The sequence below is a fragment of the Triticum aestivum genome, chromosome 7A (genome assembly GCF_018294505.1).
Source record: "Triticum aestivum cultivar Chinese Spring chromosome 7A, IWGSC CS RefSeq v2.1, whole genome shotgun sequence".
NCBI classification, from domain to species: domain Eukaryota; kingdom Viridiplantae; phylum Streptophyta; class Magnoliopsida; order Poales; family Poaceae; genus Triticum; species Triticum aestivum.
Genome location: NC_057812.1, coordinates 18,591,926 through 18,664,014, shown reverse-complemented (window position 1 = coordinate 18,664,014; position 72,089 = coordinate 18,591,926). Strand labels below are relative to the sequence as shown.

Sequence of the window (72,089 nt, the reverse complement as noted above, 5' to 3'; positions counted from 1 at the left end):
GTTCGCAACATCCACAGACAACGTTCGAGGTTTAGCACACTGAGCGGTGCATTAAGGACATAAGCCTTCTATGAAGCAATGAGGACAATCCTCGGTTTACGGACCTAGTCCGCATAATTGCTACTATCAACTTTCAACTAAATTTTCCCTAGGAACGTATCTAAACAGTAGAACTAAAGCGCGAGCTACGATATAATTTGCGAAGACCTTTTGACTATGTTCAGGATAATTAAGTTCATCTTATGAACTCCCACTCAGATAGACATCCCTCTAGTCATCTAAGTGATTACATGATCCGAGTCAACTAAGCCGTGTCCGATCATCACGTGAGACGGACTAGTCATCGTCGGTGAACATCTTCATGTTGATCGTATCTACCATACGACTCATGCTCGACCTTTCGGTGTCTTGTGTTCCGAGGCCATGTCTGTACATGCTAGGCTCGTCAAGTCAACCTAAGTGTTTCGCGTGTGTAAATCTGGCTTACACCCGTTGTATGTGAATGTAAGAATCTATCACACCCGATCATCAGGTGGTGCTTCGAAACGACGAACTTTCGCAACGGTGCACAGTTAGGGCGAACACTTTCTTGAAATTTTAATGAGGGATCATCTTATTTAAGCTACCGTCGTTCTAAGCAAATAAGATGTAATAACATGATAAACATCACATGCAATCAAATAGTGACATGATATGGCCGTCATCACTTTGCTCCTTTCAATCTCCATCTTCGGGGCTCCATGATCATCATCGTCACCGGCATGACACCATGATCTCCATCATCGTGTCTTAATGAAGTTGTCTCGCCAACTATTACTTCTACTACTACAGCTAACGGTTAGCAATAAAGTAAAGTAATTACATGACGTTTATGTTGACACGCAGGTCATAAATAAATTAAGACACCTCCTATGGCTCCTGCCGGTTGTCATACTCATCGACATGCAAGTCGTGATTCCTATTACAAGAACATGATCATCTCATACATCACATATATCATTCATCACATCCTTTGGCCATATCACATCACATAGCATACCCTGCAAAAACAAGTTAGACGTCCTCTAATTGTTGTTTGCATGTTTTACGTGGCTGCTATGGGTTTCTAGCAAGAACGTTTCTTACCTACGCAAAACCACAACGTGATATGCCAATTGCTATTTACCCTTCAAGGACCCTTTTCGTCGAATCCGATCCGACTAAAGTGGGAGAGACAGACACCCACCAGCCACCTTATGCAACTAGTGCATGTCAGTCGGTGGAACCGGTCTCACGTAAGCGTACATGTAAGGTTGGTCCGGGCCGCTTCATCCCACAATGCCGCCGAATCAAGATTGGACTAGTAACGGTAAGCATATTGAACAAAATCAATGCCCGCAACTACTTTGTGTTTTACTCGTGCATAGAATCTACGCAATAGACCTAGCTCATGATGCCACTGTTGGGGAACGTAGCAGAAATTCAAAATTTTCCTACGTGTCACCAAGATCAATCTATGGGGTCATCTAGCAATGAGGGAGGAGTGGATCTACATACCCTTGTAGATCGCGCGCGGAAGCGTTCAAGAGAACGGGGTTGATGGAGTCGTACTCGTCGTGATCCAAATCACCGATGATCCTAGCGCCGAACGGACGGAACCTCCGCGTTCAACACACATACAGAGCAGCGACGTCTTCCCCTTCTTGATCCGGCAAGGGGGGAGGAGAGGTTGATGGAGATCCAGCAGCACGACGGCGTGGTGGTGAAAGTAGCGGGATTCCAACAGGGCTCCGCCAAGCGCTGCGGGAGGAGGGAGATGTGTCACGGGAAGGGAGAGGGAGGCGCCAAGGCTTAGGTGCGGCTGCCCTCCCTTCCCCCCACTATATATAGGGCCAAGGGAGAGGGGGGGGGGGCACAGCCTTGGCCCTTCCTCCAAGGAAGGGTGCGGCCAGGGAGGAGTCCATCCTCCCCAAGGCACCTAGGAGGTGCCTTCCCCTTTTAGGACTCTTCCTTTCCCTTATCTCTTGGCGCATGGGCCTCTTGGTGCTGGTGCCCTTGGCCCATATAGGCCAAGGCGCACACACCTACAGCCCATGTGCCCCCCCGGGGCAGATGGACCCCCTTGGTGGACCCCCGGACCCCTTTCGGCACTCCCGGTATAATACCGATAATGCGCGAAACTTTTCCGGCGACCAAAACAAGACTTCCCATATATAAATCTTTACCTCCGAACCATTCCGGAACTCCTCGTGACGTCCGACATCTCATCCGGGACTCCGAAAAACTTTCGGGTTACCGCATACTAATATCTCTATAACCCTAGCGTCACCGAACCTTAAGTGTGTAGACCCTACGGGTTCGGGAGACATGTAGACATGACCGAGACGACTCTCCGGCCAATAACCAACAGCGGGATCTGGATACCCATGTTGGCTCCCACATGCTCCTCGATGATCTCATCGTATGAACCACGATGTCAAGGACTTAATCAATCCCGTATGCAATTCCCTTTGTCCATCGGTACGATACTTGCCCGAGATTCGATCGTCGGTATCCCAATACCTTGTTCAATCTCGTTACCGGCAAGTCTCTTTTACTCGTTCCGTAACACATCATCCCGTGATCAACTCCTTGATCACATTGTGCACATTATGATGATGTCCTACCGAGTGGGCCCAGAGATACCTCTCCGTTTACACGGAGTGAGAAATCCCAGTCTCGATTTGTGCCAACCCAACAAACACTTTCAGAGATACCTTTAGTGTACCTTTATAGCCACCCAGTTACGTTGTGACGTTTGGCACACCCAAAGCACTCCTACGGTATCCGGGAGTTGCACAATCTCATGGTCTAAGGAAATGATACTTGACATTAGAAAAGCTTTAGCATACGAACTACATGATCTTGTGCTAGGCTTAGGATTGGGTCTTGTCCATCACATCATTCTCCTAATGATGTGATCCCGTTATCAACGACATCCAATGTCCATGGTCAGGAAACCGTAACCATCTATTCATCAACGAGCTAGTCAACTAGAGGCTTACTAGGGACATGGTGTTGTCTATGTATCCACACATGTATCTGAGTTTCCTATCAATACAATTCTAGCATGGATAATAAATGATTATCATGAACAAGGAAATATAATAATAACCAATTTATTATTGCCTCTAGGGCATATTTCCAACAGGTACCCCGTCCCGTCTAACCCTGACACAGACGACCGCCGGGTCTATCCCTTTGATTTTCGCTGGACGTAGTTTGACCGGTGGACCTTTTCACCTTGTTGTCATAGCCCAGCCATAGCTACACCCCCAACACAGTCCCGGCACAACCCACCCCAAGATTCCCTCTGCGTCGGCCCGACGTGGCCGTTTCCCCCTTCCAGGGCACGGCGGCATCGACGCCCGTGAGGGGGGAGGGGGCACACCGCAGAGCCGCGTGCCTGCGCCTGCCACCACGTTTCCACAACCGTAGAAGGGCCGACTGCAACACCTGGCGGCATTGCTACCCCCCACAGGTACCCGGCCCGTCCCGTCTAACCTCTCCGTGACACGACAGAAGAAGGCCCGTGTGGGGGGCAATCGATATATGTTTTCTGTACATTTAAGTTAATGAAATTAGTATTGGAAAAAAATAAAAAATAATAAGAGAAAATACAAAAAATATAAAAATATTATTAGAAATCTATGCCTGCGGCAAAGCCGTCGGCATAGCTATGGCCACGGAACGGTAGAGCCCTGGATCGATGACGTGGCGTAGGGCGGGGATCAATGACGTGGCAAAAACCATGGGCCAGGCCTATGCCGACGGCCTAGCCGTCGGCATAGAAATGCCACCCCACGGGACCGGCGAACGACGCGGATCGATGACGTGGCGGCGCGGCGGATCGATGATGTCGGCATAGCTGTGCCGACGGCCACCGTTAGCCCGTCGGCGTAGCCTGACGCCGTCAAACTGCCGTCGCCGCCCGGGTAGACGGGCCCACGCGATATGCCGACGGCCTGCTCTATGCCGACGGCCCCCGTCGGTATATTCGGAGAAACGCCGACGGCTTATCTATGCCGATGGCCCCCGTCGGCATAGATGGTTATACGCCGACGGCTTTAGTTGGGCCGTCAGGGTATGCCCATATATGCCGACGGGGGCCGTCAGCAAAACAAGTTTTTCTGGTAGTGAGATCGATGGCCTAGCGGGGCTCTACGGCCCAATGTGTGCATAGTTGCGGGGCTAGGTGGTGGCCACCGAGCCGGAACGGTGGTTGTGGCCAGGGGGCCATGTCCGCCGTCCACTCGAGGGTGGTGACTCCATTTCGATTGATCCTCCCAGTTTCGGCCCCTTGGTTGTCGGACGGGAGATGCAGACAAGGTTGAGGTGTGTTCGATCCATAGAACTCCATGTCGGTCGGCATTGTGCTGTGAGTGTGCTTGGTTGTGGGTTCTTCGGGACGCTGAGGCGGCGTCCTCGGTGGTGGTCCGCCATTTCGGCCTTCAGCAGGCGTCTTGGCGGCGGTGGTAGTCTCTTTTCTGGTCGTGTGGGCGGCAGAGGATACGGCTTTGGGCGGCCCTGGTGGTGCTGGTGATGTCTTGGCAGTGTCGATTCCAAGATCAAGCTCTAGAGGCTTGTTTGGTGGCGGCATGTCTCCCTTGGAGTGTCGATTCCCAGATCAAGGTCTAAAGGCTTTGTTTGCTAGTGGCATGTCTCCCTTGGACTGGTGCTCGAGAGTCCTCGTTGTGACGAGGTTGAGAGGCTCCAGGCGATAGCCCTCTGCTTTGGCACCAGCGATGGCGATGCCCGTGGGTGTCGCATCCCTCTTGGGGGTGTCGGTGAGGTACCTCTTGCTAAGACATGGCTTCAGGTGAAAACCCTTGACCGGTTTATCGGTCTTGGCGGCGGTGACACGCTATGTCGCCTCCCTCTTGAGGGTGTCGTCATGGAGCCCAGGTTCCTCTTGGGCACCATGCGGTCATCGGCGGACATTTTCAGATCCTACCTCGAAGCTTCCTCGGTGTTGGCGTGGACGAATTCACTTGTCTCCTACTCTTTAAACGGGTCCTCGTTGGTTCCTCACGTGGTCCTCGTTTTCCTCATGCAGGCTCCGGCTCCACGATCCGGAGTGGGAGGGCAGGGGGTCCTCTCCGGCGGAAACTTCGTGTGAGTGGCGAAACGAGATCCAGCGGTTTTCCTTTTTTATCGAAAAGGGGGGGCTCCCCGGCGGTCTTCCTTGGCGGCGAGTCTTCTTCCTTGTTGGTAGTCTAAGTTGCTTTGTAGTAGGGTGTGGTCTCTTTGGTGTTCATGCTTTTTTTCCTCTGCTTTGTAAGAGGTTCTCCTCACCACCATGTATCGGTTTGGCTGTGTTGCTTTATATATAAAGCGGGACGGAAGCCTTTTTCGATAAAATCTGTTCAAGCTGGTGCAGGTTTCTCCATAAATTCTTGTTTGTGTGTGTTAGAGCTGTATAATGCAATTGAGCATCGTTCTACGTTTCCTTCTGAAGCGTTGTCTGATTTGGCAGGTTTATGAAAGACGAGCTAGAGACGATGCAAGCATTCCTATTGGTTGCTGAAGAAATTAAGGAGAAAGACGTGCTACTGAAGGTGTGGGCGAAGCAAGTAAGGGATATGTCCTATAATGTTGAAGATTGTCTTAGTGAATTCATGGTTCATGTGGCAAGTCCAAGCTTGTCCCGAAAGTTGATGAAGCTCAAAGATCGCCATCGGATCGCTATGCAGATCCGTGATCTCAAATCAAGAGTCGAAGAAGTGAGTAGCAGGAACACACGCTACAACCTGATTGAGAAGAACCAATTCAGTAGAACTATCGATGAGAGGGATTCTTGCATGGAAGATATCCGTAGCCATTCATAGTAACATCAATGAAGCCGAACTTGTGGGATTTTCCAATCCGAAACAAGAGTTAATGAAGCTTATAGATGAGAATGCCAACAATGGCCTTGTGCAGGTAGTCTGCGTGGTCGGCATGGGTGGTCTGGGTAAGACTACTCTTGCTAAAAAGGTTTACGAAAGTATAAAAAACTTTTCATGTTGTGCTTGGATCACCGTCTCACAGTCATTTGTTAGGATGGAGTTTCTCAAAGTTATAATTAGAGAACTTTTTGGCGATGAAGTATTGAAGAACCAACTTGAAGGGAATGCAGTGCGAGAAGAGAACCTCGCCAACTATCTGAGGAAAGAGCTATTTGAGAAGAGGTACTTTGTTGTTCTTGATGATTTGTGGAACAAAGATGATTGGAATTGGATCAAAACTATTGCTTTTCCTATTGGAAACAACAAAGGTAGCCGGATAATGGTAACAACACGAGATGTTAGCTTAGCTGAGGAATGTATCCCTGAATCTTCTAGGCCATTTCTATACCACCATAAACCCCTAGAAACAGAAGATGCCTTAAATTTGCTACTATTGAAGAGTAGAAAAAGTAAGGAAGACATGAAAAATGACGAGGATATGAGGAAAGTAATTCCTAAGATAGTTAAAAAGTCAGGATGTTTACCCCTAGCTATACTCACTATAGGAGGCTTGCTTGCCACCAGAGCGGTTAGTGAGTGGCAAGGTATTTATAACCAAATCCCCTTAGAGCTAGAGCAAAACAGAAGCCTTGAAGCAATGAGGAGGATGGTAACTCTGGGTTACAACCACTTGCCTTCTCATCTTAAGTCATGTTTTTTGTATTTAAGCATATTTCCGGAGGATTTTGAAATCAGAAGGAGGCGTCTGGTAGAAAGATGGATAGCCGAGGGGTTTGTTATAGCCAGGGATGGGGTCAGCATCGAGAATGTTGGGAACGGTTACTTTAATGAGCTAATCAACCGAAGCATGATTATGCCATCAATACCCAACATAGAAGGAATTGTGAAGAGCTGTCGAGTTCATGATATCGTTTGCGATGTCATGATCTCAATTTCTAGAGATGAAAATTTTGCATGCTCAACTTGGGATAATGCAACGGGCATAGTAGGAGATAACTTCCGCCATGTAGCATACCTGGGCAATTGGAGCCCAAATAAAGGCTTGGACTGGAATCATGTCCGATCATTAACTGTGTTTGGTGAGAGACCTGTGAAACCGGCACCTTCACTTTGTTCGTCCGACTTTGGAATGCTTAGGGTATTGGATCTATGTGATGCACAATTCGATATCAAACAGAAAGATATCAACACCATAGGGTCGTTGCGCCATTTGAAATATGTCCATGTTGGGTCTTTATATGAAGGAACGTATATTTACAAGCTCCCAAGAACAATAGGGAAACTACAAGCCTTAGAGACTTTGGACATAAGACGAAGTTATGTGACATCACTACCCACTGAGATCACTAAACTACAAAGCCTTCGTAGCCTCCGGTGCAGCTACATGGGATCCAATCTACCTTTATACTTCCTTTACCCCACGCTCTGGTCCATCTCCACATTCTGTAGGCCTTTTCTCTTCACTCATTTATTTAGTCCGGATGAGCGTCCAGACACTATGATGCACATTAAAATGGCCTGGACTGGTCGTTTGTCCAACTCTCGAGGTGTGAGGGTGCCCAAAGGGATCAATAACCTAAAGGAGTTAGAGATACTAGAGATTGTGGATATTGAACGGACAAGTAGGAAAGCAGTTAAAGAGCTCGGGGAGCTTATAAAGCTTAGAAAATTAAGTGCCGAAGTAGGGGCAAGCAAGTAAAAGAGCAAGATACTCTGTACATCCCTTGAGAAGCTCACGTCCCTCCGCTCTCTTTGTCTTTGTGTGGATGGTACTAAAGATTGGAGAAGCGATGTATCACTCAAGTTTTTGCATTCTATTTCCTCCCCTCCCCCTCTCTTGAGGAAGCTGACTTTGGATGGAGATCTTGGGGAGATGCCTGACTGGTTTGGGGATCTGGTAAATTTGGTGAAGATTCAGTTAGAGACGAGCAATCTGAAAGATGGAGATAAAAGCATGAAACTACTAGGCGCACTGCCTAAGCTCATGCTCCTTCGTCTTGATCGGGATTCTTATGTTGGGGAGAAGCTGGTTTTCAGAGCAGAAGCATTCCTAAATCTCAGGAGAATTGATATTTCGGATCTGGAGCAACTGAGGGAGTTGGTATTCGAGGAAGGCACCTCGCCCCTGTTGCAAACGATAGAAATCAAACGCTGCAGTTTGCCATCGGGGATTACTGGTATCAAACGCCTTCCAAGACTCAAGGAGATCGATCTGCAAGGTACTAAAGTTGCCAGGCTTTGTGTGCTGGAAGGTGAAGTCAACGCACACCCCAACCATCCCGTGCTGCGACTTTCCTCTGAACGTGGCTACCATGACCTGGACGACAACAAAGGATCCAGTGCACAACTAGAAGCTACAGAGGAGTCATCCGTTCAGGGGCTTGCAGCGGGAGAGAGCTCACAAGAGGCGGCAGTGCCGATGACGAGCGACAGGTATGCTACTAATTTCTCTTTTGTTCAAGCAGTAAGTAGGAGTAGCTACCAGCTGAGATGTTTCAATTCATCTCTCCTTTTATTGTCTCTTACAGCGACGATGATCTGCGCTGATATATGCCGGCATCGAAATCCAATTATAGCACCATGCAACTTCACCCAAATCGCCTGCATATATCTATTTGCAAGGCTGCAACCTGCAGGTGACTGTTTTTTCTATGTCCATGGTCTTGTGCTTAGGTTTTCCTTTCAGCTTATATTTCCCCTGTTTTTTGTACAAAATATATGAAAATAGCACTCTCTTCTTTAAACATAAACCCAAAATTATTAGGCCATACAATCTGCACTGTAAGTTGTTGTTACCTGCCGTCTCCCAACAGAACTACTAGTTCTTTTTCATATGGTCAGTTTGGTCTCTTAGACTCTCACCATTACCAATTGGGCTACATCCTCTTGTCTTTTATAATTGAATTTGAAGCACCACTTTTGTTTACACACTTTACAGGAAGTTAGGATTTCTCAACCTGGGGCATGCTGGAGCATGGCATGATTAAGCTCATGATGCACTTAATGAAAATTATTGCGGCGCACTACATAATTTTCTGCTGAAGGTTCTATATTAGCACGGACAAAGCTGGAGGAAGGTATAACCGATGGAAGGTACCTCGTGTTCCTCCTGTATTTCCGCGCATAAATTTATACGATAGAGAGAAATTAGTGCTCACAGTGTGGTTAGCATTTCCAAATGTCAGGAATCTTGATATTGATGAGCTGGAGCAACTCTGGTAGATGAGATTTGAGCAGGGTGCGTGCCTCTGCAGCTGAAGTGAGCAAAATGTTCCAGCCATCCAGTGCTTGAGAAGGACACTGAATGTTCTCTAGTGTGAACGGCGATCACACCGTTAAGTGGTCAGTTCATCTACATCTCCTTCTCGTTGTTGTCATGTTAGATTTTCCTGGTATGAAATATACTAATTAACGCTCTGTATGTGATCTCAGCTCGGAAGAAATTGCAATGAGATGTTACACCACATGGGATGCTGCTACTAGTTAAGCTGCATATACATACTGTTATGCTGCAATTGGACATCACGTTCATATTGCCAAGTTCTCTACTGGCTGGCACCTCTGATATGGTGCAAAGGTGAAGCTGAGAGGAATCTCGACATTTCTCCACTGTGAATGGAAGAGGAACGCATTGATCTTGGGGCTTCAATGTGACGGAGGGGGTTAGCAAACTGCAATGCCATTTTCTGAAGGAGTTTACAAGTTGGAATTGTTGGCCCAGATGAAAACGGTTCTTGGGGAACACCGTGGAATGGAATGGCTGATCAACCTCATCTGAAGGCTGTTGGAACTCGCCCACAGGATTGATCACATAAATCACAAACACACGCGGCAGAAAAACTTATATCCAAGGGCTCTTGTCGTGCCCTTTGTTTCTCCTCTTTTTATTTTCTGTTTTCTCCCAATGTTACAATCACGACGCTGCCCTGGTCGCGTATATATATAGGTGCGCAGCACCACCGACCCAAGACACCATGTCCTACACGGGCAAGACTTCCTAGTACGACTCAGACACGTCTGGGACACGTAAACAACACCAGCTAAACATGACGCATTGACTGTTTCCTAAACTGGACACTTTCCAATTCCTGTACTACTTGACCTCATACGCACTAACCTAGTACTAATCCGATCGTGACTCAAGATTAACCTAACAAAGACCTTCAGTTTTGACTTCTGATTACAGACTTACTTTGCTTCTCTAGTAATATGTTTTTCTAGAGATGGTTTATTGCTCTCAAGTTGTTCCTACCAGTATGTTTGTGCTTGCTTGTAATCAAAGAATGAGGATTGCATGTGCTGTTATCCAAGTTCCGCTAATTTAAGAATCTGTTCAAATTTTCTCTACTTCGAAACAGCAGCGACTGCTCTGATTCCGTGGAGTCGGCAGTGCGGAGCGGAGCAGTCCCATAGTACAAAATCAACCTGATGAGAATACACCCTTGCTCTGTTTCTAGTACTCTGTTTTCTTGAATATGATTAATTGCTCTGTTTTCTTGTCTATGCTTGTTTGTAGGCAACGAATGATGATTGCATCTGTTGTCATCCATTTTACACAAAATATGCGTTTGTGAAATAATGCGCCTGCTGTATACTCTGAGTATATGCCATTAAAGTCGCGATTCTCATTGGTTTCGCTTCACAGACTTACTCTATTTCTAGTACTCTGTTTTCTTGAAGATGATTAATTGCTCTCAAATTCTTGTTGCTTCTATGTCTGCACTTGTTTGTAAACGAAGAATGATGATTGCATGAAAAGGCATCGGCCGAGCCCGAGAGAAGCTCGCACCTAGCCCGACTTCAAATTAAAAAAGCCATCAACCGGCCAGGAATACATGGAAGCAGCAAATACAAAGGAAGAAAGCGGAAATAAGGAATACAAGTTGCTAAGTAGAACAACTCCAAGGCAACAATCACAGCGGGCAAGAACGCACCGTGTCGTTACCAACGACCCCTGGTACACCTACACCAGCTAACCTACTAATTAAGGCCACGGGAGGAGGGAAACACCATGCGAGTATTGCGTTCGCTGACTGCGAAGGGCCACACATGGGCAACAAAGATTTGTCTCTGCCGATGCAAAGGGCCACACATGGGCAACAAAGATTTGTCTCTGCCGATGCAAAGGGCCATTACCCTTTCACCCAGGCTCGAAGGGTGATGCACCGGCGACCAGCAGACACTAATAGAAAACAGAGCTTTATTACCAGTTTGTAAGGGCCTTTAGTGTCGGTTCTGCAACCGGCACTAAAGGGTGGAGACTAAAGCCCCCCCCCCCTTTAATACCGGTTCTGCATGAACCGCCACTAAAGGCCCACAACGTGGCGTGAGCTCGCGCCGTGGTATGGGGGACCTTTAGTACCGGTTGGTAACACCAACCTGTACTAAAGGTTTTTTTTTATTTTGGAAAAAAATTGATTTTTTTCAATGATTTAGTCTCTAATCACCCCTCTTAACTGCTCAAGTGTGGATCACTGATTTCAAATCGCCTAACTTCCCAGTCGGTCACCCATCCTATTACTACCCCAGCCTGAGCATGCTTAACTTCGGAGTTCTATTTCCCCTACTTTCCAAGTCTGCACTTGTTGTTTTCCTAACAAATGTAAGTTGTCAATCCTCTTAACTCTTAGGAGTTTAGCTTGAGCATTAGGTCACACGTTTCACCGTTTGAGTTTGAAACTATTATTCTAAAAAACAGTAATTATTTAGTAACACTAATATTTCTTCAATAAGTAGTTTGACCATAGTTTGACCGCAGTTTGATCAGATTTGACCAAAATTCAAAAAACTGAACTAATTATTTAGTAACACTAATATTCTTGAATAATTATTTAGTAAAACTAATATTTCTTGAATAAGTAGTTTGACCATAGTTTGACCAAAATTCAAAAAAACATGTGAATTTTAGAATTTGAGGATTCTAAAAATTTGCAAACAGGCCTATGGCAGTAAAAATCGGATGCGAATTTTCGTGCTGAACATTTTGATATATTATACGTTTTTTTCGACATCGTATGCAAAAGATATAGTCGTTTTACTTTTTCATCACACTTTTTTGCAAAACATGTCCAAATTTAAGTTTTTAAATTTTCCTAACTTGTAGATGTAGTAACATAACTACATCTTGAAGGATTTTAATTTTTGAAGTTTTTATCATTTTCTTTTGTTTTATTAAACTGAAATGGCGATACACGCGGGCGGGGGGGGGGGGGGGGGGGTAGAGTTTGAAAATTGCCCTATTGGGCCGGTTTGTATCTCCAACCGGGACTATAGGTTAAGACTCTTTAGTGCCGGTTGGTGACACAAACCGGTACTATAGGTTAGACCTTTAGTACCGGTTTGTGTCACAAACCGGCACTAAAGGGGCTCGTGGGGCCCCGGCCTGACGCCAGCCTGCCACCACCCCTTTAGTATGGGTTCGTGGCACAAACCAGTACTAAAGGTTCAACACGAACCGGCACTAATGCATAGCCGTTCGAACCGACACTAATGGTCACATTAGTGCCGGCTCAAATACAAACCGGGACTAATGAGCTGAACATTTGACCCATTTTCTACTAGTGAGAGTGGTTCTCCAAGAACCCAAATCAAGGTGTCCAAGCTGCCCAATGAGAGGCGCAACGGAGGCCCCGCCACTCAAGCAGCATCGTCAGGAGTGACAAGGCAGAATGCCAGACGAGAGATGTCGAACGAAGGCGCCGAACCACGGAGAAGGCCGAACATGGCATCACAATACATCGGTCAAGGGTAGGAATCGCCGGAAACCACAGGCGGCGAGAGGGACACCGATCCCCTCACACCGATGGCCAGGGCCAACCGCACCAAGAGCCGAGCAAGCTGCCGAAGATGAAGTCTGGCCAACACACGCCGTCATCGAACCGCTGCCAACTCCAGCATCGCTCGAGCAGCCCCCAAACGGTGCCTTCAGGAAGGATCACACCACCATGGTGCCGTCGTCGCATGGAACAGAGGGTCTGAGGCTTTCACCTGAGCTCTTGGGAGGGGTGGGAGAAGGGGATCCTCGCCAAAGCCTCCAACAAGGGGAGCAGCGCCCAAAGGCGCCGCCTTCGGTGTGGCCGCCGCGCCGACCAAAGGATTCCCCAGATCCACCTCTAGCCACCAGATCCGTAGTACCAGCACCCGAGGGCGTCGGCCGGAGCCACCAGCGGTTGGATCTGAAGCAGATCAGGGTCGAGGACGAATTACTCCATGGCATTCCAGCAACCAGCGGGGGGCCGCCGTGGCAGCCGATGCCCACCGCCTGCACGCCGCCCACACGGCCGGGGAAGTGGCCCACCTGCACCCGCCGACGCCGCCCGCCGCTCAGGCCGCGCTGCGCGCCACCACCCATGGTCATCGTCCTGGAAGCCGAGGCACTCCACTCGCAGTGGAGCCACCCGAATCCCTGCCGCCACCTTCACCGGAGCCACCCGACCGCGCTGGTGAGCACCTCTGGCGGCGGCGGAGAGGGGAATACGAAGGCGGGACGAGGAGGAGAGGTTAGGGTTGGCCCCCGAGTTGCCTAAGAGGAGGCGGCGCGGGGGAGGCTCCTTTCCTTTCATCCGTTGTCATCCATTTTTCGTGAAATTTGAATTGATGAAATAATGCGCCTCCTATATACGCCATTAAATTTGTGATCCTCATCGGTTTGGGTTTGCCAATTATAGTTTATCAACAGAACGCCACGCGACAGCATAGGAAACTCATAGGTTTATTTTGGGAGCAGTATTTTTCAACTGTAATTTGTGACCATGTTTCTCGTTTCAACCGACGATAGTTTTCAGCCTAAAAACATGTTGATATTTTCAGGAGCCAAGCTGAATTGAGCCAATCAGCAGATCGGGTAAGAAAAAGACCAGGAGACAGACCACCGCTCGCCTCCCCAACCTCATGACCGGACGCCATGCGCGCATCGCCGGCATCCATGGTCGGCGGAGGAGGGCGCATGACTTGGTCTGTCACATGCTTCTTCGCCGAACGCAACCACCGCGCCACCATGGATGAGGTCTGCCAGACCGGGGCAATTGAATCGCCGATGTAATCGCCTCGTCGGGATCAGATAAGTCAGGGGAGAGAAGAAGGTTTTGGTCAACGGCTGCTGATTTTGTTCCTTGGGAGGCGTCTCGAGCGGAGACACCGACGGGCCTTTGGGAGCTAAACGGGCCAAATCTGACAATGGACAATGGCCTAGGTAGTCCTGGTCCAGAAAATAATGTTTTGTTTTTCGGTTTTTATCTGGTGGGCCATGTGTCTAATGGGCTTCTGTGCGCTATTTTATGTTCTGGGCTTTTTTTCATTTTATTCAGTGCCTTTTAACAAATTAGTTTATTCTATAAATATTTTTTGCATTGTATAATTTCAAAGATTCTGACATTTTTGGCATGGAAGATGCATAAGTGCGTGATGTTTGTGTCAATTTTCAGCGCGTTTGTCATCTGAGTAGCTCTCAGAAAATTAAGGGTTTGAAAAAAAATCATACTGTTCATCCACTGTTTGGAATGATTTTTTTTCTGAGAGCTGCTCAGATGTCCGAACACGTTGAAAATTGGCATAGACCTCACACACTCAAATATCTTCCATGCCAAAAAAGAACTTTTTGAAAAAAAATCTTGTATTTGCTTCTTACTGTTCACTGAGATCAGATAAGCTCGGGTGTAGAAATAGATATTTGTGTTTTCCACGCCCTCCATCTTACCACGAATGCAAACAACAAATGTTCCCCGACTAGCATAGAACAAGACTCTAGCTTCTTTGTAGGATGCGACATGCTATTATAGTTTGGAGTTCATTTGCCAAACAAGCCAAAGCTCTGTCATTCATTGTAGTAGGGAAAAGTTTCACAACCTAACAAGGATCAAAAGTGAAAAAGTCTTTGCAGTAGAAAGATACAACTACACTACTCTCTTGCAAGAATAAGGGGAGCCACCTCATTTGCAATCTTGAAGGCCGTTGCAAGGGGGCTGGAGGCAGGATTTGGATATCCAAGAATTTCACTCCTTCCTCAAAATCCAAGATGGTGTGTGTGAGGTTATAATGGGAGCATGGCTTTGTTATTTTTTATAAGATCCAAATGCACAATCTCCCACCAGATTGATATTCAGTATTGAATGTATGCCAAGGTTGGATGGGGACAATAGAGCAGAGCACACAAGTGTAGGATAACCTCGTTGGAGAAACCGAAATAAAGGTTCAGGGACGACTCGACTCCAAGATTTGGCAAAATAACTAATGTGCTCACCAACATTTCTCGGTCTAAGTATGACCAACACTTATAAATGTGGAATCACTACATCTTGTAGCCTCTACCTGTGCTCTGTTATCAGGATGCTACTAGCAGCCAAACAAACATAAATGAAGTCGTGGCCCAAGAGAGAGAGAGAGAGGGACATTGCAGTGACAATTGTGATAGTTTGTATCAATGGAATTTATTGAGAAATATGAATGGGAGGCATATGGAAACACACCTTCCCAAAAAATCATATACTCCCTCGATGGGGTTTATCGGTCTCGAAAGCCAAAACGCATGAACGCCAGCTTCACTGATTGCAGCAATTTAACTAGCTACATTCATGCTCTCAGCTGTAATAGGTTGCATGCCTCATTGGACATATTCACCGATTTTAGTGGTTTCATGCTGCCAGTCGTAATTGATGCAACACACACGCACGCACGCACGCACGCACGCACGCACGCATGCACGCACACATGAGAGAGAGAGAGAGAGAGAGAGAGAGAGAGAGATGTCGTGTCCATGTGAAGGAAGAGGTTACAAGCATCACGTGAGGCATTTTGTGCCTCTTACACACAATCACACATGTAGTCTGCTATTCTCTTTGCCCAACATATTATTGCCAGAGTGTCCACTGTTGTTCTTGCTTTATATAAAAAGGTATTTTATGAAATGAGAAAAATCAGAAAAAAATCCTGACCGGGATTTTCATAATAAGGAGAACACCGTGGAGCCAAGAACCAGCAAAGGGGAGCAGCTGGAGCCAACAAGCCCCCACTCCCCCACACCCAGGTCTAGGACACTCTACTAGGGTGTGTGGGGCCCACTGGTACCCCTGCAATGACCCTCCATCTACATACACCCAAAGCATCAGATCTATTTATTGAAGAATTTTGACACCTTCACCTCGATGGAAACGAGGCAATCCATTTTGTAGCCATTTTTTGACACTCTGCGGGAGAAGGAATGATATGTAGAGTCATCTTCATCAAACTTGTTGGGTCGCAGGCCACATTGATGGACTTCCTCTCTCTCAAAGCAAACATAAATGGCTAAAAGCAACAAACAATCGTAGTGTCGTAGGACACATTGTTTCCTGGAATCAGTAGGACATGTTAGTGCAAACGAAGATAACATGTCATTTGGAATCTTGAAGACCACCTCACTAAGGGGCGGTGGGTGGCGTTGATGTAGATTCGAGCATGTCACTTCTTCCACAAATTTAGGATGGTGTACGTTGCTATAACATTGACCATTATTCTGGTTTTTAGTGTATGCTCGTCTCCTACAAGCTTGGCAACTCGGTGTTGTGTGTAGAGGCCAAGGTGAGACGGAGAAGCGGTGGCAGAGCACACATGTGTAGCCAATCCTCTTTCGAGAAAGGGCAGTTAAGGCTCAAATATGATGCAAAATCTGAAAATGACTGAAATTAATATATAGCTAATGTACTCACCAACCTTTGCCGGCCTATAAAGACACACTACTCTTTGTGGTTTTCTGTAGCCTTCATATTATCATGATAGTACTACCAGCCAAACAAACACATACGGAGTTGAGGATCCCGATCGAGAGAGCGGTGAAACAAACAATACGTTGGATCAAAGCAATCAATGGAGAAATATGAATGGGAGGCATTTGGAAACACATCATCTTGAAAAATTATATGGGACGTATGGATAGGTGCAGTTCACGTGTTCTGGAGGAGGAAAGGCAGCGGCAACATTGAGATAATCACAGCTGCAATGGAGGTCCTGGTACATGTCAGCAGTCAGTAGGTAGAGAAACTGGAACGGGGAGAAGAGGATTTTTACTTGTGCTTGCTTGTAATCAAAGAATGAGGATTGCATACGTATTTATCCAAGTCCAGCAAATTTAAGAATATGTTTGAATTCTCTCCACTTCAGAGTGGCAGCGAATCCTCTGACTCCATCGAGTGGACAGTGCCGAGTCGAGCAGTCCCGTAGTACAAAATCAACCTGATGAGAATACAAACTTGCTCTATTTCTAGTACTCTGTTTCCTTGAAGATGATTAATTGCTCTCAAATTCTTGTCTGTGCTTGTTTGCCGATGAAGAATGATGATTGCATCTGCTGTCATCCATTTTCCGAAAAATTTGAGTTGATGAAATAATGCGCCTGCTATACTTGTGATCCTCATCGATTTCAATTTGCCAATTATGGTTTGTCAGAAAAAGGCGAAGCGACGGCATATGAAACCCATAGGTTTTATTTTGGGAGCAGTATTTTCCATCTGTGATTTGTGGCCATGTTTCTCGTTTCAACCGTTCATAGTTTCACGAACCTGTAGGCTAAATTGAGCAATCAGCAGACTGACTAAAGACAAAGACAAGGAGCCTTCTGAAGACCAGGAGACAGACCGCCGCTCGCCTCCACAACCTCATCACCGGATGCCATGCGCGTATCACACACTTCTTCGCTGAACACAGTCACCGTGCCACCATGGATGGGGTCGCCTAACCGGCGCACTTGAATTGCTGATGTACTAGCCTCTCTCATCGGGGGCAGATAACTCGGGGGGAGAGATGAAGGTTTTTTGGGCACCGGCTGCTTATTTTGTTCTTCTGGTACTGGGAGGCGTCTTGAGCCGTTTGATTGTGATCCAACAGCTGGTGCTGGACCGGAGACACAGACGGCCCGTCTGAAGCTAAACGGGCCAAATCTGATAATGGACAACGGCCTAGGTAGTCCTGGCCCAGAAAAATAATGTTTTGTTTTTCGGTTTCTATCTGGTGAGCCACATGTCCAATGGGCTTCAGAGGGCCATTTTATGTTTTGTACTGTTTTTTAATTTTATTCAGTGCCTTTTAACAAATTATGTTTATTCTATAAATGTTTTTTGCATTGCTATAAATTCAAAAAAATGTGAATTTTTTTGCATGGAAGATATTTGAGTGCGTGAAGTCAGTATCAATTTTCAGCTCGTTTGTTATCTGAGTGTTCCCACCTTCCCGAAATATATGAGTCACACTTGACTTTGCACGGTCTTTGATGCATGACTTTGATCATTAATATATACCGAAGTACATGGATTGAACATGTATCAATAGTATCATTGTATTTGTCTTGAAAAATAGTTTTTAGTCATACGGTAAGTGAAAATGATAGTCAAAGTTGTGTGACGAAGACAAAAAAGTCAACGCACGCCTTATATTTTGGGAAGGAGGGAGAAGCTCTCAAACAAAATTAGGGTCTGTAAAAAAGTTTGTTGTTCATCCACTGCTCAGAATGGTTTTTTCTTCTGCGAGCTACTCAGATGTCCGAACGCGTTTAAAATTGGCAAAGACCTCACACACTCAAATATCTTCCATGCCAAATTTCTTAAAAACAATCTAGTATTTATCTTTACTGTTCACCGAGATCAGATGAGCTCGAGTGCGGGAATGGATATTTGTGTTTTCCACACCCTCCATCTTACCACGAATGCAAACTACAAATGTTCCCCGACTAGCATAGAACAAGACTCTAGCTTCTTCGTAGGACATTGACATGCTATTTTAGCTTGGAGTTAATTGGCCAAACCAGCCGAGGCGCTGTCATCCATTGTAGTAGGGAAAAGTTCCTAACAAGGATCAATAGTGGAGAAGTCTTTGCAAGATAGCACTACAGTACCCTCTTGCAAGAATCAGGGGAGCCACCTCATTTGCAATCTTGAAGGCCGTTGCAAGGGGGCTGGAGGCGGGATCTTGGATATCCAAGAATTTCACTCCTTCCTCAGAATCCAGATGGTGTGTGAGGTTATAATGGGAGCATGGCTTTGTTATTTTGTACAAGATCCAAACGCACCATCTCCCACAAGAACTGATATTCAGTATTGAGTGTACGTGCCAAGCCTAGCTGGGGACAATGCAGCAGAACACACATGTGTAGCAAAACCTCTGTAGAGAAAGGGAAATAAAGGTTCCGGTACGACGCAGACTCCAAGATTTGGTCATAAATTTAATTGATGGATAGCTAATGTGCTCAACAATATTTCTCACTCTGAGCATGACAAACACTTACAAAACGAAGAGTCGCCACTTCTTGTAGCCTCTACCTATGTTATAAGGATTTTACTAGCAGTCAAACAAACATGAACATAGTAGTGGCGCAAGAGAGGGGACATAGTAGTGAGAATTGTGATGGCTTGGATATGTAATTTGTTGAGAAATATGTATGGGAGGCATATGAAAACACATCTTCTCCAAAAATCATATACACCCTCTATTCAGCTTAAATGATTGGAGCAATTTAATTGGTTGCATGCATGATCTTAGCTATAATAGCTTGCATGCCTGGTCGGGCGTATTGACCGCAGCGATTTTACTGGATGCATGCTCCCAATTGTAATTAACTCGGTAAACTGGAGTAGAATCGAGGGAAAATACTTTCGATGTAATTTCTGTGGCCATGTAAATTCAAACGGTTTACCGTAGCTCATGGGCCCTTTAATCCTATACGGAGGAAGTAAGATGTAAAAGGAGATTTATGTCACATATTTCTTACGAGGGCATGTAGCGATAACGCTACAGTAATGGCAGAAGACATCAATACTGTGGTACAAATCAGGGACAAACTACTACAAGGTGGCTAAATTGAAGAGGGCAGAAGAGAAATATCAATTCGCAAAAAAATGGCTCAATATTTTCCTCTCCAATTCAAAGTGCAATAATAGTTGATGGCTAAATTTGAAGTCATGTTCATATAAACACTTTGAACTGTAAGTCATTGATACATCTCAAAGGTAACAATAAATTATTTGTCATGTTCATGCCATATTTGTTGCACTTATACACACTTCTATACAACGTTTTTCACTTTTTTGGACCAACATATTATTGACAGAGTGTGAAATGTTGTTTTTTGCTTTACTGACAAAGTTATTTTACGAAGTGATAAAAATCATAAAATGTCCTTTCTGAGATTTTCATGATAGGAGAACACCGTGGAGTCAAGAACCTGCAAAGACGGGCCGTCAGAGCTAACAAGTCGCCAATGCCGCGCGCCCAGGTCTGAGGAATGCTACTAGGGCGTGTGGGGGCCTACTGGTACCCTTCGAACACATCTTTGGCCCTCCGTCTATATACCCCCCAAAACATCAAATCTTTTGTCGAACACATATGGAGGTGGCCGAGATCAATGAACGAACGTGTTATGTCCAGAGCCATGCGCGCGCTCTCAGTTACTTCTGTCTGCATATATATGGAGCCCAAGACCATCTGTCCTATCTTGTCCAGTTAATTCAGGCGTCGTAGCCGAGTTGGAAATAATTCTAGTACTCGCTGTCAAACACAGGCTGGTACAAAGCATGCATGTGCTTGGTCAGAGCATCTCTAGCAGACCCCGCAAAACGCCCCGACTCGCAAAATAATCGCCAAAATATGGGTCGGCGCGGAAAATCCCGCCCGAACAGACCCCGCAAACGCGGCCGGCCCGTAAAAAAATTTGAGTGGCGCTGCAAAATCTCGGCCCCAACCCGTTATTCGCAACCCCCCCTCGGCCCGTCGCTGCCCTGCATATAGCGGGAGCGGTTGGTGGGGAGGACATTTCAGCCCGCGCTTTTCCCCACCAACCACCTCCCTGCTTCCCTCGCCCCCGCCGCCGGGCGCCGCCCACGATTTCGGCCAAAGTAGCCGGCGAGATCACGCCGAAGGCCGCCACACGCACGAGGTTGCCCTCCGCCACCCCCTCCTACGTCGGCTGGCCGGAAAGCTGCAGATATGCGGCCCTTGGTCGCGGGGCGGCCCAGATTTGGCTTTTACGGTCGCCGGTGGCTGCGCCAAGCGATGGAATGGCCGGGGGGCACCTTGCGCAGCCCTGAGAAAGTCCCATCGCCGCATGCAGCAGCTACAGGTTCGTCATGTCGCGGCCGCCGACGATTTGCCGGCATGGATTCGGCCGGCCGTCCGCCGGGCTCGGCGCTCGCGCAGCGGCTCTGCGGCTCGCCGTTGCCGCTCATACAGTGTGACAACTGCACGCGGACAGTGCTGCAGCTACAAAAATGCTAGAGACACGGACAAAAGCAACGGGCCTTTACGGATGAGCTGACTTGTCCTTTTCTAATTAGCCTAAATAACCCTCTCCTCCTAATTAATCGGGCCCCACTGATTTTAACTGGTGGGGGTGGGTGCCAAGCCCCGTAAAGCCCCGTAATTGTCCGTCGATGTAGCAAAGCCGCTGCAGCTAACTTCGGGCATGCCAAAGCATCCCGGATGGGTGTTTTTTAAATGCGAAAACGACGGGGTACGTGTTCTTTTCTTTCGGCTTTGGCACCGCATTCTTTGGTTCAATTTCCATAGCTCATTTCGTACACCATCATTTGTGTAGGAAGATGGATACTCATTTTGGTTTTTGGAAGGCGAATACATTGATTTATTGATAGAGAAAAAATTAATAGACGTTGGTGCACTCCTTAATAGAATCGAAGGCAATGAAGCGGCTGCATGTGCAACTAGAGGGGAAGCAACGTCGACTTCTTTAGAACCAAAAAAGAAGAATGAAGAATGCAAGATCAAGAATTCGCAGATCAACAATGAGTGCATGGAGAAGATATTGCTTCAACTAGTGGAAGCAGCTATGGAAGTTGGAAATCTTTTAAAATGCATAATCGTGGTTCTTGTTTTTTTGGTCTTACTATTCTAGCAAAGATTTGGTGATATCTATGTATCCAATGTTGTTGAAAAAGCAAAAAAAAAATGCATTATCTTATGTCAAATTGAGGTGCAAATTTAGGATTTGCGGGTAGCCGGCAGCGGCGCCAGAGCAGACCCCGCAAAGCCGACCAGTTAAAAAGTATATTCCGTGAATGATTATTGAGTTATGAATGATACACCAACACCAACACACACTTAAATTTCTCTGTGCTGTGCCTGTGCTGCCCGCGACATCAATCACCGTGTCCGTGCGTGGGAGTCCAACTTACCTCTTTCCTCTGCGCACCTTCTTGTAGTTGTAGTTGTAGTCCATCCAGCCGCCTATTTTTCACACCGAAGCAGCAAGCAGGCAATAGAGGAAGGCTAGTCCTAGCGCCTCCTCTTGCTGCGAGATCCCACCTCGCCGCGCCACCCCATGGAGCTGCACTTCGTCCAGAGAAACCCAGATCTGTTTCCCTTTGCTGTTTGTGAAAGTTTGTTCGAAATTTATAAACCTGGTTTCTGAATTTTCTGGAAGTTTGAACATCTCCTGCCATTATTTGATCATTAGGACGCACGTAGGTGAGCTGAACTCATGTACATATCATGCCATTATCTAGTATTTTTTAAATTTTACTGTTCGGCAAAATTAGATGTGTTCGAGTGCAGAAATGGATATTCGTGCTTCCCATGCCCTCTATCTTACCACGAATGCAAACTACAAATGTTCCTCCACTAGCATGGATCAAGACTCTAGCTTCTTCGTAGGACATGACATGCTATTTTTTTGGAGTTAACTTACCAAACAAGCCGAAGCTCTGCCATTCATTGTAAAAGGGAGAAGTTTTACAACCTAACAAGGATCAAAAGTGGAAAAGTCTTTCCAGAAAAAAGATAGCACTACGCTACTCTCCTGCAAGAATCAGGGGAGCCACCTCAGTTGCAATCTTGAAGGCCGATGCGACGGGGCTGGAGGCAGGATCTTGGACATATCTAGGAATTTCACGCCTTCCCCAAAATGCAGATATAATGGGAGCATGGCTATGGTATTTTGCACAAGATCCAAATGCAACATCTCCCACAAGAATTGATATTTAATATTGAGTGTACATGCCAAGGTTAGATGGAGACAATGGAGCAGAACACACAAGTTTTGCGATACCTCTCTAGCGAAAGGGAAATAAAGCTTCGGGTACAACGTAGAATCCAAGATTTGGTCATAAAATTAATTGATGGATAGCTAATGTACATTTCTCGCTCTAAGCATGATCTACACTTATAAAACACGGAGCCGCTACTTCTTGTAGCCTCTACCTATGTTATAAGGATAGTACTACTAGCAGCCAAACAAACATGCACAGTCGTGGCCCTAGGGAGGGGACATAGAAGCGATAATTGTTATGGGTTGGATCAATCTAATTTGTTGAGAAATACGGAAACACATCTTGTCAAAAAATCATATACCCCCTCACCCAGCTTAATTGATTGCAGCAATTTAATTTGGTGCATGCATGCTCTTAGCTATAAGAGCATGGTTAATAGTATAGCCGGCTGCTGGCTATAAGCCAATATCATGTCATATACAGTCCATCTTATAGTCAACATGTACAATAGTAGATCAAAATAGTGTACTAAATTTTTATTATGTGCCCCACCTTTCATTCTCACAAAGTGCCTAGGAGCATGTGCTAGAGCTGGCTCTTCACGAAGAGCCCGCTTACCTTCTCTCTCCTCTTTTCTTTTCTCCAACTAAGCAGAAATATACTAGTTTATTTCTTATAGCACGCTGACTCAGCTCTATTGTACTTGCTCTAATAGCTTGCATGTCTGGTCGTGCATATTGACTGGAGTGACTTAACTGGATGCATGCTCCCAGTTGTAATTAACATGGCAAACTGGAGCAGAATCGAGGTGAAATACTTTCGATGTAATTGTTGTGGCTGTGTAAATTCAAATGGTGTGACGTGGCTCATGGGCCCTTTAATCCCAGATGGAGGAAGTAAGATGTAGAAAGAAGTTTATGCCACGTATTTCTGAGGAGGGCATGTAGCGGTAACGCTAAGGTAATGGCAGAAGACATGAATATTCTTGTACAAATCAGGGGCAAATTACTACAGGGTGGCTAAATTAAAAAGGGAAGAAGAGAAATACCACTTCACAAAAAATGGCTCAATATTTTCCTCTCCATTGAAGGTGCAATAATAATTGATGGCTATATTTTAAGTCATGTTCATAAAAACACTTTGAATTGTAAGTCATTGTTAGCTCTCAAAGGTAACTATAATTTTTTCTCATGTTCATGGCATATTTGTTGCACTTATACACACTTCTATACAACGTTTTTCACTTTCTTGGACCATCATATTATTGCCAGACCGGCAAATGTTGTTTTCTGCTTTACAGAAAAAGGTATTTTACGAGGCGATAAAAATCATAAATACCCTGACTGAGATTTTCAGAATAAGGAGAACACTGTGGAGCCAAGAACCGGCCAAGACGGGCCGTCCGGGCTAACAAGTCATCAATGCCCGACATCCAGGTCTAGGGAATGCTACTAGGGCATGTGGGGCCTACTGGTACCCTTCAAACGCATATTTGGCCCTCCGTCTATATACCCTCAAAAATATCAAATCTATTGTCGAAGAATTTTTGTGCCGCTACCTCAACTGGAATGAGGCTATCCAATCTCTAATCCTTTTCCGATACTCTGTGGAAGGGAAAAAATAAATCCAGAGCCATTTTGATCAACCATACTGTCTCATGGACAGTATGGATGTGCTTCCTCTCTCTGCCAAAGCAAACATGAATGGCTAGAAGTGTAGAGGCCAGGGTGAGACATAGAATTGGTGGCAGAGCACATGCGTAGCCAGCCCTCTTTCGAGAAAGGGCAATTAAGGCTCAAGTACGATGTAAATTCTGAAAATGAGTGAAATTAATATATATAGCTAATGTACTCATCAACCTTCACCAGTCTATAAAAGGCATACTACTCTTTGTGGTCTTTCTATAGCCTTCACGTTATCAGGATAGTACTAGCAGCCGAACAAACAAATATGGAGTCAAGGATCCCAAACGAGAGAGCAATGAAAAAAAACAATAGCTTGGATAACAGAACTCAATTGAGAAATATGAATGGGAGGCATTTGTAAACACATCATCTTGAAAAATTATGAGGGACGTATGGATAAGTGCAGTTAACCTATTTCGGAGGAGGAAAGGTAGCGGAAACATTGAGATAATCACAGCTGCATGGGAGGGGTGGGTACATGTTAGCGGACACCAGCGCTACTACAAAGTGGCTACGTAGCTAGAGAAGTTGGAAAGGGGAGAAGAGGAATTTCACATTCTAAAAACTGGATCAATTTTTGCCTCTCAGCTGACTCCTCAACCCCGAGATTGCCACCATTTTCACCTCACGGATGGGGAGTATTACCTCGTTTCAGGCCACCATATTGGCCACCGGAATCAATGTGTCAGCCACCGGGCTGAAGGGGTGAGTCAGGTTGAGAGACGAGGTCGGGTTGCTGTAGGAGCGCACCAGAGCTATCTTGCCTACAAGGTAGATACAGGCTAGCTCTCACCTTTAGCAATGCCTCAAGTGGGCTGGGCCATCGAACGGGGTCCACTCTCAGGGTTGTGGTTGTACGCAAGCTCGCCTTAGTCGCTCGTCTGTCGTAGGTTGAATTTTCTTCTTCTTGCTGTCTACTGGCCTTGATTGGTCCATTTTTTTATGTTTTCAGTTTTCTTTTATTTTATTTCTCACTTTCAGTTTTTATTTTCGTTTTTCATTTATTTTTTATTTTCGTTTTTATTTCTTCTACTGCTATTTCTGTTTTTTGTATTTTTTTCCTTTTCTGTTTTTCTCCTTTTGTTTTCTCCTTTTCTGTTCTGTTTACGTTTCTTTGTTTCTTTCCTTTACTGTTGTTTTCTACTTTAACCTTATCTATTTTGTTTTTGATTGTATCTTTCCTACTTATTTTGGCATTATTAATTTTTACCATTTTTCAAAACCCATCTTGACATTTTGTAGATATATGTTGAACATTTTTTAAACATTTGTTAAACATTTCTCATAAACACTTCCAATATTTCTCAAATACACGTTGAATATTTTTCGAACACATGTTAAATATTTTTGGTTACTCGTTGAATATTTTTTATATACACATTGAACATTTTTAAAGTACAAATTGATTATAGTTTTTAACATATCTTAAACATTTTTAAGATATACGTTGAACATGTGAAGTAAATATAATAATGGGCTAAAGCTCAATAATTCCAATAGTAATATAGGTATGTTTGTAAGGGCCTATGATACTTAATATATGGTCTTAGGCTTTTCCTCAAGAAAATCTACTATGTGATGTAAATTAAAATGGAGGGAATATTTTATATGCCCGGTGGAGATGCAGCGGGCAATCCAGATCTAGCAAGAGATTGTTTTGTCTTCATAAATATTATACGAAGACTAGAGAGAAGATTTAATTTAATCAAGTCGATACTTTTCTCGATCACAATTTGTGATCCGAGAGAGCTGACTTTCATATTTAAGATTACAATTTAAGAAGGGTATATTTTATATGCCTGCGGTGAGCAATCCCAGATCTAGTTAGAGATTGTTTTGTCTTAATAAATACTCCCTCTCTTCCTTTATGCAAGGCCTATAATTTTTTGCATAATTTAGTCAAGTCGATACTTTTCTTGATCCCGCTTTGTGTTCCGAGAGAGCTGACTTTCATAGTTAAGATTATGATTTATGAAGGGAATACTTTATAAGCCTGCGGTGAGCAATCCTAGATCTAGTTAGAGATTGTTTTGTCTTAATAAATACTCCCTCCGTTCCTGCTTGTGGTGTATGGACAACCTTATAGGTTGGTCTCCCACACCATCCACTAGCAAGGTGAGAGTAAACTTTCCACACCCTTTGTCATGCATGAATGTGTCATATGGGCCTCTATGATTTTCCCTAGGAATTATTAAATATAATGATGGGCTAAAGCTCAATAATTCCAACAGTTATATAGGCATGTTTGTAAGGACCTATGATACTTAATATATGCCCTGATGCTTTTCGTCAAGAAAATCTACTATGTGAAGTAAATGAAAATAGAGGGAATATTTTATATGCCCGATGGAGATGCAGTGAGGAATCCCAGATCTAGTTAGAGATTGTTTTGTCTTCATAAATATTATACAAAGACTTGAGAGAAGATTTAATTTAATCAAGTCGGTACTTTTTCCGATCCCAATTTGTGATCCGAGAGACCTGGATTTCATAGTTAAGATTTCAATTTATGAAGGAAATATTTTAGATGCATGTGGTGAGCAATCTCATATCTAGTTAGAGATTGTTTTTTTCTTAATAAATACTCCCTTTGTTCCTTGATGTAAGGTATATAATTTTTGGCATGGTGATCTACTCACGAAATTACCCTTGGCAAATTCATTGGTTAGTGGCAAGTAAGTCAATTAGTCCAGAAAAACAAAGAATGCACGCAATTGAGAGAGGGATACTTTTCTTCTTTTGCACATGGAGAAATACATGCAATCATGAGAGAGATACTTTCTTTTTTACTTAGAGGGCTAAAAATAGAATTAAGAGAAATTAGAAGAAATACACCTTACATTATGAAATTTTATCAAAAAACAAATACAAGTTATATAAAGAAACAAAGGTTGTATTATACAATGACTTAAGAGAAGTTTTAATTTAGTCAAGTCGATCCTTTTCTTGATCCTGATTTGTGATCCTAGAGGGCTGACTTTCATTGTTAAGATTCTGATTTATTAAGGGAATATTTTATATGCCCGGTGGAGATGCGGCGAGCAATCCCAGATCTAGTTAAGTGATTATTTTGTCTTAGTAAATATTATACAAAGACTCGAGAGAAGTTTTAATTTAGTCAAGTCGATACCTACTTTTCTTGATCCTGATTTGTGATCGAGAGAGCTGACTTCCATAGTTAAGATTATGATTTATAAAGGGAATATTTTATGTGCTGAGTGAAGATGCGGCAAGCAATTCCAGATCTAGTTAGAGATTATGTTTTCTTAATAAATATTATACAAAGACTTGATAGAAGTTTTAATTTAGTCAAGTCAATACTTTTCTTCATCCCGGTTTGTGATCCAAGAGAGCTGACTTTCATAGTTAAGATTCTGATTTATGAAGGGGAGCGGGGAGAGCAGCATGTGGATTATTGGTATGTTGATGGTTCAGAGATCTTGATGCAATTTCTATTGTATTTGAGGTGTTTTGTACTTCTGATGAACCTTTTCAATAGATTTGAATATCCTTCGCACAAAAGAAAAAAATCCAGTTAGTGATCCGGGAGATCTGACTTTCATAGTTAAGATTGTTTTTTAACACTCATAGTTAAGATTGTTGAAATCTGAAGAATTATAAATGGACTGTACCAACAACTTACATTCACCTTATCCCTATGAGCACATCCGATAGACTGAGCCGTCATATCATCTTCAGATTTACGAAATAAATTTAGGAATAATGCGAGCACTGTCCCTCTAACAACCCAACCACATGTTGGTTCGCATCATCCCATCTTGCTAGTATGTACTAGTAGTTTTCCAAGCCTTAGGTACAATTCTCACTCATTATGCAGTTAAATCAAGTTATTAGCAGTATGCACTAAGCACGCGCATATTGGAGTGCTAATGGCCAGCTTCGTCAATAAGCGCAATGATCAGAATGTCCGAGTCATGAGTCGGCGCCTCGTTTCGGCCTCCGACTCTTCCATCAAGGAACACGTCCTTTGCCATCAGTGATCCGAGAGAGGTCACTTTCATAGTTAAGATTCCGATTGCAAATAGGGTTATCCCACATATGAAAGGCATTGATGCTGCTGAACTTACTGCTATCAGGAACGGTCTTTTTCTTGCAGCCAATGTCGGTTGCAATTCAGTCAAGGTTGAACCAAATTGCTTATTTGCCGTGGGCACCTTGAACTCCATGGATTATTTGGGTCCTCGTGTGGAATAGTGTCTGATTCCAAACAACTAGCGATGGAATTCGGAATAATTTCTTTCAAGCATTGCTACAGTGAGGCAAAACAAGTGGCGAATAAGTGAGCAAAGAATTCTTTTATTAGTAAATCCTCTAGTTCTTGGGAACTTGTGATTCCAGATTTTATTTCTCATTCTCTTGTAAATGACATGTCTATTATTTGAGAAATAAAGTCTTTTACCCGTAAAAAAAGATTTTGATTTATGAAAGGAATATTTTATACAAAGACTTGAGAGATTGTCTTGTCTTAATAAATACTATACAAAGACTTGAGAGAAGTTTTAATTTAGTCAAGTCGATACTTTTCTTCATCCAGATTTGTGATCCGAGAGAGCTGACTTTCATAGTTTAGATTCCGATTTATGAAGGGGAGCGGCCTTACCAAGTCTTTGAGAGTGGTGATGCAAGGAGAGAACCTAGAAGATGATGGAAATGATATAGTTTGCATTTTGCAAACTAGTGTCATGGTTTGTAGGAATGAAAGACCTTTTGAAGCTCAAGATGATCTCACGTGGCAAATGGAACCTTTTTTCAAGTAGAGAAACTTGGTGTGCTTCAAGGAGAAATGGAAGCATACCCCAACCATTGGAATCAAGAAAATTTTACACACTTACTCCAATCTTCTAGTGACATATGGACCTAGCATAAGTTAAACATGAACAAAAGACAATACAAACATCATTCATGTCACACAAGGACCTCAACAAACAAGTATGGATTTTCATTGAAGGTGAGAGAGTCATTGAGAGATGGCGGTGGAGATGAAGGGCAAAAATGATGGTGGTCACATGCTTTAGATAATAGGGTGCAAACTTAGCACAACATTTTAACTTTTGTTTGATTCTCTCTGTCAATATAAAATATCAAGTAATAAGATTTTCTATTACAGTTAGATTTTTCTAATTTAAGGGTTAAAAAAATATTTCAATATATGAAATTAAATTTTCTTTTACAGAACTTAGCAGGACTTGACATATTATGCTTTTTTTAACTTGTTTTACAATGTACAATCTTAATGAGTACATTAAATTATCACACTTAACAAAATCAATCACATTTTGTATTTATTTATAACTTATTCTAGCAATATACGATACTAACTCAATTACCTAGTAATTCATTTAATCAAGTCACATTTTTTATTTCTTTATAACTTATTCCGTCAATATACTATTTCCCCCACATTATTTCTCTTTATATTTTAATCCATCATATAACAAGCTGCTGGATATTATGGTAAGGGACGATCCTTGTCATGCAAATTTAGCATTTAACATCACTCATACACTTGCATTAACTTCCAGTCATTCTTTTGAAGAAAGAATACATTCGTTTTTTTAAGATACTTTGCTCTTGAAAACCTTCCTTTAAATTGGATCGTCATAGATGGATATGAGAGAGAAAAAGTAAAAGGACGAAATCACAATCCCTCACCGAATAACGCATGCCACTTATATAGATATTCTCTTTAGATCATACTTAAATATCTTGGCAAATAACTCTTCTTTATACGGTCTAACAACTATCTTGATAGAGATTTCCTAGTAAATGCATGCCTATCTTATATGTAAGTAAATAGAAAATTCTAGAGTCCATGATATATTCACAATGGATTATCCTTAATGATGGCAACATTTATTTAATTGATTATTTTATGGTCAAAAAAGTTTTTTCATGTTGTCACAACGCACACATGCTCTACGCTGAATGGATATCGCAATATTGTGTCGCTTTTAACAAACATAAAAGACAATTTGGGCACTACATTTCCTCTTGCTTTGTTCTATATTATGCAACCCAAAAAATAATTAGATGACGTTCTACAAAATGGGTAGTGTTGGGGATATAATTTGGGCACGACAGTTGGCGCTCACCTTGGCGCATGGTGGTTCGAGTTCTTGAAGGGCACTTTCCCAGGGATCGAGGGATATGCCGTTGGCAGGATGACTAAGAGTCGTCGCAACAAGCTCTACATCGACGACGCCGGCTGGGGCCCCGAGGCCGCCTCAATTGAGTACGGGTACCGGGTCCCCTTCGGCAGAATCCGCGTCTTCATCGGAAAGATCGGTGAGTCAGAGCCCGAGCCGGACATCTCCACCAACATCCTCGAGTCAGCTCGGCGCGAGAAACCCGCCCGGGTTCAACCCGGCAAGAAGCATGTTTTCGTCGGTTTCGTGCATGGTGTGGATCTTGAGGTAGATTCTGTATCTGGTGGGGAGACTGCCATCTACTCACGAGATGAGTCCTCGACCGAAGAGACGGAGTCAATCTACCAACTTCAGGATGGCGGGCTTGGGGGCTATTCCGACGGTGACAGTATTCCGGACCCCTATGAGCTGCCGTCTAGGGATGCTATCTTCATGGCTGGCACAAGGCCAGTTTTCAATTCGTCAACAAGCGCGGCTATGACATTTGGTTCAACCGCCGCTGCGGCAGCAAGGGCTGGAGGCTCAGTTAGGCCACCGGCTCAGGTTTTATCGAAACTCTTGGGCTCCTTGACAACTTTGCTAGCTACAGAAGTTACAACGGCGAATCAGGCGGAGCACAATGCAGAGATTGCAAAGGTGCCATACTGATAGGTCTTCGTCGTATCTATAATTTTTGATTGTTTCATGCAGTATTATACAACTTTCACATATTTTGGCAACATGTTATATGATTTATTGGACAAACCTATTGATCCAATGCCCAGTGCTAGTTCCTTTTTTTGCACGTTTTTTGTTTCACAGAATATCCATATCAAATGAAGTCCAAATGCAATAAGATTTTCAGAGATTTATTATGGAATATTTGTGATTTTTGGGAGGGAGAATCAACGCAAACGGGGGCCCACAGCCCCTAAGATACACCAGGGCGTGCCCCAGGCCCCAGGCGCGGGGTGGTGGGTCGTGCCCTCCTCTTACGCCGGTTGGAGCTCTACTTCGGGCGCAAGGAAGATTATATCCGAAAAAAATCATGTTAAAATCTCAGCGCAATCAGAGTTACAGATCTCTGGGAACAAAAGAAACGGTTTTCGGCCAAAAAACAGGAACGCGGAACAGAAGAGAATAGAGAGGGAGATCCAATCTCAGAGGGGCTCCCGCCCCTCCGCCGCCATGGAGGCCAAGAAAGAAGGAGGGGGCTCTCTCCCCCTCTCTCCCAGTAGCGCCGGAGAGCCGCCGGGGCAATCATCATGACGGCGATCTACATTAACAACCTCGCCGCCGTCAACACCAACTCTCCCCCCGTCTATGTAGCGGTGTAACATCCCTTCTCCCCGCTGTAATCTGTACTTAAACATGGTGCTCAATACTATATATTATTTTCCAATGACATGTGGTTATCCTATGATGTTTGAGTAGATCCGTTTTGTCCTATGGGTTAGTCGTGATCTTGGTTGGTATGAGTGCATATTTTATTTATGGTGCTGTCCTACGGTTCCCTTTGTCTCGCACAAACGTGAGGGGGTTCCCGCTGTAGGGTGTTGCGATACGTTCATGATTCGCTTATAGTGGGTTGCGTGAGAGACAGAAGCACAAACCCGAGTTTGGGGGTCATTGCGTATCAGAGTAAAAAGGACTTGATACTTAATGCTATGGTCGGATTTTACCTTAATGATATTTGGTAGTTGCGGATGCTTGCTAGAGTTCCAATCATAAGTGCATATGATCCAAGTAGAGAAAGTATGTTAGCTCATGCCTCTCCCTCATGTAAAATTGCAAGAATGATTACCGGTCTAGTTATCCATTGCCTTGGGACAAATGACTTTCTTGTTGAGAAAAGCTATCTACTTTTATTACCTTGCAATTTATTCGTAGTTTTATTCTCGCAAAGTACTCGTAGTTTTATTTGCAAAATAGTTTCATACTTGTTTTAGGTAAAGCAAACATTAAGTGTGCGTAGAGTTGTTTCGGTGGTCGGTAGAACTTGAGGGAATATTTGTTCTACGTTTAGCTCCTCGTTGGGTTCAACACTCTTATTTATCAAACAAGGCTACAAACAATCCCCTATACTTGTGGGTTATCAAGACCTTTTTATGGCACCGTTGCCGGGGAGCAATAGTGTGGGGTGAATATTCAGGATGGAGCTTGGATCACTGTCTCGCAATCACTTGTCAGGATGGAGCTTCTCAAAACTATGATAAGAGAATTTTTTGGCAATGAAGCACTGAAGAAGCAACTTGAAGGGAATGCAGTTTGAGAAGAGAACCTTGCCGGCTATCTTAGGAAAGAGCTTGTTCAGAAGAGGTACTTTGTTGTTCTTGATGACTTATGGAACATAAATGATTGGAAGTGGATCAAACATATCGTTTTTCCTATTGATAACTGCAAAGGTAGTTGGATAATGGTAACAACAAGAGATGTTGGTCTAGCTGAGGAGTGTGCCTTGGAATCTTCTAGGTCACTTGTCTACCTCCATGAGATACAAAAGATGCCATAAAGTTGCTACTAAGGAAGACTAGGAAATGTGAGTAAGACACGGAAAGTGATGAGAACATGAGGAAAATAGTTAGTGAGATAGTAAAAAAGTCTGGGCGGCTACCATTTGTTGTACTCAGAATAGGTGGCCTACTTGCCACCAAATTGGTCACTGAGTGGCAAAGTATTTATAACCAGATCCCCTTAGAGCTAGAGAGCAACCGAAGCCTTAAAACAATGAGGGGGATGGTTACTCTTAGTTACAACCACTGCCTTCTTATCTTAAGTCATGCTTTCTATATTTAAGCATATTTCCTGAGGATTTTGAAATCAAAAGGAGGCGTTTGGTAGAAAGATGGATAGCCAAGGGGTTTATTATCGCCAGGGGCGGGGTGAGTGCTGAGGATGTTGGTAATAGTTATTTCTGTGAACTAATCAACCGAAACATGATTCAACCATCAGGCGTGGGCATAGATGGAACTGTGAAGACTTATCGAGTCCATGATATTGTTCGTGATGTCATAGCATTAATGTCTAGGGATGGAAACTTTGCATGCTCAACATGGGATAATATAACTGGCATAGCTGGGGCGAACTTTCGCCATGTAGCATATGATAGTTGTGTGTGCCAAGATAAAAGTATGGATTGGCACCATGTGCGGTCATTAACTATGTTTGGTGACAGATCCATGAAGCCGTTACATTCACTTTGTTTGCCCAACTTCAAGATTCTTAAAACCTTGGATCTACATGATGTCAAATTTGAAATCTCAGAAAAGGATATCAACATCATAGCAATGTTACCACATTTGAAATATACCAATATCCCATCTTGTCGCTCATATGTTTACAAGCTCCCAAGATCCATAGGGAAACTACAAGGCTTACAATATTTGGACATAAGAGGTAGCCATGTTGTTAAACACATCAATGTCTACATGGCCGGCGGATATCTCCATGAGGCGCATCATAGGAGTTGGTTAGGTAGTTAGAGTATAATGTTTATCTCATGTACCTCTTATCTCTACCTCCTTTCTTTATCTCCAAGAATGTAATCTCAACCGAATGTATGCGCTATTATGGGAGGTGCGCCCCATCTATATAACACGAAGCCATCGGCCTGAGAAGGCGCTAGTTCGCACATGGTAATCAGAGCCTCATCTCTTCCCATCTACTGAGATCCCATCTATCGAGCCTAGCCATGTCTTCCTCCTCCTCCTCCGGTGCTTCCCAGACCACCCTCAATGGGCAGGTCACCGAGAAGCTAACACGCACGAACTACGTGCTCTGGCGCACGCAGGTCACTCCTCATCTGTGCGGCGCCGGCGTCTTCGGCTACATCGACAGCACCACACCGGAGCTGGCCAGGCTTCATGTCACCAAGGACAAGGATGGCAAAGAAAGCACCGAGCCCAACTCTCTCCACCCAATCTGGGTCCGGGAGGTTCAACAGGTGTTGGGCTACCTGCTCAGCACCCTCTCCAAGGAGGTACTGATCGCGGTGACCACGGTCACCACGGCGCACGCGCTCTGGACAGCGGTGGCAGGTATGTTATCCTCGCAGTCCATGAGCCGCGTGAATAACATCAGGACGACGCTCATCAATGCGCAGAAGGGAAACCAGACGGTTGCCACCTACTTCGCCTCTCTCCGTGGCCTCACCGACGAGCTTGCCGCTATGGGGAAGGCCATCCAAGATGACGAACTCATCTCCTACATCATCCACGGCCTCGACGTCGACTACCAGCCCCTCGTCTCCGCCCTCGACGCACGCGTCACGCCGGTCTCCCTCGACGAGCTCTACGCCATGCCCAGCAACTTCGACCAGCGCATGGCCCAGTTTAATCACTCGGGCAGTGGCGGCTTCCGCTCCTCTACCAACACCGCGGTGCGTGGCCGTGGGGGTGGATCACGTGGCCGTAGCTATTCTCGCGCCAAGGGGCGATCTGGCGGACACGGTGGTGGCGGCAACAGCGGCGGCGGCAACAGCCGCTCTAGTGCATCTCGCGGTCGTCGTGGCGGCGCTCCACCTCGGGCCCGACCGGAGATGCCTCGCTGCCAAATTTGCGGTAAGCCAGGGCACACCGCGAAGGATTGCTGGTATTGTTACGATGAAGACGACGAGGACTCCCAAGATGAAGAAAAAGTGGTTGCCACGGCTGATGGATCCTACGGCATCGACACAAATTGGTACGTCGATAGCGGCGCCACCAATCACATCACCAACGAGCTTGAGAAGGTAATGATGAAAGGCAAGTATCATGGCAAAGATCACATCCACGCGGCAAGTGGAGAAGGTATGCAGATTTGTCACATTGGTCATTCTACGTTTTGTACCCCTCACCGTCCAATTCATCTCAAGAAAATTTTGCATGTCCCTAGTGCTGCTAAAAGTCTTCTCTCTGTTCATAGAATTGCCCTTGATAATCATGTTTTCCTCGAATTTCATCCTTATTTCTTTTTGATCAAGGACCAGGCCACGAAGAAGGTTCTCTATCGAGGTAGATGTGTTCAAGGGCTTTACCCGTTGATTCCGGAGCTTAAGAGACTCAATAAACAAGCCAATGGTGTTATCAAAGTTTCGTCAACACGGTGGCACGATCGATTAGGGCATGCTGCTTTTCCTTTAGTTCAAAGATTGCTTAGGAAAAATAAACTCCCATTTGTTGGTGAGCGAAATGTCGAAACTATTTGTGATTCTTGTCAATGTGCTAAAAGTCATCAATTACCGTATCCGGTATCTACTAGTGTCTCTACCAAACCACTTCAATTGATCTTTTCTGATGTGTGGGGTCCTGCTCCCACTTCTGTTGGTAGACATGAGTATTATGTAAGCTTTATAGATGACTATAGCAAGTTTGTGTGGATTTATCTTCTCAAAAAGAGATCTGATGTCTTTCAAGTTTTTCAAAACTTTCAAGCCTTGGTTGAACGAAAATTTGATAGCAAAATTATTGCAGTCCAATCGGACTGGGGGGGAGTATGAAAAACTCAACTCCTTCTTCCAAACACTAGGCATATCACACCATGTCTCATGTCCTCATGCCCATCAACAGAATGGCTCCGTTAAACGGAACCACAGACACATAGTTGAGGTCGGGCTAGCTCTCCTAGCAGGAGCCTCCATGCCCCTCAAGTTTTAGGATGAGGCCTTTCTTACTGTTGTTCACATCATTAATATGCTTCCTAGTCGAGTCATCAATAATCAAACTCTAGTAGAAAGACTTCTTCACATCAAACCAGACTATAAATCTCTTCGCGTGTTTGGGTGTGCTTGTTGGCCCAATCTTCGCCCATACAACAAAAGAAAACTCATGCTTCGCTCAAAACAATGTGATTTTCTAGGGTATAGCCCTCAACACAAAGGTGTCAAGTGTTTAGATATTTCCACTGGCCGTGTCTATATATCCCGTGACATCGTTTTGACGAAACAAAATTTCCTTTCGCCACTCTACACCCAAACGCCGGTGCTCACCTCCGAGAAGAAATTCTCCTCTTACCTACTCATCTTACCACCATTGATCAAGGGGGTCCGAATTCTGATGATCAAATGTTGACTAATCCTGCTACTAATGGTGTGCATGAGTTTTCTGATGATGTTCCAGGAGATAACAGCGAAAATAATGAAGAAATCGGTAAAAAAAACGCGCCGGCAGGTCCATATCGCATGTGTCCGCATCCAGGAGGCAAATCATCCTCGGGATTTGCCTCGGGATCGGCTCCGCAGTAGCAGTTCAGTCGATCCCCCTCGGGATCGGCGCCGGCAGACGCGCCAGACGCGCAGGCGACAACGCCAGCCGGCCGTGCGGCTGTCTCCAGCCCAGCGCATGCCGCGCGTCACGCTCCAACTGGTGGCGGCCCAAGCGCCTCTCCGCGCTAACCCCCGTCCGACACGCGGCAGCACGCGGTTCGCCAGGACGGCGCGTGCTTCCGTGACAAGCCGGTCACGTACAAGCGGCGCGACCAGGCTCGTCGACCTGACACGCGGTCCGGATCTGCTGCGAGACCGGGTGTGGACTCCTGTGTGCCCACACGCGCGCCAAAGACTAGCGTCCGCCTCGAGGCTGATCCGCCATCATCCACCAATCATGAGGCCTCGGGATCTTCTGCGCCTACAGAACATGCTGCACCTGATCAAACTGCCACAGAAGATTCGGCGGGAGCAGATTCTGCTACAGGAGCTTCTGCTTCGGGATTTTCTATGGCCGAGGATTCCGATGCTGCACCGTCACGATGTACACGACTACAGCATGGGGTTATACATCCTGTTAATTATAAACACATAACCAAATACGGTATGGTCTGTTCTACAGGTGAACCAGGTGAACCCCAGACGCTCCAGGAAGCACTTGGTGATGAAAGCTGGAAAAATGCTATGAATGAAGAATACATGGCACTCAAGAAAAATAAAACTTGGCATTTGGTTCCCCCGCAGCAAGGTAAAAATTTAATTGATTGCAAGTGGGTATTCAGAATAAAGAGGAAATCTGATGGAACTATTGATCGCTACAAAGCTAGGCTCGTTGCAAAGGGTTTTAAACAACGGTATGGCATAGATTACGAGGACACATTTAGTCCAGTTGTTAAAGCTGCCACTATCCATCTTGTTTTGTCTATTGCCGTTTTTAGGGGATGGAATCTCAGGCAACTTAATGTTCAGAACGCGTTTCTTCACGGTGTTCTGGAAGAGGAGGTATATATGAAACAACCTCCTGGGTTTATAAGTAAAAGTGCACCCTCTCATGTTTGCAAGTTGGACAAAGCACTTTATGGTTTGAAATAGGCACCAAGAGCATGGTACTCCCGTCTCTGTCACAAAATGCAAACACTTGGTTTTGTCCCTTCAAAGTCTGACACCTCTCTGTTCATCTACAACAAGTTCAATACATGCATGTTTGTCTTGATATATGTTGATGATATTATTGTGACAAGCTCATCTGATGAAGCTATCACAGGGTTGTTAAAAGATTTGAGTGCAGACTTTGCCTTGAAGGATCTTGGAGACTTGCATTATTTTCTTGGGATTGAAGTAAAGAGGCACAAGGATGGACTTCATCTCTCCCAAGAAAAGTATGCAGTTGACTTGGTAAGAAAAGCTGGTCTACAGGGTTGTAAACCTATACCTACTCCACTGTCCAGTTCAGAAAAGTTATCTCTCAAACAAGGGACACTCTTGACTCAAGAGGATAGCACAAAATACAGAAGCTTGGTAGGAGCTCTTCAATATCTTACTCTTACTAGGCCTGATATTTCTTTTGCTGTCAACAAAGTATGTCAGTTCCTTCATGCACCTACAACTGTTCATTTGACTGCTTTCAAACGGATAGTTAGATATGTCAAAAACACATTAAGCATGGGTCTCAATTTTAGCAAGTCATCCTCTACACTTGTCAGTGCATTCTCTGATTCTGATTGGGCAGGTTGTCTTGATGATAGATGCTCTACTGGTGGCTTTGCTATTTTCTTTGAACCCAACTTAATTTCATGGTGTGCTGGCAAGCAAGCTACAGTCTCCAGATCTAGTACAGAGGCAGAATATAAAGCATTGGCAAATGCCACGGCTGAAATCATATGGGTTCAATCCATGCTCAAGGAACTTGGTATAAAAAATAAACAAGCTCCATGTTTGTGGTGTGATAACCTTGGTTCCACCTATCTCTCAGCTAATCCAGTGTTTCATGCCAGGACCAAATATATTGAGATAGATTTTCATTTTGTCAGAGAGAGGGTGGCTCACAAACAACTTGACATTCGTTTTGTGCATTCCAGTGATCAAATTACAGATGGATTCACAAAGGCATTGCCGGTCAAGAGCTTTGAAAACTCCAAGTATAATCTCAACTTAATGGAGTTGTAATTAAGGGAGGGTGTTAAACACATCAATATCTACATGGCCGGCGGATATCTCCATGAGGCGCATCATAGGAGTTGGTTAGGTAGTTAGAGTATAATGTTTATCTCATGTACCTTTTATCTCTACCTCCTTTCTTTATCTCCAAGAATGTAATCTCAACCGAATGTATGTGCTGTTATGGGAGGTGCACCCCATCTATATAACACGAAGCCGTCGGCCTGAGAAGGCAAGACGTTCCGCTAGTTCGCAAACATGTCACATCACTACCAACTGAGATCACTAAAGTGCAGAGCCCTCGGTGCCTCCGATGTAGCAAAACATATAAAGAATATTAGAACGTTCACTTGTATTACCCTTTGCTTTGGTGCTTCTTCCCATTGTGGATGCCTATTTTTTTCACTCCTTTAATTAGTCCGGATGACCATCAAAGTATTATCATGGATTTTCACATGGCCTAGAAGGGTAGTTTGTCCAACTCTACTGGTGTGAGGGTGCCTAGAGGGATCAGGAACCTAAAGGAGTTGGAGATACTGGAGGTTGTGGATATTGAACGGACTAGTAGGAAAGCAGTTAAAGAGCTCGGAGAGCTTATAAAGCACAGAAAGTTAAGTCTCACAGTAGGGGCAAGCAAGCAAAAGAGCAAGATACTCTGTGCATCCCTTGAGAAGCTCACTTCCAACCGCTCTTTTTGTCTCTGTGTGGATGATAGTACATCTGGGAGAAGCGGTGCATCACTCAAGTGGTTCCTCCAGTCTATTTCCTCCCCTCCCCCTCCCCTGAGGAAGCTGAATTTGCTATTAAATCTCAGCGAGTTGCCTGACAGGTTTGGGGAAGATTGAACTATGGTATAGCAATCTGACGGAAGGAGATGAAAGCATGGAAATACTAGGCGCACTGCCCAAGCTCATGGTCCTTTGTCTTGATCATAGGTCTTATGTTGGAGAGAAACTGGTTTCAGAGCAGAAACATTCCCAAATCTCAGTAGACTTGATATTAGGTGGATGAAGCAACAGAGGGGATTGGTATTCGAGGAGGGCACCTGGCCCCAGTTGGAACAGATAGAAATTGAATTTTGCCGGTTGGAATCAGGGATTAATGGTATGAAACACCTTCCAAGACTCAAGCACATTTCACTTTATTACAGTAGTAAAGTGGCGAGGCTCTGTAAGCTGCAAGGTCAGGTGGATGTGCACCCCAACGATCCCGTGCTGCGACTAGGGGACCCGAGCGACCACGAGGGCGACGTCGTACAAGCGGACCAAGCGATGGAGGGGGAGGAATCATCTCCCCATCCAGACCCAGCAGGAGCTGGAGAGATCTCCTCCTCGCGAGTGGTGGCCGTGAGGACGGGGAGCGACAGGTCAGTATGCAATTTCTCTTTTGTTCGGTAGCAGTAGCTAATAATCTACTGAACTGATGATGTCCTATATCACTTAGCACAACTGAACATGCTCTTGCTCTGCTGTTGTTGTTTTTTTTAGAAAAGGAGGACGACCCTCGACCTCTGCATCTGGACGATGCATACGGCCACCTTATTAATTATTGACACAAGACCGTACAGAGTCATACAACAATAAGTCTAAAGCCACCAAACTAAGCAACAACTATCGCTATCCCTATCCAGTTGATGTAGGGGTGCTGAAAGTCTCGGCCTAATACCAAACAGACCACGCAGCCAAACCTAAACATCTAAAAACTTGGGGTCCCACCCAGGACGCCTGCCGGGTATGGGCACCCACCAGTCCGGCGTGCTTCTCAACCAGGACCCATGCCGGGTATGAGGCCGCCGCAGCCACCTGCCACGAATCCATCTTCAGAGCTGTACTACTGCATCAACCTTGGCCGGTCCAACTGCCGCCGACGCCACCATGACGCCAGGCAGCGTCACCCTCCTGCGCGAGTCCATCTCCGCTCATCAGGCGCCAAGATTCGGAAGATGATTTTTGCTCCTGAATTTCGGACGACGACGACGATGCTTGATGATCGATCGATGCTGCTCGTTTCTTTCTTCAGCTCCATTGCAGCCGCCCATACAGCTCCCGGTACAGATCGAACATCCCTCTTGTTTCTTTCAATCCACAATGCTGGTAAACAGTATTTTTTTGGCTTATCAAGTATTTCTGACAGGAACTTGACGTACCACTCTGCTCTCGTGGAATCTCGCCATCACCACTCCGGTTCTGTTATATATGCGCCTCTTTCTCAACCTGGTCTGGAGGATGGCATTATCAACCCATGCATCATGAAGAAACGCAACCTGCATTCCTCAATCAGCCCACTGCATACAAATGTAAGATGGGTCCTGGTTGAGGCTGCATAGACGTACTGCTAAGCTGCAATGGGCCATCACGTTCGGCTATCTAGGTCCTCTCTGCTGGCTGGTGGCCTCTAATATGGTGCAAGGTGCAGCTGAGAGGGTTCCTGACATTTTGCAGCTGCGACGGAAGATGAGTGCATTGATCTTGTGGCTAAATGTAACGAAGTGGAGAAGAAAGCTGTGACGCCATTATGATATCTCAGCAGGTTTACAAATTGCAACTGTTAGCCCAGATGGAAAATTGGGGTTCTTGGGGAATACCATGGAATGGAATAGATGATCAACCTGATGAAAAGACCTTCAATTTCGAAAACAGGCTTGCTCTGTTTTCTAGTACTCTGTTTTCCTAGAGATGGTTTATTACTTTCCATTTCTTGCTGCCACAATATTTGTGCTTGTTTGTAAACAGAGAATGATGATTGCATCTGTTTTTTTTTTTTTTTGAAAAGGAGGATTACACTCGGCCTCTACATCAAGCAATGAACACAGCCATAAATGATTGCATCTGTTGTTATCCATTGTCCGCCAAATTTGAGTTGACGAAACAATATGCCTGCTATATATACACTGTCAACTCTGATTTTCATTATGTATATACTCATGTATTCCTCGCAAAAACAAAAACTGTGATTTTCATGCTACTAGAAGAACGCCCGTGCGTTGCAACGGGGCCACATTAACTTTAAGAGTTCAATATTAATCATGTTAATAATACATTTAATATTCTTATACATATCAAATGACACTGGCGACCTTTTTTGTCAATTTAGCAACGGGCTCAGTTGCAACGGGCTCTTTATACATATCAGACAACTCGCTACTACTTAAACTACAACTATGGCTACCAATATTTTTTTGTCAATTTAGCTCAGCAATAGTGCCTGGCTTAATAGACTGCTTTGCATTCACCCCCTCAGAAGACAGAGAGAACCAACTCAACATGTCAGAAGATTAACAGAAATTTCATTTGTATGGCATGAACATATAGCAGGAGCACCAACACATAGATCAGCAGAGAGCAGAGCACAACATGCACACACTCGGGCCATCTATATCGTACACACACAGCAACGCACACACGCATCACGCTGGCATACACATACAGAAAAGCAGGCACACACGCATCATGCGCATTGGCCGGTGCGACGCACGCAGAGCAAGTACGTACGCACGGAGAGCAAGCTAGCAAGCACGCACGCGTCCAACCCCGCCGCTGCATGCGCTGGCAGAAGGTGAGACAGCAAGAGAGACTGCACATTGAAGCTGTCCATGCAAGGCTGGAGGTGCTGGGCCGGCGACGGCGGTGTCAGGACGGCGCTTGATTCGTTCCCGGTGGCGTGGAGCTTGGGGCGGCAACGCGGCGATAGCTAGTGCTCGGGGATGGGGGTTTGGGGCGGGGGCAGTCGACCCGATGGCTGGCGAAGTTAACGGGCTTGGGCGGCTGGAAATTCGGCGGGTGGCGGCGGCACAGCGCGAGGATGGGACATGCGGAAAACCTAGCGGGCGTTCAACTACCAATACCCACGCCTTTTTTAGGGGAATTGCTTGTGAAAATAACGTGCGATGACGACTTAGCGAGCGGATCCCCTTAAAAAAGACATAGCGAGCAGATTCCCTTAAAACTGGTAGGAATGGATACGATTGATGACGTTGATAAATAGTGGTGAATGTTGGCCTAATTTACTATCATCATGCATGGAAATGAATCATCAAGAAAAAGAATACTTCTTATTACTACACTCATAGGAAGCTTCCTAATCTCTGCTACCAAACAGTTTCTGCCCAAACAAGGAAGGAAAGTTATGGACGTGCTTCGGAAGGAAACAAACGTTATGAAGATTAATTGTGATTGATTGTGATTGATTCTTTTACATAAAGACATTACTAAATAATTTGCGTCGGTATGGAAAGTTCTGATCCGTTCAGTTTTTTTCATTGTGTGAGAGGGTGAAGTGAAAATAAACCGATGAAGTGGGGGAGGCGACGAAAAAAATCTACGACGGTTAACCTACGAAAAAAAACCGGACGAAAATGGTGGGCCAAAAAAAATCTGAAAGCGAGACTACCAACTGCTAGGAATGGATACGATTGATGACGTTGATAAATAGTGGTGAATGTTGGCCTAATTTACTATCATCATGCATGAAAACGAATCATCAAGAAAAAGAATACTTCGTATTACTACACTCATAGGAAGCTTCCTAATCTCTGCTACCAAACAGTTTCTGCCCAAACAAGGAAGGAAAGTTATGGACGTGATTCGGAAGGAAACAAACGTTATGAAGATTAATTATGATTGATTGTGATTGATTCTTTTACATAAAGACATTACTAAATAATTTGCGTTAGTATGGAAAATTCTGATCCGTTCAATTTTTTTCGTTGTGTGAGAGGGTGAAGTGAAAATAAACCGATGAAGTGGGGGAGGCGACGAAAAAAATCTACGACGGTTAACCTACGAAAAAAACCAGACGAAAGTGGTGGGACGAAAAAAACCCTGAAAGCGAGACTACCAACTGCTCCATTAGGAGTAGAGATTAGCTTTAAAAACTATAGTTTGTCAGGGAAAACGTCTCCCGGCGGTTTCTTTGGTCGAATATCCCTCAGCTTGCTATTATTTCCTATAATCCATTTCGTAGCAGAGAAAAGAACATACCGTTTGTTTGTTTGTTAGAGATAAACCTGCTTGAGTGTTCAGTGTCCACGTGGTACCATGATTTTTAAAACGTCAGAAATGTCGATACCAAGGAGACACTGGAGCGACACTGCTTGCTAGGTGAGATTTGAGCATGGAGCGTGTCTACCTGAAGTACATCGTGTGTCACCAAGGACAATGATGATGCCGAGTGAAGTTGGAATTCGCTGGATCCTTTACTGATCCAGGAGAGAGCTAGTTCATGGCGGCTCGACAGTCCGTGCGCCTCTGTAGCGTGAATGAAGTGATTGTCCTTCTAACTGGTGAGCCAAACATGTTCTGTTTATACCTACAAACATGTGATGTTGTTTTGAGCTTGCAAACACATGATACATTTGCTGACGAAATAAACTGATGCATCCTCTGTTTATGCATTTCAGCTGAAGACGTGGAGATGATATGCACTACACCAAACCGTATGCTGCTGCTAAACTAAGATGCACTTGTTATGTGGGGCAACTGGCCACCATGCCAGCTTTTCATGTCCTCTATATGCCACAAAGTGATAGAAGGCAGGGCACTAGCGCGCCAGGCCCTGACGGGCTTGGGCCTGCTTTCTACCAGGCGGCCAGGGGGGTGGCGGCCCCTGATCTTGAACGACTTTTCGACGAGTTCCAAGCCGGCGCTGCTCGGTTGGAAGGGATCAACTGCGCCTACGTCGCCCTGCTCCCAAAATAGCCGGGCGTGCCGACCCCTGCCTCCTTCCGCCCCGTCTCACTTCAAAATGGAGATGTCAAGATCCTGTGCAGGGGACTAACCTCAAGGCTGCAACAACAAATCACCCTCCTGATTGATGAAGATCAGTCGGGTTTTGTGCAGGGGCGGAGCATCTCAGAAAATTTCGTCTATGCCACGGAGCTGGTGCAGTGCTGTCACCGGCGATGAGCCCCTACGGTGGTCCTCAAGCTCGACTTCACCAAAGCTTTCGACTCCATCAACTGGACGAGTCTGCGCAAGATCATGAAGGTGCGGGGTTTCCCGCCTCTGTGTATGATTAAATGGATGCCATCTTCCATTCCTCTCGTTCGGCAGTCCTGCTCAATGGTGTGCCGGGGCGGTGGTTCTAGGTGAAATGTGGACTCCAGCAGGGGGCCCCCATCTCCCCCTACCTGTTCCTCATCGTCGCCGGCGTCCTTCAACAGCTCATTCCACTAGTAGAAAACGGGCCTATTGTCCCGGTTCATAAGGGCTTTTTGTCCCGGTTCCTGAACCGGGACTAAAGGGTCGTTACTAATGCCCTGACCCTTTAGTCCCGGTTCAAACCAGAACTGGGACAGATGGGCCTCCATGTGGCCTGCGCGCTGAGCCCAGGCAGGAGGGCCTTTGGTCCCGGTTGGTGGCACCAACCGGGACCAATAGGCATCCACGCGTCAACATTTCTGTGGCTGAGATTTTTGTTATTTTTTTTGAAAGGGGCTTGTTTAGGGGTTAATTTAGTTTGTTATTAGCTAGCTAATAGAGAGAAGTGTCCTCTCTTATATCTCCGTGCTTGGTTTATACCAACGCTATGCTATGCCTAAACATGGTTTAGATTGAAATTAAGGCAACATGTGGTGCATGTCGAAAGTAATACTAATTAATCCTAACTTGATCAAGTTTGGATTAGTACTACTTTCGACATGCACCACATGCATGTTGCCTTCACTTCAATCCAATCCATGTTCATTTCACCCACTGATATATAATAACTCTTCATGCTCACATCATGCATCATCATAATAATAAGTCCTACTAATCATCATGATACAACTTCTACTCGTTATTAATAACAAGTCATACGATCATCATCCTCATAGTCATCGAACCAACCGTACTTAATTGTTCTTAGCACATGATCATCAGTATTAGATAGGACCTAGATACCCTCTTTAAGGTAAAATAGCATAAAACAGTATAGACCCTGACTCTCCATTATGGAGAATGGAGATCATCCTGTCTCCAATTCTTGCGCCGCGCTTCCTTTTGCGTCCAAGAACCTCTTTACGAGTGTCCATACATTTTTTCCATTCTCTGATTTGCATGTCTCCACTTCTTTTAGAAATCCGGTATGGACAGTTGAGATTCGTAGGATGACCTGGATATATGTTCAAAACATCAAGGCGACCATGCTCATACATCAGATGAGGCACACAATCCTCTGGGATTATCTGTTGAAAAACATAATAATAACTTCATAGTTAGCAATGAAGTACTAGTTTTATAGAAGTATGCAAAAGATGCACGTATGTCGTAATAGTAAAAACTCTTACCAGGGTATCTCCATAGTAGTTACCGTAGTTCAACACGTGCACTAGTGGCACGTATTGACCATAATGTTGAGGAGTTCGATTGTAGATATTGTAATTCTCAAGATCATTACAAAATCCAACCAGATGATTTTTCTCCTTATAAGTTAACTCAGAGCCATCGGTGCAGTAAGTTCTATCTACCATCTTCTGCACATTCTTTGATACTTCAAAATAAGCTGTCAATGGAAATAAGCTGTCAACTATTATGAAATGAACAATATAAATTAGTTAATAATTAACTATGTTTGAGAAACTCACATAGCGGTAGAACTGGAGGCGTATCAACAAGGACCCAAATGTCCATATTGTCTTGCTCGATTTCAGGATCACCAAGATCCATGGTGACAAGCATACCCTCATCAAAACCATACAATTTGCAAAATGCTTCCCAATTTTTGCAACCAAAATGGGTTACGCTCTCAGCATTATACAGCTTTACTTCAAAATCCACATCATGATGGGTCCTTAGGTGAATTTTCTTCGTTTCAAAATTTTCATGGTCTTCAATATCCATCCTCTCCAAGACATAGCGTTTTGCATGGCATGGGATAAACTATACTCGAATTGTAAAAGATGAAAATTACACGTTGAAATAGTTGAAGTCATGCTTAATTATGAAAAAAACACTTGTCGTCGTTGTGTACCGTTTCAACTTCGAAGGTCTCCTCGAGCTTAATGCTGAAGCGCCGATCATCGTCCAGGTGAGGCCTGTCGCACATACCTCGATCGTCGTGGCACCAGTCGCACTCCCCCGGGAGACTTCCGTCGTCCGATGATGACATTTCCTACGTTCATAATTCAAAGATTAAACATGTATAATTAAATATATATATATATATATGTACTACAAAAACTAAATTAGATCATTATTATTCAACTAATCATATGCATATGCCTTGCATAGTGCTCATTTGAGCATTCAATAAGAAAAATCAAATCGCAAAATAAAGTAGTATTCAAATTAGGATGCATTCAATTATAAGAAAAACTACATCATCTCCATGTGTTCGTACATCGTCGAATATTATCACTAATACACGTCGAATACTATCATACATATCGCCAGTACAGCTACAACCGTAGCGCCCGACGGGTATCGGCGCGGGCAGTGGACACCCAAAAGGAAGGAACCATCACAGGATCATAGCTCCAGTGAGATCCCTGAAGAACCTGCCAGGTATTCTTGAACCCGCCCTCCAACGCAACCATGTAGCGACAGACGTGCTGGTCCTCCTCGCTGACACGGTGACGTACCACCTCCGCGGTGTCCGGAAGCCACGGCACCGTCACTAGCCCACGCGACCGCCACCAAACAAGGATCGGGTCAACGACGGGCTGGCTCCTCACCAAACTACGCCCCCCGGAAGGTAGCGCCTCCCAGTACCACCCCGGCGGAGCCCAGTCCCGGACATGGCCCATCTGGTCAAGCAGGTGTCGTCCTCCGCCAACTCGACGACGAGGATGCGGGATAGGCATCGTCCACGTCGATGCGGGAATAATTGCTTTAACTAAAAGAATAAACTAGTTCTATTAATTTTCTTGCTAAAAATAAACTACTTCTATAGTAAAATAAACCAGTTTTATTAAATCAACTAGTTAAACTACTAAGCACTTACTATAAATAGAATAAAGTAGTACTTACTAAAAATAAACAAGTTCAACTAGTTCTATTATTTTTCTAACTAATTCCATTAAACACTTTCTAAGTAGTACTTACTAAAAGTTATCGAGGAGGGGGTATATCGACAACGACATACCCGATAAAAAAATAAGAAGAGGAAGAAGAAGAAAAAAAAGAGGAGAAGAAGAAAGGAATAGAGGAGGAGATCGAAGAAAAAAAGAAAAAAAGAGGAGAAGAAGAAGGAATAGAGGAGAAGAGATTCTTCTTCTTCTCCTCTATTCCTTGAATTCTTCTTCTTCTCCTCTTTTTTTTTCTTTTTCATCTTCTTATTTATTTCTCATCTTCTTCCTCTCCTCTTCTTCTTATTCTTCATCTTCTTCTCCTTCTTCCTCTTCTTATTTCCCTTTTTCCTCTCCTTCTTTTTCTTCTAAATATGAACATATACATAAATGACTTTGATCATACACAATTTTCAGATTCATACACAATATGAACATATACATAAATTGACAAAGAAAATTCTATGAACAAAAAAATCATAAAAATTCTATGTACAAAATTACAATAGAAAAAAATCATAAAAAATCTATGAACAAAATTACAACAGAAAAAATCATAAAAATTCTATGAAAAATTGACATATTCTTTGCATATGAACATACAAACATTTGCATATTCAACAATAATATCACCAAAAAAATCTAAAATACACATCTAAATTAATACAACTAAATTACAACAACTAAATTAAATACACATCCAAATTAATACAACTAAATTACAACACCTAAACTACACATAATAGGGGGTACGACGGCGAGGCGGCAGCGGCGGCGGCCATTACAGGGAGGAGGAGGAGGGGATCGGGGCGGCGCTCACAGGGTGCACGGCGACGGCGACGAGGAGGCAGGGCCGGCGGCGTCGGGGCAGGGGCGGCGCGGGGCAGCGACGGCGTCGGGGCGGGGCGGCGCGGGACGGGGCGGCGCGGGACGGCGTCGGGGCGGCGCGTCGGAGGCAGGGCGACGACGGCGACGACGAGGCAGACGGGCTGTCTGGCGGCGTCGCAACGGGAGAATGAGGAACAGAACGAAAGATTCCTAAGTCCTGCTTATATACACAGAGTATTGGTCCCGGTTCGTGGCACCATCCGGGACCAATGCCCCCCTTTAGTCCCGGTTGGTGGCACCAACCGGGACCAAAGGCCACTTTTCGACAGCCCAAAGGGCGGGAAGCGGCGGCCTTTGGTCCCGGTTGGTGGCGCCAACCGGGACTAAAGGGGGGGCATTGGTCCCGGTTGGTGCCACGAACCGGGACTAAAGGGGGGGCATTGGTCCCGGTTGGTTCCACGAACCGGTACCTATGCCCCTGTAGTCCCGGTTGGTGCCACCAACCGGGACCAAAGGCCTTGTGCTGCTGCGGCGTCCAAAGTTTAGTCCCACCTCGCTAGTTGAGAGGGGTGCGCAGTGGTTTATAAGCCCCACTGCCGCACCCCTCTCGAGCTCCTCTCCATTGCAGGCTTACGGGTCTAATTGTCACTGCTATGCCTTTGGGCCTACTGGGCCTCCTGCGGGCCTGAATTCTGGCCCATGGATGGGTTTCTAGTCGTATTCAGGCCGTGGGGGCCCAGTAGGAGGCAATTTTTTTTTGTTTTTTTTGTTGCTTTATTTATTTTATTTTGTTTCTACTTACAACAAAATACTTATTGTTGCTATTTTTATTTTTTTCCAGATTTTTTTGTTTTGTTTTCTGCATTATTTATTTTCTTTTGTTTTTTGCTTTATTTTTTAATTCTTTATGCTTTTAGTTTTAGAAAAATTATAAACTTTTTGTTAATGCCATTAGTTTTCAAATTTGAAAACACTTTTTTTGTTTTTTTGTTTTCTTTGTTGCTTTATTTATTTTATTTTGTTTCTACTTACAACAAAATACTTATTGTTGCTATTTTTATTTTTTTCCAGATTTTTTGTTTTGTTTTCTGCATTATTTATTTTCTTTTGTTTTTTGCTTTATTTTTTAATTCTTTATGCTTTTAGTTTTAGAAAAATTATAAACTTTTTGTTAATGCCATTAGATTTCAAATTTGAAAACACTTTTTTTGTTTTTTGTTTTCTTTGTTGCTTCATTTATTTTAGTGCCATTAGTTTTCAAATACTTATTGTTGCTATTTTTATTTTGTTTCTACTTACAGAATATTAGGATTTTTAGTATTATATTTACTATCTACAATCTTTCTCCACAGAGATACCAAAAATTATAAACTTTCTGTTAGTGTCATTAGTTTTCAAATTATAATAGTTAAAATTTGAATTCTTTGAAATTTGTGTGAATCACAAGTTTGTGATTAACTTTACTAAAAAAATGAACATAGATGCGCCTATAGAGAAAACCCACAGTCGGTGCGTCCCAATCGGGGGTCATCGCGGTATGGGCCGATGCCACGTCCCAACCGCCCTTCTAGCTACAGCCCGACGTCCCAGGTAGTCCATCTTCCTTTTGGAGCCGGCTTGCTCCACTGCCGTAGCTCCATCTCCATGTCGATCTTTCTCTACTTCTACCGGCTTCTACTTGTGATGAGTTTATGTCTCATGAACTAGTGCCAGTACTATTATTCGAATCACACTTCTTCAATATCTTTGCCATTAGGGATGCTCAGGTCGATTTTAGTGGAACTGCACAAAAGCATCGTATGATCCGAGGGTGCCAGCCGTCTTTCCTTCGACAAGTTCTACCTAGCCAAGAAATTAAATCATGTTTAGGGTTTAGGGTTTAAGTCGTAGTGACCCCATCAGTAGTTTTTCTTTCGTACACGCTCTCACAACTTTTTTCTTTAGTTGTGTCGTGGAATTGGCACGGCAGATGTCCTTAGTGTCAGGACTTAGTCGTGAGGCTAGCGCATCTATGTGGTAGTTTGAGAGGGGTTGAGCGGAATCGAGAGACGCAACACAAGACAGGGATTTAGACAGCTTCGGGCCCCAGGAAACATCATCCGGTAATAACCCTACATGCTGTTTGAGGTTAGGTCTCATTATCATCATGAGGGAGTCGCCGTAAACCGGCTCTCCTCTTTATGTCTAGCCCTAAGATTGTTTCTTCTTACTTGTCCCTCTTTGGGGAGTCCTGCCCCTCCTTATATAAGTTGAAGGGGCGGGTTACATGTGGAGTCCTATTAGGATTAGGACTAGTCTATCTCTAATACAAACCGGATACAAGTCCTGGTCTTAACTCCTTGTAAGGTAAATATTCCTCATGCCTTTCCTCTTAAACCGGCCCACCATAGTATGAACCGGCCTTCATGAACCGCCCGTTGGGCCACCGGGTCTTGTCGCTCCTATGACCCGCCTGCCGGATTGCCAATGAATCATAAACCGCCAGGTACAAACAGGTCGCCAGTGAATCATCAAGTCTCAGTCGGGTCTCAAGTAAACCGCCAAGTCCGGCCGGGTTATACTTCCGTGCCGATTTACGCCACGGGGTATATCCCCGACATTAGCCCCCAGTTTAATTTGGATTTATCCATGTTAAACTGATCCTGTAAAATAAACACAAGAACAAACTTGACAGGTTGTGCTCCGGGTTAAGAATTCTTCTAAACCGGCACCTGATCATCCTTAAGTCCTTGTCATTTCCTCCTTCTAGAAAATCCAGGTCAACAAGCCAGCGTCATACTCAATTTGCTGACATTGGTTTCTCACAGAAAAATATTGTGAAGAATAATCCACTTGATTCGGCTTCCAAAACGCCGGTTTAAGAAATTTTGGTCTTGAAATACTCATCTGATATTCATCCGGTTTGAAAATGTAGAACTTGCCGGTTTATCATTGCCAAAACTGCCGGGTTATAAAAACTGATAATTCCGGGTTATGATTGTTGCCAACGCCAGTTCATGATTGTTGATGACGCCGGGTTATGATTGTTGCAGACACCGGGTCAATCTGGTTTGCTTAGTACTGAGAATTTTGAAAATATTTCTCCTTATATGCATATTACCTGTAGCCCCCAAGTCTTGAGCAGAACAAAGTGATGGTTTAAGACTTGCTTCAATATAAATACTGCCACTTTTGAAGAAATCCATGTTGTTCATCCCAGACACTAGTAAAAACTGAACATTCCATATTATGTAGCCCCCAAGTGCCGGGTTGTCATGCTTGCAGCAACCTGGGACTTGTAATTGCTTATAAACCTTCCATCAGTGTAGCCCCCAACGACCGGGTCATTATGCAATAATGAGCAGGGACTTCGTAAATATGATCATATAGATTTAAACAGCAACGTGTAGCCCCTAAGGGCCGGCTCAGTAAAATAATATTGAGCTGGGACTTTGATATATACTTCAATGAAAATAACATCATATGATGTAACCCCCATCATGGGTCTTGAATCCATGTCCACAATTCAAGAGCCTTGTGCTTTACCAACTGAGCAGTGGACCCTTCAATGTAATGGATAAAAAGCTTTGTACCTTGAATTGTTGAAAGGAGCAATTGGTAGCCCCCAAGGGCCAGCTCATTACGATGTGATGAGTTGGGTCTTCAATAAGATGAGCAAAAAATGACTTTGCATTAGCCCCCAAGTGTCATGGTGCATGTTTGCAGCGACATGAGACTTGCATATTTGATATAATCTCAACTTTGAATAATGTAGCCCCCAAGTGCCGGGTTGTAAGCCTGCAGCGACTCGGGACTATTCCTTTAATTGTAAAATAAGTCATATCCATTGATAAAATAATAACCATTGTGCTAAAGCGACTTTCAAAACCTCAATCATAATACTGGTTATTGATAACCATAATAAAATCCAGCCATGTTGGCTATTTGAAGATTTAAATAATATAATCCAATGATTTATAAGCGCATGATTCCAATGGCGCAATCCAAATATATACTGGCGACTTATAGTCTAAAGCCAGGCCGGTTTAATAAACACCGGACAATTTCATCATAGACTGGCGATTTATCATTTTAAAGCCAGGCCGGTTTAACAAACACCGGATAATTTATCATCATACTGGCAACATATAGTCGAAAGCCAGGCCGATTTAATAAACACCGGACAATTTATCATCATGCTTTATTCAACCTGTTTCTGCATACAACAAGTTTAAAGTGTCCTGGCGGTTTACCGCTGGACGGGTCATAATGCCCAACATATAACCTGGGTTGATAACCAAGGCTATACTTAAGAATAATCAAATATGAAATATATCATACCTGTGATATTGAATCACATTGTTGGTTTACCAACTTTTTTGTAGTAAGGGCAATAATCCCAATCTTGAGTACTGATAACTCTTTCCATATTGTGCCGGTTTATGATAAAACTGTACCGGGTTGTGATAGACACCGGATTATCCATATATAATACTAGCGACTTTTAGTCGAACCAGACCGGGTTAATAATCACTGGATTATAATTGGTCATGTACTGACAACTTGTAGTTGAAAGTCAAGCCGGGTTAATGAACGCCGGTTTACTCCATAATAGGATGGTAACAGAAAATCAAACCGGGTAGATAGTCTCCGGATTAAGATTTGACCGTGTTTCGCCAATTTGTAATTGACAGTCGAACCGGATTAAGAATTTGTCGGTTTAAAAACGCAACAAAAAATATATATATCCAAAGGAAAGCAAAATTTTAAAGGTAATGATAAAACCATTTGCAAAAATAGGCTATTGAGCCGATCAAGTGGCATCACCATGGTCGGACACGACCAAGCCCCCAAATAGGCGTAGCTATGGTTCAAGTCAGCCAGGTCCCCAAATGATGTAGTGGCATTATGCCGATCAAGAGGTGTAGCAATGGTTCGGGTTCGACCAAGCCCCCAAGTGATTCTGTGGCACTAGGCCGATCAAGAGGCGTGACTATGGTTCAGACGTGACCACAAGTCCCCAAGTGATGCATTGGCATTATACCGATCGAGAGGGGTGACGATGGTTCGGGTTTGACCAAAGCCCCCAAGTGATTCTGTGGCCTTAGGCCGACCAAGAGGCGTGACTGGTTCAGACTTGACCATGTTCCCAAATGATCTGGTGGCTTTCGCCTATCAAAAGGTGTTGCATTGGTTCGGATATGACCAAACCCCCAAGTGATATTGTGGCATTGCGCCGATCAAGAGGTGTAGCTATGGTTCGGATACGACCAAGCCCCCAAGTGATCAATAATATGATAAGCCAATAAGGCATGATACCCATGTTTGAACCGCGCATCATGGCAGTAGGTCCTCTTAGGCACCCTTTAACTTTTTGCAAGAGATAAAATCTTCCTTGAACCGGATGTTAAACCGGATATTGAGAGCTTCAAAGCTTTGTGGGAGGCATCTTTCCCTTCAATCAGATTTTAACCGGAATCCCCATTTTCAGCCGGAAACTTTCTGACGGCTTTTAAAATTTGCACCAATATGGCGGTTTGGGGTCCTGCATTTAGATAACTTTGCAAGCCGGAGTAATTGCTCTTTCAAAGAAAGCAATGTATAATATAAAAATATACTGGACGGATTTCACCTGATATGTTAGGCCAGTTAATATCCATCGCGGGGTTATACGCCAGTACGGACAAAAGAGTCGGCCGCGGCATTGCTGATGTAGTCCGGACTGCGGGGTCGGCAGTTTGTGTTCCGGTTCACCAGTGTGATATGCACAAATGCCGGTGTAGAACAGCTAGCGCGCGCCGTACGTAGTAGGGCATCACTTTTATAGTGAGCACTTGTCCTGTATAGAAAGATATAGGCCAGAGTAATCGTTCTTGGAAAAACAATATATATGAAAAAGAAACAGATGGAAAAGATAGCACCTGGAAATTTAATTGGCCGTGCTACCAGCGAGTAGTAGCATGCTTTTTGTCTGCACGTACCGACTGCTCCACAGTAAACCGGCCAGAACACTTTCTATGACCTGGTGACTGTTAGCACTAGGATTTGACCCTCAGGTTCCTCTTTTTTTTCCTTTTGTCTTGAGGTAATTTGTGCAACCCACATGTGTCTGGATGTCATCCTTCTAGGTGAGGCGGGTCGAGCGCGACGCAGCGAGTCAAGCGTCGGGTCGTAAGCAACATCTTGGCGGTTCACGGCGTTGGGCGGTTTAGAAGTAGAAGCGGCCGGTCCAACTTGACTCAATGGCTGCGGGGTAGCTTCCAGCGGAAGTAGCAGAGGCGAGCTGAGGCGCCGACGGGTCTGTAAGTAATTACGCAGGCTGAAGCGAAGCAAAGCGGGGCGGCAAGCCAACCCAAGGTGCTCAGCAGCCAGCAAAGCGGTGATGGTCCAGAAGCAACAAAGGGTGGCGACTCGATAAAACGGTGACGGCGACTCACGGCGCCGGCGGTTTAAAAAGCAGGGGCGGCACAAGGCCATGGCGGCCTGGAAGTGGACGGCGGTTTGACGCTGCTATGTTTGAGGCAGCAGTGGCCTATAGTAGAGGCGAAGCAAACCTGCGGCAGTGCGGACAGGCGTAAAGTGGCGGGGCGCGCGTAGACGGCTCAAGGCACGGCCGCAACCTCAACAGCAGATACGAAGCGGGCCGCATAGCTCTGGAGACTCAAGGAAACAACGCTTTGAAGCGGCTTCAACCCCGGCGACCCGAAACGGCGGCCCATCGTAGCCAGCCCGAGGTAGAGTGAAGCGGGCCGGTTCATCGGGAAGGCCGAGGCGAAGGAAGGCCGCAGGTGCGGCAGAGGCGGAGCAGAGGCTGGTCCGGTTTGACAGATGCAGCGACGACTTGTCCGGGGCGGTTTACATCGGAGGCGACTTGCGGCGTGCTGAAGACGAGGCCAGCTCAATTGTGGAGGATGTGGCTTGCCATACAGGAATCAGACCGGCGAGGCGGCGACTCGCCATGCGAGGAAGTGGCTGGTCAAACAGAGGAGTCTGAATCCATGGATGATTCGCCCCCGGGTCGTCCGGGTTGAGGTATTGCAGTGGCTCGGCGCGCCGGCGAGGGCGGATCGGGTGTGACCGGTTTGTCGTGCGACAGCTGATTTTTTGTTCAAAAGGACCATCTGCCGAGTCGAATTGACAAAAAAGACTTCTCTGAATTTTTTTGACAAAAGAGACCAGCTAGGCCGTGGCGGCAGGCGCGCCAGCCGACACGTGGCACCTGTCGCCACGGGGTGAGGCGGCGGGACCTGCCTCCACTATAGCAGGCGGCAGCCCTGGAATTACCGGAAACCGGGCGAGACCAGCTGCTGCAACGGAATTGGATGGGCTGGTGGGCCCTGCCGCCACACACCGTGGTGGCAAGTCTCCAGCTCGGCTGTGTCGTTCTGCTCTCTGTTTTACTTTTCTTTCGACAAAGGCTCTCTGTTTTACTTGGTTTAGCAAGTGTGAAAATATGCAAGTTTGACTGAAATTTAAATCAATTTGAAGACCGATTTTAAAGATGTTGCAGTTGAAGAAAAGATAGATCCAGTTGAGATCTATCCATTTTTATGTTTTTCGCTTACATGCATGATGGTCTTGTACTTTCCAAATGCTACAAAACACTCCCCAAACTTATTATCACATGCCCAATACAGCAGATAATACAAAGTTACGACTAATCATACAGTACGAAACCATCGTGCATGTGAGCGAAAAACACAAAAATGGATACATCTTACCTTGATCTATGTTTTCTTCAACTACATCATCTTCAAAATCGACCTTTAAACTGGTTCAAATCTCAGTCAAACGTGCCTATTTGACATTAGCTAACAACACAGGAAGAACAGAGAATAGAATGAGAGAGCTGGCTGCTGCTGCTGCAGACCTGCCGCCACGATGTGTAGCGGGGGGCCTCACCAACCACAGGCTGTTCCGTTCCAGCAGCAGGCCTTGTCGGATTTCAGTAATTTCAGGGCTGCCGCCTGGTGTTGTGGCGGCAGGTCCCGCCGCCTCCCTCGGTGGCGGCAGGTGTCACGTGTTGGCTGGCGCGCCTGCTGCCATGGCCTAGCTGGTCTTTTTTGTAAAAAAATTTAAAGGTAGTCTTTTTTGTTAATTCGACTCGGCAGATGGTTTTTTGGGGCAAAAAATCGCGACAGCTTGGCCTGCTCCGGCTGTGCCGCGGCAACTCGGAGGCAAAAGTGGAACGCGACAGTAGAGCAGCAGTTTGACTGATGCAACACCGGCAAGGCGGAGGCGACTCGGCTGGCTCGCGGCTCGGTGGTTTCAGCGAGGCGGGTCAACAGGGAATTCCCAGCCCGCTTCACTCAACAGCGAGCTGCAGTATCTCCAATCCGTAATATTCACAATGACTGGATTTTGTCTTTCCTGAAGCGTAATTAGCTTTGTGCCTGTTACCGGAGATACTAATTCCAAAAAGCTGAAACTAGTACTCAACCCTCGTGAATAGTATAGATCCTGTTGGTCCTATGTAGCAGCACTAGTCAATACGGCTGATGGATACGACTCGGAAGTAGCAGTAGCAGAACGGCAAAGCGCCAGAGTCCGAATTGATTCCTTGTTCCCGTGTCCATCCTGGTCTCCATCAGTTTGACGCTTTGACTATCCTCGTCTGTGCCCTCCAGGTTGTGGGCTCGTGGCCCTTCCTTCCCCTTTTTTTTAAATCCAATCGATGGAAACGTTACTGACTCTGCTCGTCTAAAATTATCCAATGTACCATCCTGGTGCGCCTGCATCTTGGTAACTTTTGGAGTGACCGTAAAAATTTGAAGAACAAAACAGTTGCTTCACGTAATCCATGCTAGTAGTAACTACTACTAGTTGTAATAGTACACGATGTTTCCTCGGTTTGACTTGGTCTGCACGTCGCAAACTATAGATAATTCTTTTTGGGAGAGCCTTCTGATTTGACGTGTATCAGTAGCACCAGCAATTTGGGTCTTTGTATTTGTCCGTAGAGGGAAGGCGTGGCCATGTTAACTGTCTGCACACGGCTGTAGCGAAGTTTGCCTCCAATCCGGAAAACGAGACGCTTTCCTGTAGAACAGTGCAGCGGAAATCACCCTGGTCGGATTGTCTGGTCGCTCTGTCCACGGTTTGTCTTATGATGAGTTATCCCGCGTGCTTTCCATGGCGCTTTTCCTCATCCGACGAAATCGCGAGCTTCTCGAACCTAGGAGAGATCCTTCCAAGAACTCAACACCACCGTGCTCACGGTGGGCGCCAACTGTCGTGGAATTGTCACGGCAGATGTCCTTAGTGTCAGGACTTAGTCGTGAGGCCAGCGCATCTATGTGGTAGCTTGAGAGGGGTTGAGCGGAATCGAGAGACGCAACACAAGACAGGGATTTAGACAGCTTCGGGCCCCGGAAAACATCATCCGGTAATAACCCTACATGCTGTTTGAGGCTAGGTCTCATTATCATCATGAGGGAGTCGCCGTAAACCGGCTCTCCTCTTTATGTCTAGCCCTAAGATTGTTTCTTCTTGTTTTTCCCTCTTTGGGGAGTCCTGCCCCTCCTTATATAAGTTGAAGGGACGGGTTACATGTGGAGTCCTATTAGGATTAGGACTAGTCTATCTCTAATACAAACCAGATACAAGTCTTGGTCTTAACTCCTTGTAAGGTAAATATTCCTCATGCCTTTCCTCTTAAACCGGCCCACCATAGTATGAACCGGCCTTCATGAACCGCCCGTTGGGCCGCCGGGTCTTGTCGCTCCTCTGACCCGCCTGCCGGATTGCCAACGAATCATAAACCGCCAGGTCCAAACAGGTCGCCAGTGAATCGTCAAGTCTCAGCCGGGTCTCAAGTAAACCGCCAAGTCCGGCCGGGTTATACTTCCGTGCCGGTTTACGCCACGGGGTATATCCCCGACAAGTTGTGAAGTAAATATTGGCTATGATCTGTGAATCATTGAGATGCATCAGCATGCGTGTTAGTTTTCCTTTGTATTTGATGAAATGTTGTAACAGGGCAACCTTGGAATAGGAATGAAAATAAAGTGGAAACTTTCCGCTTTTCCGGAGAAAAAATGGAAACGGAGAGAAACCAACGTTTCGTTTCGTTGGATTACAACAAGAAAAAAAATTATAAACTTTCTGTTAGTGCCATTAGTTTTCAAATTTGAATAGTTAAAATTTAAATTCTTTGAAATTTGTGTGAATCACAAGTTTGTGAGTAACTTTACTAAAAAAATGAACATAGATGTGCCTGTAGAGAAAATTCAACCTAAATTTATAATCAATTTTTATGAATTTCAGAGAAATTCATTATGAATTTAGGTCAAATTTCCTGTATAGGGGCATCTATTTTCACTTTGAGAGGAGCTCAACAAGGCAGAGAAGGACGGGCTTATAAACCGGTGTGGGCGCCCTTCGGTTGGCGAGGTGGGCCTAAAGTGTGAATCGCAACGAGGAACAACCATTTAGTCCCAGTTGGTGGCATGAACCGAGACTAAAGGGGACCTATTGGTCCCGGTTCATGCCTCCAACCGGTACCAATGGTGGTGGGCCAGGAGCGAGGCCCATTGGTCCCGGTTCGTCCCACCAACCGGGACCAAAAGGTCCATACGAACCGGGACCAATGGCCCACGTGGCCCGGGCGGCCCACTGGGCTCACGAACCGGGTCCAATGCACCCATTGGTCCCGGTTCTAGACTGAACCGGGACTAATGGGCTTACCCAGCCTAAACCAAAGCCCCCTTTTCTACTAGTGTTCGTCAAGACGGTGTGCTACGGCACCCCCTCCTGCCGGAGGCGCCTGCGGTTGTGCTGCAGTATGCCGACGACACGCTGATCATCATGCGTGCGTGTGCGGACGGAGCCGCCCGCCTCTGGCAAATCCTCGACCAGTTCACTGACGCCAACAGGCTGGTGATCAACTTCACCAAAAGCACCCTCGTGCCGCTGCACATGGAGGGCGAGATCCTGGCTTGGGTGGTGACCGCCCTTGGCTGTGCCACGGGGGCGTACCCGCAGACATACCTCGGCCTTCCCCTATCGTGGGAAAAGTTGTGTTTCGCAGACGTCCTGTCCATGATCGCTATGGTGGACAAATACCTTGCGGGATGGGCGGCTCGCCTCCTCTCTCCAGCTGGATGTCTTGTGCTCATCAACGCGGCCCTCGATGTACTCCCTACCTACGCCATGGCGGCCTTGCTCCTTCCACCGTCCGTGGTTCGTGCTCTGGATGCCCTACGCCGCTCTTTTCTTTGGAACGTTGCCGAGCGGGCCATGGGTGCTCAGTGCCTGGTGGCGTGGGAGCGGGTGTGCCGGGCCAAGAGCGAAGGCGGCCTTGGCGTGCGCGACCTCGCCACTCAAAACGAGTGCCTCCTACTGAAGATGGTCCATCGCCTCCACATGGTGCCTCGGTCACGTTGGGCTGCCTGGATCTGGAGCGGCGCGGACGGCCCCTCCCTCTTGGCTCGTGGTGAATTGGCCCCGATGGTTCGTTGCGAAACTGCTTCCGCTCTACCGCGTGATCACCACGGTGGAGGTCGGGGATGGGCGGGCTTGCTCGTTCTGGTGGGACTGCTGGCTCCCCTGCGGGGTTGTTGCTGCGGCTTTCCCCGCCCTCTTCTCTCACGCGATGAAGAGATCACCGTCTGGCAAGTGCGTGTGAGAGGCATCGCCAACTGCCTGGTTGCCAGGCTGACGAGGGTGGGCGAACGCGAGCTCCAGGAAGTCTCTTCTCTCATGGTTAGGTCACCCCCAGAGCTAGGGCGGACGTGAGGCGGCTCCGCCATGCCGCTGCGCCCCGGGGCACCCTATCCTCCAGCTCCTGAAATGCATAGTCACCACGGAGGAAGCCGGCTGCCCGCTCTGCTCTGCGATCCTTGAAACTGCTGACCACATGCTCTTCGTCTGCCCGTTCGCGGTCGATTTCTGGCGAAGGGTGGGTATCGACACCAGCGACATATGGCTGCATGCATCGATTGATGCAGAGGCCGGAGGTTATCCTCCTTTTCAAACAAAAAAATTCGACACCAGCGACATAACGGTATGCAGATTGGCTGCCCTTGCGACCACGGTGGTCGAGTTTGAGGTTGAGTTTGCCCTACAGTGTTGCTGGCAACTCTGGAAGCACCAAAACACAGTCGTTTTCCAGAGACAACATGCATCTATTGCTCGTGCGCTCGGGTGCTGTCGGGAGGACGCCTCCCTATGGCGTGGACGGCTCCCTGAAGATCGTAGATCACATGCTGAATCCTGGCTGCGTGCCCTCTCTCCCTAGTGTGCATTACTTGTGATCTATGTGGCTGCCTCCTCTCCTCTGTAACTGAATCTCTATAACTATCCAGGCATTTTAGCCCTCTTTGATCAATATATTCACGTGGTGGAAACTCCCCCCCGGTGAACATTAAAAAAAAAAGATATGACATAGCTGTAAGCGCAACAGTGATGTCAAGTTGCTGAGCTGGCATAGTCTATAATATTTGTTGCATGCAACTGGAGCCACCAAACCAGAAACTTGCTCTCACTCTGCCCTGGTGGAATCTCACCATTACTACATAAGCTCCGTCATATATTCCCCCCTTTCTCAGCATGTGTCGAGCTGGAGCATGGCAACCTTCCAGCTGGTATGTTGGTTCAGAAATGTCAGAAAGTTGCAGACTTCTGTGAAGTGCAGTAATGATGATGATGATTTATGTGCAATCTTTCAGGCAGTGATGATGCTTGCTGTGGTGCTCGATACTTGCACCGCAACCTTGGCAGTTCTGCGGCTTTTCATGTGGTACATGGATCACACACATACTCGCAAGCTCATGCCGAAGCGATGGAGCAAGCTTAGACCATGTTTCCAAGCCGGAGTTGCTGCCCTGATTCCCTCACCTAGACGACAATGTATCCGTTTTTCACCACGGAGTTGATCAACTTGACGTCAAACCAATCCTATTCTTTCTGAACTTCAACAGCTTCCAGTCCCAGGAATCGTGTACTGCTCATGTTCAGAGAAGCACTGCAGGACCATCCTTGTACTCTGCTCAGTACTCTGCTTTGTAAGGGAGGTTACTGAGCAAGTATGGCCCTGAATTTCTGATAGATCACAGCTCCTCCACAGGTAACCTACTATGTGTCTTGATTCAAGGGAGGCTAGGAAAAATCATGGAAGTAGTAGGGCCACTTCCGAACCTCATGCACCTTCGTCTTGGAAGGGTGGTAGGACTAGGGTTCCTACCGGTTCTACTCCGTAGGTTATACGGACAGGACAGCGAGGATTGGGGGCGAGGGCGGCGGCTCCGGCGTGTTGGCGCCGTCGCAAGGGAGAAAAAGGGCGGCGGCGGCTAGGGCAAGGTGCGGCTAGGGTTTCCGGCTCCTCTGAAGCCGGGCAATATGATAGAACTATCTATATTGCTTGATCTCAAACGATGTCTTACAACGAGTATTTATAACTTTAGCCTAAGATAACTTGCCTAAGATAACTTGTGGGCCAAGCCCCTAATACTAATGTCCGGTGGGCCTCTTCCTAGTATAGACCAAACCGGTCATAACATCTCTCCCCGCCTGCGCAAACAGCTCGTCCTCGAGCTGAAAGTCTGGATAGTGTTGACGGAATTCCTCACGCTGCTCCCAAGTAGCCTCCTCCTCCGGAAGGCCCGCCCACTGAATTAGGATGAACCAGACGCCACGACGGAGCTGGGCCTGCAACACCTTTGCTGGCTCTGGAAGAATGCGACCATCGGCGGTTGGAGGAAGCGCCGGAGGAGCCGCCGGTGGCTCACCACGGAAAGGCTTGAGCAGCCCCACATGGAACACGTCGTGGATGCGAGCGCGGGCTGGAAGCTAAAGACGATAGGCCACCTTCCCAATGCGCTCCATGATAGGGAAGGGCCCGACTTTGCGAGGGCCGAGCTTGCGCTTCGCGCGCGGGTCCAGTGACTGCGTAGAGCGGTGGAGAAGACGCAGCCACACCCAGTCACCCATGGCGAACTCCGCCTCGCGATGATGATCGTCGTAGTAGTGCTTGGCCGTCTGCTGGGCCTGAAGTAGACGCTGACGGACTTCAGCCAGCATCTCATCACGGGTGCGGATAAGGTCACCCGCAACCGCCGTCCGAGCCGTCCCCGGGTCGACCGGAAGTATAGGTGGGGGTGGTCGACCATAGACCACCTCAAACGGCATCGCGCGCAGGGCAGAGTGATAAGAAGTGTTGTAGCAGTACTCCGCCCAACACAGCCAGTCCACCCAAGCGCGAGGCCGATCACCTGTCACACAACGCAAATACATGGCAATGACCTTGTTAACCACCTCAAACTGACCGTCCGTCTGAGGATGAAACGCCGTACTCAGGCGGAGCTGGACACCCGCCATCCTGAAGAGGTCGCGCCAGACATGGCCCGTGAAGACTGGGTCCCGATCACTGACGATCGAAGTAGGGAACCCGTGTAGACGGACGATGCCGTCGAAGAAGGCCCGAGCCACGGACGCCGCCGTGTATGGATGGCCGAGCGCGATGAAGTGGGTGTACTTAGAGAAGCGATCGACCACCGTGAGGATGACCGACTTGCCCCCCACCTTGGGAAGGCCCTCGATGAAGTCCATGGAGATATCCGCCCAGACCTGAGACGGCACCTCCCAGGGCTGAAGGAGCCCATCCGGCCTCAGGGTCTCTGTCTTGTTGCGCTGGCAAGTCTGACAAGACCGAACCCAGTCGCGGACCAGGGCACGATCACCAGGGATGTAGAAGTCGGCGCGAAGACGATGGAGGGTTTTCTGCACACCCTCATGGCCCGCCGAGTGGGCGAGCTGCAACACCTGGTGACGGAGATCATCATGTGCCGGAACAAAGACCCGGCGCCCATGGAGGAGCAGTCCGTCAGATAAGCGCCAGGGCTCCTCCAAGTCACCGGCCACGAGCTGCTGCTGAAGAAGTGCGGCATCATCCGCCGTCGTAGTGGCGCGGCGAATGTCGGCGAAGAGACCGAATGATGGCCCGGAGCGGATGCACAGGGCCGTCCCGGCTCAAGATGGCAACGGGGACGAAACCCATCAGGTTTTGCCTTCCCAAACACATCCCCACGAGAAAATCGTAAACCCGTCCCCATCCCATCACCGTGCGCGGGGCTAGTTTTCTGCCCGTCCCCTAAACCCATCGGATTTCGGGGAACCCACGAGGAACCCACGAGAAAATCAAAATATTTAAACAAACATAGTGGCAACAAAGAATAACATTTCAGCAGCAAAACAAGCACATTTCAGCAGCATAACTTGAGCAAATTTCAACAAAAAACAATAGTAGATGGTTCAACAGCTATATAGAGTGTATTTCAGCAGCATGATACGACATTTCAGCAACAAAAATGTTCAGATTTTAGCCATACATGGTTCAACAAGATGTGCAATTACATAAGTTTTAAAATAGAATTCTTGGTTTGGCCTTCGACGCTGGGGGTGGGGGGCTCGGTCGCTCAGGCTCGGTAGCTTTGGTTTGGGCCGCGCCGGATTAGTGCTTGGTAAAAAATAATATTTTGCCGGGTTTGCTGGGTTTCGGGTTCTGGAACTACCGACACGGGTGTAAACCCATGAAACGTGTCGGGTTGTATAATGTGCCCAACAACAGCCCCGCGGGGATGAAAATACGCCCATCCCCGTCCCCTAATAGGGTAAAAACCTGCGGGGACACGGGTTTCGGGGCCCCATTGCGATCTTGAGTCCCGGCGGACGCGTCGGCGGATGGCGCGAGGTCGGAGTCGCGACGGGACAGCGTGTCAGCCACGGTGTTAAGACGGCCCGGCCGATACTCGACGGAGAAGTCGAAGCCGAAGAGCTTGCTAATCCACTGGTGTTGCGGAACGGTTAACAGCCGTTGATCCAGCAAGAACTTCAGGCTGTAGTGGTCCGTGCGAATGTGGAAGGTCCGCCCCCACAAGTATGGCCGCCAATGACGAATGGCCTGGACAAGGCCAATGAGCTCCCGCTCGTAAGCTGCCAACTTAAGATGGCGCGGAGCGAAAGGCCGGCTGAAGAACGCGAGGGGCCCCTCGCCCTGATGGAGTACGACGCTGAAACCGGCGCCCGAGGCGTCACAGTCCACCATGAACGGGCGGTCAAAGTCGGGCATCTGGAGGACGGGGCTCGTCGTGAGGGCCCCCTTGAGGGCCTTGAACGCCGTCGTCGCCTCGTCGTCCCAGGCGAAGGCGTCGCGGCAAAGCAACCGTGTGAGGGGCGCCGCGATGAGTCCGAACTCCCGGATAAATTTCCGGTAGTAGCCGGCGAGTCCAAGGAACCCGCGAAGAGCCCGCGGCAAGTGAGGCGTCGGCCATGCGGAGACGGCCGCCACCTTGTCAGCGTCCATAGCCACCCCGTCGGCCGAGATGACATGGCCGAGGTAGGCGACGGTAGGCGTCCCGAACTAGCACTTCGAGCGCTTAAGGTGGAGGTGGTGCGCCCGAAGCTCGTTGAAGACGATGGCGACGTGCTGGAGATGCTCGGCCCAGGTGGCGCTGTAGATAAGAATGTCATCAAAGAAAACAAGCACAAACCGCCATAAGTAGGGTCGAAGGACGTCGTTCATCAGGGCCTGGAACGTCGCCGGGGCGTTGGCAAGGCCGAAAGGCATCACCAAGAACTCGAAGTGGCCATGGTGGGTGCGAAACGCCGTCTTGGCGATGTCGTCCGGATGCATGCACACCTGATGATAGCCCAACCGGAGATCGATCTTGGTGAAGAAGCGCGCCCCATGGAGCTCATCCAAGAGCTCGTCGACCACCGGTATAGGGAACTTGTCCTTGAGCGTGAGCGCGTTGAGGGCGCGGTAGTCGATGCAGAAGCGCCATGTGCCGTCCGACTTACGGACGAGAAGCACCGGCGCCGAGAAGGACGACGTGGAGATCCGGATGATGCCCACGGCGAGCATCAGGGCACACTGGCGCTCCAACTCATCCTTCTGTAGCTGGGGGTAGTGGTAGGGCTGCACCGCCACCAGAGTGGAGCCCGGTACGAGGTGAATACGGTGGTCGTACACCCAGGCAGGCAGAAGACCCCGCGGCTCATCGAAGAGGTCACTGTGCTGCTGCAGAAGAGGATCCAGCAGGGGGTGCTCGGCCTCCGAGGACGCGGCGGCCAGCTGGAGGTGTGGCACGGCCGGCGCGGCGCCCCCAAGGCCCTCCCACCGGATGCGGCTGCCCTGCCGCCAGAATGTCATCGTGAGCGCGTCGAAATCCCACAGGATGGGGCCGAGGGTCCGGAGAAAGTCCACCCCGAGAATGAAGTCGAAGCAGCCGAGATCGATCCCTGCACAGGTAATGGAAAAGTGTTCGCCGCCGATGGAGATGGGAACGTCGCGGGCCAGCCCATGGCACCGGAGGCGATCGCCGTTCGCCACCGTGATCCGCAGGCGCTCCCCGCCCGTCGTCGGAAGGGCTAGCCGACGCATGGTCAACTCGGGCAGAAAGTTGTGGGTGGAGCCCGTATCCAGCAGGGCCACCAGTCGCGCGCCATGTATCGTCACGGGCAGCAGCATGGTCCGCTCGCCCCGGATGCCGGCCAGGGCGTGAAGGGAGACGACGCACGCCGTCGCCGCGGGATCCGCGGCCACGTCCTCGGTCGCCGCAGGTGGAGGTAGTGCGTCGGGCGAGTCGTCCGCCTCGATGTAGTCGACCGTCTCCAAATAAAAGAGGTGGGGGCAGACATGGGTCGGCGTGTAGGGCTCATCGCAGTTGAAGCACAGACCCTGACGGCAACGCTCCTGGAAGCGGTCGGCGTAGTCCTGCATCGTAGATGTGAACGGTAAACGGCCGAGGGCCGCCAGTCAGCTCCCGCGGATAGGAGGCCCAAAACGGAGGAGACAGAGCTCCCGGAAGCGCTCCCAAGGTGGCATGTCGCCCTCGTCCTGCTCGAGGGCGTAGTACCAGGTCTGCGCCGTGCCTCGAAGATGATAGGACGCGAGCCAGGTACGATCCGAAGCGAGCGTCCGCTGCCCTCGAAAGAACTGCTCGCACTTGTTGAGCCAGTTGAGGGGGTCCTCCGTGCCCTCGTAGGTGGCGAAGTCCAGTTTGGCGAAGCGAGGGGGTGTCGGCCCGCCGTGCCCGGGGGCGGCCGCAGTCGCCGGCGGCGCGTATGCTGGGTCGGGAAGCGCCGGGGCGTAGTTAGCCGAGCTGGAGGGGTGATCAAACCGCAGGGAGGGCGTCGGGTGTTCCGGCGCCGTGGAGTATACCGGGCCCGGAGACGAGCCGGTCGCCCACGCAGGGATCGGTGATGGTGACGGTGGAAACTGCACCTGGTGCAGGGGCCGACCCGTAGCCCTACACCGGGTGGTGGTGCTGTCGATGGAGGCGGCGCCTGGTGGAGCTGCTGCACCGGCGCCTGCGTCATGGGGGCCGGCGGTGGCGCCGGGAGAAACTGTTGGGTCGGGCCCCCCAGCGGCGTGGTGGAGGCCGGCCACGCTGGCCACGGCTGTCCCGCAGCCGAGTAGTGCGGCAGCAGCAGCGGCGGCTGGGGCGCCCCTCCGTAGGGCGCCTGGAAGGCCGGGGCGGGCCACTGCAGCGGCGGTGGCCCGTAGGCGGTGGTGACGGCGCTCGGTGGCGGGGGCTGGTTCCCGGCGAGGTAGAGGGTAATGCCCCTGACCGCCTGGACAAGCTCCCGCAGGGTGCCCGACACCTCCTCGGGCGAGAGGAGCGGAGGCGGGTCCGCCGTGGTGGTGATGGGCGCTGGCGCGGTGGTGGTGGTGGTGCCGGATGCGATCTCCTTCATCGGCGTGGAAGTGGCCGGCGGCAGCGAGAGCGGGGCGGAGGTGGATGCTAGCGGCGGCGGTGATGGAGGGAGTGACATGATCGGCCTGGTGTCTCTGGATACCAAATTGGTAGGAGTAGGGTTCCTACCGGCTCTACTCCGTAGGTTATACGGACAGGACAACGAGGGTTGGGGGCGAGGGCGGCGGCTCCGGCGTGTTGGCGCCGTCGCAAGGGAGAAGAAGGGCGGCGGCGGCTAGGGCAAGGTGCGGCTAGGGTTTCCGGCTCCTCTGGAGCCGGGCAATATGATAGAACTATCTTTATTGCTTGATCTCAAACGATGTCTTACAACGAGTATTTATAACTTTAGCATAAGATAACTTGCCTAAGATAACTTGTGGGCAAGCCCCTAATACTAATGCCCGGTGGGCCTCTTCCTAGTATAGACCAAACCGGTCATCACAAAGGGGCTCTTATATTGGGAAGAAGTTAGCATCCAAAACTGGAGCATTCCCAAATCTAAAAAAAAAGATATTTGGGACCTCAAGCTGGAAAATATAGAAATCAGAGACTGCATGTTGAAATCAGGGATTAATGGTATCGAGCACCTTGCATGTCTCAAGCAGATTTGGCTTGAATTCGACGGTAGAGTGGCCAGGCGTGTTGCGCTGCAACGTGAAGTGGAGGCACACCCCAACCATCCCGTGCTGCAACTGCATGACGAACAGAGATACCACGACCTGGGTGACATTGTCCAAGCATCTCTCCATCCCGAGCATGTCGCAGTAGGGGAGACCTCCTCCTCGCACGTGGTGGTCGTGGCGATAGGGAGCGATAGGTCAGCTACCTACTTTCTCTTCCGGTCACTAGTAGTAGCAGACAAGTATCAACTGAACTGATGATGTCCCTTATTTTGTTGTTGTTGTAGCAGCCAAGACCCTGACATAAGGCTCTGCTTTGGTGGAAGATGATTTCTGGTCCTGCAATTCCGACGACGACGACGATGCTTGATGATGGGTCGACGCCTTCGCTGTAACCTAAAGGTAGAATTTACATCTGTTTATTTCCTGCCATCTGATGTCTGGCAGTGCTAGTTCAGATTGGGTTTCTCACCGTGTTTGTCTCTCTCTCTCTCTCTAACAGGAGATGTTGCTCGCTTACACTTGTTGCTGCTACTGATGATATAGCTCCCGTTGCTTGTTCTGATTACTGCCGTCATCTCCTGACGCCATGTTGGTACAGCTCGAACCTCTTTCTTTCACGTACGTCTCTAAGAGGTTGTGTGTGCTACTGAATTTAAAATTGAACACAATTATCCTTTCGATGCTTATTTCATGACCTGCAGTTGGTTGTCTTGGTTGTCCCACACTCTTATTCTATTGATATTTACCTACTGGGCATGTAAAGCTTATAGTATGTTGCAGTTCCCTGACTGCGGCCTGCAGGTGACTGCCTTTTATGTCTGTGGTTTCTACTTGGATTTTTATTTGAAACTTCATCTCCTATAATCCTAATTCACTTTGTAGCAGAGAAGAAGATCATATTGCTTATGTGTTAAAGATAGATAAACCCTGCTTTCTGTATTTTTTTTCTTTCGTTGTTGTTGTGGATGTTGTTGTTAAACAAATCTTTCAGTGTTCAGCATAAAAAAAAAACAGAAATCATGATATCTAGGACGAACCGGAGCAACTCTACTTGCTAGATGGGAACTGATCAGGGAGCTTCTCAGCCATCATGCGCTGCCAAGGGGTACTGAATAATGTCAACCGAAGTAGGAAGCCATTGGAATTTTTTTCTGATCCAGTAGGGAGTTCACATGCTCGACACTCAACAGTCCGTCTCCAAAGCATGATAGCTGGTTAGTTAAGCAAGCAACGATTCCTTTTCTTTATTTGTAGTCAGTATTTTCTTACATTGTTCAGTGTTGCTGATAAAATGAACTCATGCATGCTCTGTATATGTATTTCATCTGGGGAGAAGATGCGTAAGTTGCAATGGACTATCAAGGTCATGATGCAATTATTCGCAAAAAATAAAAAAAGGTCATGATGCAATTAATGCGACTTGTGGTGGCGCACTACCTGATTTTGTTCTGAAGGTTGTATAATAGCAAAGGGCAAACTGGAGGAAGGTTTAATCCATGGAAGTACCAGAGGTGGGCACTGGCTAACCTCATGTTCCTTCTGTATTTCAGCGTATAATTGTATATGCTGGGGAGAAATTAGTGCTCACAATGTGGTAGCATTTCCAAATATGTCAGGAATCTTGATGTCTAGCAAGAGCTGAAGCAACTCTCGCATATGAGAATTGAGAAGGGTGCTTGAGAAATACACGGATTGTTCTGATGTGTGAAATGTGATCACACTGATAACTGGTCAGTTCATCTACAGCTCCTTTCCATGTTGTCATGTTGGATTTTCCACATACTTATGGTTCTTGGTGGCATTTTCAGTTTACAAACATGCATCTGCCGTTGACTTGTACTAATTAATTAATGCCCTGTATATGCATTTCAGCTGGGGAGAAGGCGTGGAAAATGCAATGGACAACACCACACGAGATGCTGCTGCTTCTTAAGCTGCATATGCGTACTGATACTGTCATGCTGAACTTGGCCATCACGTTCAGCTCTCCAAGTTCTCTGCTGGCTGAGAGGGATCTTAAAATTTTTCCACTGCGAATGTAAGAGGAGCGCATTGTGGTCTCGGGGCTTTAGTGTTAAGGAGGGGATTAGCAAGCTGCACCGCTACTCAGGAGGTGTTTACAAGTTGCAACCGTTAGCCCAGATGAAAAATCAATTCTGCCCAACCTGATGAGAAGACCTGCAATTTTGAATATAGATTTACTTTATTTTCTAGTACTTGCTCTGTTTTTTGAGAGATGTTTACTTCCTCTCTGTTTGCTGCTGCCACTATGCTTGTGCTTGTTTGTAATCAAAGAATGAGAATTGCATATGTTGTTATCCAAGTTCCGCAAATTTAAGAATCTGCTTGAACTCTGTCCACTCCGGAATGGCAGCGAACATGGAAAGGAGTCGACACTGTGGAGCAGAGCAGTCCCGTAGTACAAAATCAACCTGATGAGAATACACTCTTCCTCTATTTCTAGCACTCTATTTTCTTGAACATGATTAACTGCTCTCAAATCTTGCTGCCAATATGCCTGTGCTTGTTGGTAAACGAAGAATGACGATGCATATGCTGTCATCCATTTTCCGCAAAATTTGAGTTGGTGAAATAATGTGCCTGCAATATATGCCGTTAAAGTTGTGATCCTCCTCGGTTTTGCTTTGCCAATTACAGTTTGTCAACAAAAGGCCATGCTACGAGTCCCGTAGGTTTCTTTTGGGAGCAGTATTTTCCATCTGTAATTCGTGACCATGTTTCTTGTTTCAACTGGCGATAGTTTCACGAATCTGCAGGCTAAAATGAGCAATCAGCAGACTGACTAAAACAAAGGGACGCGGCTCCTCTACCATGCCTCTTAGCACGGCACCGGTGCCGTGCCTCCTTTGTACGCCTGGCGACCATTTCACATGGGCCAGAATGTGAGAATTATCAAAAGCTAATCTGCCCAGCCTATTCATTAGATGTATCACACGACTCAACTGATTAACTATATCCCGTTCGAAAAAGAACTGATCAACTACAAAGCCCTAAAAAAACTAACTATAAAAAATTTATTGACTAGTATAAATAATACATGACCAACACTGTAAAATGAAAATGAACTTATATAAGAATGCTATAAATAGTATTGGTCATATTTTACACAGAGCGGATTTTAATCAATTTAATTGGTACCTTTTTTTGTCTTTATTCAATAGTACATGTAAATAGCACATTCGTCGACCACACACAACTATAGCTAGGGCATCTTTAACACTGACCCGCAAACCTCCCGCAACCATTCGGACCGCGCTGTCCAGACCATGAAAGACATCCAACGCCAACTTGTATCGGTCCGCGGTGTGACCGGAGGGAGGAGGGGCGGCGCTGACCGACGCGACCCCTCGGTACCCGTCGCTTCAATGCAGACGCGGGTTCCCGAGGAACCAACTCTGGTCGATGCGCCGCATTGAAGCGGCTGACCGGCCCTTCACATGTCCTGGACGCGACTATTTAAGCTGCGCTCCGGTGCCGTCCATGGTGCTAGTTACATGTACTATTGAATAAAGAAAAAAAAAGGCACCAATCAAATTGATTAAAATCGGCTCTGCGTAAAATATGACCAATACTATGTAGCAAAACATTTTTCTTATATAAGTTCATTTTCATTTTACAGTGTTGGTCATCATGTATTTTCTGCCTTAATTGTTTAAATTTCTGACGGAAGAAGGTGTATGGCAAACCCTCCTAAGGAGGAAATATGTGGGCTCCAAGGCGGTATCCCAAGTATACTGGAAGCCTGGGGATTCTCATTTTTGGGCGGGTCTAATGGCTACGAAGAAATATTTCTTCTGCTATGGATCCTTCTCAATTAAGGACGGCTCGGAAATTAGATTCTGGGAGGACAGATGGCTAGGG

General features: G+C 46.6%; 2 pseudogenes; both read left to right on the top strand.

The window, feature by feature from the left end:
* Positions 1 to 4,046: 4,046 nt before the first annotated feature.
* LOC123152829 (disease resistance protein RPM1-like) lies at positions 4,047 to 9,188 on the top strand (annotated as a pseudogene).
* Positions 9,189 to 12,910: 3,722 nt separating this feature from the next.
* LOC123152828 (disease resistance protein RPM1-like) lies at positions 12,911 to 44,792 on the top strand (annotated as a pseudogene).
* Positions 44,793 to 72,089: the final 27,297 nt, after the last annotated feature.